A 72,089-nucleotide genomic window follows, 5' to 3' on the forward strand; every position below is an offset into this window, starting at 1 on the left:
TAAAGAGCCTCAAATGGTGTCATTTTTATACTAGACTGATAGCTATTGTTGTAAGCAAACTCACCAACAGTAAATACCTTTCCCAACTGTCACCAAACTCGAGTATACAACATCTTAACATATCTTCTAAAATTTGAATCACTCGCTCGACCGTCCATCTGTTTGAGGATGAAATGTCAGACTAAAATTCAATCTGGTGCCTAAGGCTTCTTGCAATTTATTCCAAAATCTTGAAGTAAACCTCGGATCCGATCGAAATGATAGATATTGGAACTCCATGTAGTCTCACAATCTCGACACATACAATTCGCTAACTTATTAAGTGAAAAATCTATTCATTGGAATAAAGTGTCTTGACTTTGTCAATCTATCAACAATCACCCATATCGAATCTTTCTTTCTGAGTCACAGCAATCGACACAAAATCCATTGAAATATGCTCCCACTTCCATTTAGGAATCATAATGGGTTGTAATAGACCGTTGGCACTTGATGCTCGCTTTAACTTGTTGGCAAATCAAACATTTTGCAATAAATTCGAAATTTCTCTTTTCATACCAGCCACCAATATGTCTTTTTCAGATCACCATACATTTTGTACTACCGGATGAATAGAATACATACTATTATGTGCTTGAAAGAATATCATTCTTTAAATCGAATTATTGGGAACACAAATCCTATTATGATAGCGCAATATACCTTCATCATCAATATGAACTCGAATCTAAATTATCCCGAACCATTTGTCGTTTCAAAGACCAATTTTGGATCTTCATTCTGCAGCTTCGAATTTGTTGAAGAAACATTGGTTTTACCTTCAATTCTACTAATACAACACCTTCTTCATTAAGAGCCAAATGAGCATTCATTGCGAAGTGCAAACAAGGATGACTTTCGACTCAAGGCATCAAGAACTACATTAGCCTTCCCGGATGATAGTCAATAACCAAATCATAGTCTTTCAAAGAACTCTAACCACCGTCTCGTCTTAAGTTCGGTTCCTTCGAGTCATTAAGTATTTCAAACTTTTGTGATCCGTATACATATAACACTTCTCACCATATAAATAGTGTCTCCAAATTTTTAAGGCAAAAACAATTGCAGCTAACTCTAGATCATGTGTAGGGTAATTCTTTTCATGTGGTTTTAATTGCCGTGAAGCATAAGCCACTACCTTTCCGATTGCATTAACACACAACCCAAACCACTTAAAGATGCATCATCAGACACAACATACGGTATACGATTCGGTTGAGTTAAGACTGGAGCTTCGTTAACATTTTCTTTAATCGATCAAAGCTCACGACATTCATCGAGACCACATAAACTCAACCTTCTTACGTAATAAACGAGTCATTGGTGAAGCAATCATGGAAAAATTCTTTACAAAGCGGCGATAGTATCCTCGCTAATCCCGTAAAACTTCGCACTTCGCTTACATTCTTGGTGTTTTCCAATTCACCACCGTCAAACTTTACTTGGATCCACACGAATTCCTTGGTGATATAATATGACCCGTAAATCCAACCTCATGAAGCCAAAACTCACATTTACTAAATTTCGCATATAACTGTTTTTCTCTCAAAGTCGTAGTACAATTCTCAAGTGTTGTGCATGTTCGGATTCGTCTTTGAATACACCAATATGTCATCAATAAATACCACCACAAATCTATCCAAATAAGACTGAAAAATTCGATTCATTAAATCCATAAATGCAGCAGGGGCATTCGTTAAACCAAAAGGCATTACCAAAAATTCGTAGTGACCATACCGAGTTCGAAAAGGTCTTTGGCACATCACACTCTTTAACCTTCAAATGATAATACCTAGATCTAAGGTCTATTTTTGAGAACACTGCAGACCTTTCAGTTGATCAAACAAATCATCGAGACGAGGTAATGGATATTTATTTTTAATTGTTACCTTATTCAACGCTCGTAATCAATACACAATCGCAACGAACCATCTTTCTTTTTCACAAATAAGACAAAGCGCCCCAAGGTGATGTACTCGGTCGATGAACCCTTTATCCAATAACTCTTGCAACTGTGTCTTCAACTCTTTTAACTCAGCTGGTGCCATTCTATACGGTATTATTGATATTGAGCTGTGCATTTAATTACATCAATTGTGAATTCAACCTCACGATCTCGGGGTAAACCAAGTAATTCCTCAGGAAAAACATCAGTAAACTCATTAACAATCGACAATTGTTCCATCTTCAATTCGTAACCCGAGTATCAAGAATATAAGCTAGAAATGCTTTATTACCTTTCCGAATCAATTTTCGAGCTGTAAAGGCTGAAATAATCCTGACATCATTCTTTTTATCCCCAAACTTAGCTGAAACTATTTCCTCTATCTGACATTTTAAATCAATCCGTTTTCTCTACAATTCACTATGGCATCGTGTTCAATCAACCAATCCATTCCAAGAATAACATCAAATTCTCGGAAAGGTAACAACATTAAATCGCAGAGAATTCACAGCCTTGTATTTTCGGTGGACAATTCCGACATATTAAATTAACCAACACACTTTGCCCTAGTGGATTAGTGACTTGCAATTCAAGGTCGATGGACTCAACAGTCATTTTCTTTTCGACACTAATGCAAAGGCAAATATATGAATGTGTAGATCCGGGATCAATTAAAGCATACAGAATCATCAAAAGATAGAAATTACCAGCTATCACATCCGGAGCGAAGCTTCTTCCCTTGCCCGGATAGCATATGTACGCAGGTACTCTTGTCTCGATCGGGTGCAGATTCTCGTTCCCGAATGAACAGTCCCAAGAGCACTACTTTGACTGAACGTTTACCTTTCCGAGGAGTATTTGCTTGCTTCTCCCTTGTTCTCTATCTTCTTTTAATAATTGAGGACATCCGAATAAAATGATCAGTTCCACCACATTTATAGCAAGCTCGGCTCTTCCCCAACACTCACCAATATGAAATCTACCACAATTTTTACATCTAAGTCTCGGAATATTTTGCACACTACTAACACTAGTGCTGGTTTCTTAGTTACTCCGACATCTTGTTGAGTCGTTTACTATTATTCGATCGTCCCGGATTATAACAGTCGACGAATCATTTCGAACTTTTGGCGAAAAAGTCGAAGTTGGTCTAGAGAAACTTCTTTTGTATACCTCTTTACCTCTTCTTTCTCTTTGCATCTTTCTCGTTATACACTTCTTCCATCTTTTGAGCTCGATCGATGAATCACAAATTTCGAATCTCTGTACCTCCAATCATCATTCGATTTCATCATTAAGCCCTTCTTCAAATCTAATGCACATTTCTTCCTCTCGCTTACAACATCCCGAGCATATCTACTTGAGATACACAAATTCTCTTTCATATTCGCCATTGTTTTATTCCCTTGTCGAAGATCAAGAAATTCTCTTCTTCTTATCTAAATATCTCTTTCCCACATACTTCTTCTTAAATTCGTTTTGGAAGAATTCCTGTAAGTTTATCTGCAGTACCATCGCCTCAATGGTTTCCCACCAATTATACGCTTCTTCTTTCAATAGCTAAACCGCACATCCCAAATAGTCCTCTGGAGAACACATCATCTGTTTAAAAACTCTCTCCAAACTCTTTAACCAATACTCTGCTTTAACCGGATCATCGTCCGATCTCCCTCGAAATTCTTCAGCTCCAAACTTTCTGAGTTTTTCAATTGGTGTTCTTTTGCTAGATTCATCTATTAAAGGAGGAGCAACCGGGTTGTAAATCGGTGGTACAAGAGGGGAGGAGGAGGTTGTTGTGCCGACTTCTTCCTTGTATTGTTTCATGATACCACCGATTCATTAATCCAGTAAATCATATTTTTAAGTTCTTCCTCTCTCATCAAAGAAATCGGGACATTACCACTTGTTCCCTGCTCAGAAGTCTGTATTCTACTATTAACTTCCTCTTCCTGACTAGCACCATCGGGTCTATCAGACATCTTTACAATCTATAACAAAAATTAGTAATTAGATCGGATCATTCACATCACACTATCACATGATTTATATGGCATGTATTTTAAACACTTTACACATCAAATTCGTTCGAGAATCGACTAAACCAGGCTCTGATACCAATAAATGTAACGCCCCCTTTACCCGAGACCGTCGCTGGAGTCGAGCACGAGGCATTACTAAACTTATTTGAGCACTTAAACAAATTCAAACAATTTATATCACACTTTCCAGACAAGCTGTCCAACTGTGTCATAGTTGCTAAATAATTCATATCTCGAGTTATAAAACTCGAAATCCAAATCCGTAAATTTTCTCTGAATTTATACTCATATATCTACTTACCAAATTTTTCTAGAATTTTGGTCAAGCCAATTAGTACAGTTTATTATTTAAAATCTCCCTGTTTCAGGGTTTGACTACTCTGACCTTTTGTATTACGAATCAGATATCTCTCTGTACAGAGCTTCAATGACTATGCCGTTTATCTCTAATAAAACTAGACTCAATAAGAAATCTGTACATATAAAGTATGACTTCTAATTATCTTTGTAAAATTTATGGTAAATTTCAAAGTCAGAACAGGGATCCAGAAATTGCTCTGGCCCTGTTTCACAAAAATTTAAACATCTCATAAAATATAGCTCATATACCTGTTTTGCTTCTTCCATATGAAAATAGACTCATCGAGATTCGATTCCATAATTTATTCATTATTTAATTCCATTTCTACTATTTTTAGTGATTTTTCAAAGTCAAACTACTGCTACTTACCGAAAACTATTTTAGTACAAATATTGTTAACTAGTTTATAACATCTTTACTTCAATTCATTCAAACTCTATACATGCCATATAAATCTTCAAACATAAAACAAAAGCTACCGGAATTGATTGGATAGTGTGCTTTGTTGTGTTGATCCGATCTACCCACTTCACTTCAAGTCAATCTACATAAAAATATTAAACACACACAAGTAAGCTTATTGAAGCTTAGTAAGTTCATAGGTTAAAAGTAATGCTTACCAAACATAATATTTCCAAACAATACCAAAACATTTACTAAAGTTTCTGCGATTCACAACCATTGTTATAATAATTCACATAGTTGAGCTCAACAAGAATAACAACTACTCAATCTCTTCCATTTGGATCACTTCTCTTTATTTCTTATAATCAAATTAGGAAACGGCTTACGAAATTGAGTACGTCGTTGCTCAATGCCACGATTCACAACTCAGTATGGTTTTCCTCATTGAAATACCATACCTACATTTTTCAACTCGGTATGGGAAATGCCATACCTACATTTCTTAACTCAAGATGGATTTGATAATACCATACCTACATTTCACAGCTCAGTATGGATAATACCATACCTACATTTCACAACTCAGTATGGATGATACCATACCTACATTTCACACTTTGCCATGGAACAACCATGGTCTTATCCGTCAATTCATCACACGTCACGATACTAACGCATTACTCAATCCTCGTTTTTCCTAATTTGCATTTCCACATTTATTCTTTCATTAACAAAATCTACACAATCCCACAACAAATTCAGTATATAATAACACATTATATACTTCAATCATTCACAAATAAATATCTAATTTCAACCATATGAACTTACCCGCTAATTTGTAGAAGATATTGAAATTTTGGGACTATTCGCAACTTTTTCTTTTCCTCGTTCTTCTTTGGATTCTTGATCTATAATATAAAATATTTCTACTCATTAGCATTTATTTGATTTCTATTTCACTTCACAATTTATGCTGTTCAAATTTCGAAATTGCACTTTTACCCCAAAATTTGAGCTTTCACAATTTAGTCCCTACTCAATTCACCCATCAATTGAACTAATTTTTCTCAATTAACACTTTATTTTATCATTATAAACTATTTCAAAACCTTTTATATTCTGAATTTCAACAGCAACCTTCAATTCACAACTTTTTCACAATTAGGTCCTAAATATCATTTCCTATCAAAATCACTTAATAAAACCACCTTAATATGAAATTAGAACTTAAATTTCATAATAATTCATCATAAAATTCCCTTATCCATCCAGGGTAACTTCCAATTTCACCCATAAAATCAAAAACTAATGAATTCTACAAGTGGACCTAATTGTAAAAGTCATAAAACATAAAAATTATCAAGAAAAGCAAGAATTAGACTCGAATGATGTAAAATATGAAAACCAGCTTTCTCCAGACCTTCTATGGCGTTTTGGCTGAGAAATTATGAAGAAAATGTCTAGATTTTTCAATTACATCATTATTTAACTATTAACTTTTATCTATTTCCAATTTTGCCCTTGTTCACATTGTTTTCTTGCTTATTTCATACCCAAACTGTCCAGCCATTAACCTTTGGGTCTAATTGCTCTTTAAATCCATCTTTTAAATACTTAAGCTATTTACTCACAATTTAACAAATTTTGTGCTATTTTCAATTTAATCCTTTTCAATTAATTAGCCATCCAAACGTTAAAATTTTCTAACGAAACTTTAATACTAACTCAATGACACTCCATAAATATTTATAAAAATATTTATAGCTCGATTTTCAACTTTGAGGTCTCGATACCTCATTTTTGACCCGCTTGACCTAATAAATTCTTTTAATTCACTAATTTCACCATTTCACAAATTCTTCTAAATTCTTACTTGACTCATAAATATTAAATTACTATCTTGTTCAATCTTATTTGTTGAATTTAGTGATCTCAAATCACCATTTCCGACACCACTGAAAATTAGGTCGTTACACGTTCTCTAGGAACCACTGATGTCAACGTTTTCCAACAGTGATATGCATTATCTCTAAAGAAAGATACTGCGCATTTGATACATTTTGGAGTACAGGACAATTCATCAAATACTCTGATAGTGTTCTCGAGCAAGAACTCAGCTTTCTCAGAATCATCATCAACTGTAGCCCGAAACTCTTCAGCCCCGTATGTACGAATCTTATCAATAAGTGGCTTACTCAATTGAATCGGATCTATTACTTGTGGCACAATCGGGACTTGTTGAGGAACGGGTGGGGGTGGAGGTTGTTGAGCAGCCGGATTCGTTCGTATGAATTTCGTGAACCACTCAGTCATCATTTGGAAGAAAGGTATTTTAGCCTCTCCTCCCTAACTACTAAAAATAGTCCTAGAATCGGCCGGCGCTACCCCTTGAGCTGGAGCGGGCGCATTATTTTCCACATGGTCAGCTATAGTTTGATCGAGATCTATTTACAATACGAAAAACACATTTCAAATATCAGGAATCATCACACTATCGCAGTTAGATATATGGCATGTATAGCTAGACTCTCACTCGCTACGTTAGTCATAGAATCGATTAAATCGTAGCTCTGATACCAATAAAATGTAAGACCCCTAACCCGTATCCGTCGCCAGAATAGGGTTACGAGGTATTACCGATCAAATCACATCCATTTAAGTATTTATAATCAAAGACCTTACAAATCATTCCCAGTGTCCCTTATATAGGTCTACGAGATCTTAAAACGTGCTTAGGAATGATTCAGGACTAAATCGATGACATTTGAAAACTTAAGAAAACTTGGAAAACTTTTAAGCATTTAAGGGTCACACACCCGTGTGAACAGGCCGTGTGCCTCACACGGCATTAGACACACCCGTGTGTCTAGGCCGTGGCAAAACAGGGCATATATACTAACTTCACCACACGGCTATAAGACACGCCCGTGTGCCAGGCCATGTGAAAATTACAGAGGTTACTGACTTGGCCACACGGCTAGCCACACGCCAATGTGTCTAGCCCGTGCTCGAAACTGACTTGGCCACATAGTTTAAAACATGCCCATATGTGTGTGATCGTGTGGTCTGCTCAAGCTCATTTCGAAATAACCCTCGAGCAACACGACTGAGACACACGCCCGTATCCCTACCCGTGTGGGCAAAAATAGGCTATTTACAAAGCCAATTTGCCACCCATTTTGGGTCCTCCCCACAAGCACCAAAACAAACCATTTTATACCAAATTCTCAACCAATTCACAACCAAAACATACACCACTCATGCCAAATCATAAGCTATAATCATACCAAGACATATGTTCCATAATCTTAATATACTTCATTCATTCTTATAGCATCATTATACCATTTCCATAGCAAATTCACATTTCTAACTTACCAAATCAACCATTTCTCACAAGACCCATTTTATATACATCAAAATATATCCTATAGACAATATTACATCACATAGATTACAACCATACTTCATTCTTATACACAACGAAATCCAAGCCATATCACATGGCTAAATATTCATATCACAATACATACGAAAGTAACTCTAGCTTATACATGCCATATACCATATATACAATTCTCAAAATGGTACCAAAATAGATGTCCGATAGTGTGATTGAGTCGCTGCCAATTCCCGGATCCGAGCTAGCTTTATAACACTGTAAAACAGAAAACATTTCACACAGTAAGCTTTAAAGCTTAGTAAGTTCGTAATATAACATATTTAACTCATCAATCAAATATAATTCAATCAATTAACTAACATTTAATGTAGCTCATTACATTACTAATTCTTATTTAAGGCTATATCTTACTTTCATACCACATCTTTTAACTTATAATAAGCATTCATAATCCTATTCAATCCAACTCATTTCATCATTCATTTATATAATTTTTCATCTACTTCATACTTAATATCATTAACCACATAGGTTCTGTACATATCTGTACCATCACGTTCTTATCTATCACATTTATCACTTCAATGCTCAATGCACTAATTCATTCGATCATTCTTAAACATTTAATGAACTCGCACACTTAGTGCCAATTAATTAGCCGAAGCTATAATAATATTATCGCACACTTAGTGCCATTATATTAAACCAAATTTATATCAGTATCGTACACATAGTGCCATTTATTTAGCAAATGCTGTTATAATATCGCACACTCAATGCCATTTCTGGTAGCAGCAATTATTTCATTTTTCTCATACTTAGTGCCTCATAAATTCAATCATCACATTTCTATTCATTTAATCACATATAACTATTGTTTAAACAATATGTATTATACACGAACTTACCTCGGACGTAAAAAAGACGATATTAGTCGATCAATCGAGCACTTTGTTTTTGCCTTGATCTAGGTCTGAATTTCTCATTTCTTGATCTATATAAATTCAAATTTGACTTATTCAATCTCACATTCATTCAAATTAATCCTTATACACATATTTAGGGCATTTTACAAATTAGCCCTTATATTTTCACATTTTAACATTTTAGTCCCTATTTCATAAAATCACAAAATACACAAAATTTCTATATACACATGCTTAGCCGAATTTTCCCTTAGCTTATATAAGCCCTCATATTTTATTTATTTCACATTTTAGCCCCTCAATTTCACATTTTTACAAATTTGTCCAAAATACTCAAATTCATCAAAAATCCCAACACAAAATATATTAACCCAACACATATCTTTCATTTTCCATCAAATAACATCACAAAGCTCACAATTTCATCAATGGTATAACTCAAATTCATCATCAAATTCTGAAATTGAGGCATAGGCTTAATAAAACACAAAACAACAATCACAAAAACGTAAAAATTCTCAAAAACCGAGCAAAAATCACATTCCAATTGAGGCTTGCAAGTGCTGAACCCTAGCTTGGTGTTTTTCTTTTCTTTTCTTTTGATTTTTGGTTGATGAATGAAGAAAATGGTGAATTTAATTTGTTTGTTTTAATTATTTAACCTTAATACATCAATTACTATTTTACCCTTGGCTTAATAACTTATAATTCATCCATTTTAAGGTCATTTATGACCAATCCCACTATCCATGGCCCAATTACATAATAAGGACCTCACATTTCACAAAGCATAGCATTTAAACACTTTTAACTATTAGTAGGTCACTTTTGCACTTTACGCGATTAAGTCTTTTTATCAAATCGAGCACACAAACAATAAAATTTTCACACGAAACTTTCACACATATAAATTAACATACTATAAACACGGAAAATAATATTAGATTATTTTTCGACTCTAATTTGTGGTCCCGAAACTATTATTCTGACTAGGGTCTAAACCGGGCTGTTATAAGGGAAGTAAGGAAATCAAATTCGAAACTAATGGTAGTCTTTTGTCTTTTACTCATTCTGGGTTCAACATCATTATTAAGAACATCTCTATTGTGTGTACTAGAGGAAGAAATATGCTCATCTAACTGTATAGCACTATGCTAGATTTCTTTAAAGAAATAGATTCTAAAAGAAAAAAAGCACCTCTAGATTCATAAATGGAATGATCATACAAAGACATGAATCTATATGAAAAACTATTTAGAGCATACCCAACAAATACAATATCAAAAATTTTAGATTCGATAATGCTATTTTTTAAAAGCAGGCAAACCTACTTTTGCTAAACACCCTCACACTTTCAAGTATTATAGATTAGGGGCATAACCTTTCCACAATTCATATGGGGTATAGTTTAATTTTTTTATGAGGCACTCTATTAAGAATATGTTTTGCAGAATGTATGACCTCCCCCATATACTGTCAGGTAAACCAAAACTTAGTTGTAAAACATTCGTCATTTCTTTCAGAGTTCTATTTTTCATTTTAGATATGCGATTCTGTTGCGGGAAATAAGGAGTAGAAAACTCATGTATAATGTTTTCTTTCTCATAGACCTCTTTAAGGAAATTAGCGTCATATTCACCACCTCTATCAAATCTAAGACGTTTTATTCTCCTATCAAATTCATTTTCTACTTCTATTTTATAAATAAGAAAAGTTTTATCAGCTTCATCTTTTGATCTTAGGAGATAAACCTTTGTATATCTAAAGTAGTCATCTACAAAGGTGAGATAGCAGCGTTTTCCAGTCTTACTCTCTGTGTTTCTAAAGTTTGCTAGAACAATATAAACTAACTCTAAAAGTTTAGTCTTCTTATCAGTAAGAGTTTTTAAGGAAGGTCTAGCATGCTTGGCTTCAACACAAATTTCTCATTTATTAAAGCTACTATTATTTAGATTAGGGAGTAGATTCATTTTTGAGTTTTTTTTAAAGAATGAATATTCATATAACCTAATCTAGCATGCCACATATCAATGGATTCAGCAATATAAGTAGAAGTGGTGGCTTTATTATTATCATTAAACATGGTCTCAATCACAAATAAACCTCCGCTCAGATAACCTTTCCCAACATAATCTCCATTACAGGAAAGTACAAGTTTATCTGATTCAAAGACTAATTTAATGCCTTCCTTATTCGGTAATCCACCACTAATTAAATTTCTGCATAGGGCAGGTACATAAAAGAACATTAGCCAATGCTAATGTTTTTCCAGAAGTAAGTATAAGTAAGATATTTCCTTTGTCGAGTAGTTCTGAACTATTAGTATTACCCATGTTATAACACCCCATACCTGACGTGATTGCAGGGTACAGACTATAGGATGCTACATTCTAATTTAAAACTTAACTAATATTTTCAATATTATATTCTGAAATAAATGGAGAATACAAATAGTATATTTGATATTGTTACTAATTAAATTCAAAATGTTCAAAAATCTATGTCAATGTTAAAACTTTAATTTAATATACAACAATTTTACCAAGTAAACTTTGTCTTATTAAAATAATTACTTAGTATTGAAATTTTTGTGTTCTGACCACCTAACTTCATTTACAACAAAGACCTTGAGACTCTACCTCTGGGTCGCACCACCATATGTATATTACAACTAAGAAACAAATTGTTATTCTACAACGAACTCTGGCCCGGTCCTTTCTCGAACTCTCAAAATCCCCTATTTACCTACAATACATACCAACACATGTGTAAGTTATAGAAAACTTAATGAGTTTTCATACTTTTTCAATCACAACACGATCACGCTTGAGTTCCACTTTTAATTAGTCTATAATAGGGCAATTCACATATATTTTTGACGTACTATCTACCTCACACAAATTAGCTTACTTGTATTTGGAACATCACCCTCAATAGTACCTTCACTTGTTTGGTTTCAATAACTTGAAATCAGAGATTTCATGTATGGCTATACACAACCTAGCACACCTACAACTCCCACTGATAAGATCTTATAGATACAATCTTATTAGCAATTGATTTCTTGGTGGATTAACATTTGCAAATTCTTTCTTCACCAGTTGACTTCTCGACTACATATGTATTTATTTTCATGAGAGGGAAACTTTGCGAACATTTACTTGTGGACTTGTGGATCATAAAACATAGAATCTTTCATAACAATCCTTGCACTAATAACTACATAGACTAATCTTGGCGGATAGGCCTTGTTGCTGACTGTTATTAGCGGTATGTCCTAACAAACTTTGATTCATATTATGGACCTCATAGGTTTTTTTTTCAGACCCACATAAGTAGATTTATGGTTTCTGAAACAAAAAATGGATTCATAAAGAATACAAATTGGATAACTAATCTCAATCAAGTCTACTCACCTCAATCAAGTAGACAGATTGAACAACCAATCTCGTCTTACCTCAATTGCGCAACAACAGATAACCTATTCTTAGTAGTCTTCTCTTTGACTCAAATAAAAGATAGGTGGATTCTTAAGAGTTAATCCCCAAGTTATGGAATCATACATACGAGATAGTCATAACTTACTATCATATCTCATACACGACGTACATAAGTAGATAGCTTACGCACAGCAATAGATCACAAGAGAATAAATTCATTCTTAGTGGACTCATTCAAACGAATCCCTTCATTTTGGAATCCCATTTGTGATATAGCCCAAACGGATTTCCATTGTAAGAACATTCAGACAGACTTCCTCATTTAAGATTGTCTTGGACAACTTCTACATTTAAGATCGTCTTGACGGACTGCCTACATTTAGACAGTCTTGAAGGGCTCCCCACATTTAAATAGTCCTGATGGACTTCCCATATATAATATATTACCATGGACATGGTCTTCCATACGTCTCATAAAGGGCTTTCATACGTCCTACACAAGGGGCTCTCAAACGTCCCTTAAAGGGCTCTCATATACTGGTGCACACCGTTCTCCGTATCATTTAAATCTCCTTTCTTGGATTACTCCAACCAAACCTCATTCAAAGCCACAAGATAGAATGCCTATGCAATCCCATGCATGGCCATTCTGACCTTCTTAAAGCCACATACATATCATGCATACATATACAAACATTTAGCCAACATGTACTGTCCATCATAAGACATATAGTACGCCAATCATACCATTTATGCATCATAATCATATTTACTCACAGTCATACAATTGCATCTCATTAAACAACATACATCACACTAAACAACTCATCTATTCAATCATGATCAGACTCATCCAAACTGTATTTGCACTTAATACTATATGCACAAACAAGACATCAACACTTCACTACAAGTTGATTCACCACTGGTAAAACACTAATTCAATATTTCAGTATATTAAGATAAAAGATACATCAATTTAAGACTTGAGTCCGAGAACTCACCTACAAGTTGCTGTCGAATCCATCCACTATGTTTTTCCCTGCTACATAAGCCTCCAGCTTATAAACACAACCACCATTTCAGAATTCCCGTGAGGATAATTTATCAACATAAGAAGCATAATTTGCTTGCATATAGAGGTAATTTAAGTAATTAATAGAAAAAATTTGATGGGCAACTAAAATCCTTAACCTTCTTTCCTTTTCTCAAATTTGTTAATACAGAAAGGTTAAGAAGCTTACCAGCTTACGAGATTCCCATCTTCTAAGTCTCAAACCTCCATTTCTTCCTCCCTGCACAAACACTCTTTAATCTTTCTCTCTTCCATGGCAAACCAGAGAAGAAAGCCTCTCCCATATATATAATCTCTTCGACCCTCCTTTCACCAAAACCAATTCACAACCACTTGGGAATACCTTAATTGTCATGTCTCCCACTGACAACTATCTAGTTCTTAAGGAACTAGACTAAATTTGAAATTCAAATTTTTTTCTCAACCAACCACCAAAGACGCTTATTTACAAAAAACACCTGTCAGAATAGTAAACTTTTCAATTTAATTCGAAAATCTCCTATATAACTTAAGACTTAACAAATTCATGTGTGACACATGTAGACTTGTTCACCTTCAACTATACTTTCAAGCTCGGTAGACATTTCTCTATTGGCACAGAAATGTTGTGAAGCACCTATGTCTACAATCCACTTAGCATTGTTCTTAACCAAGTTCACTTCGAAAACCACAAAAATCATGACTGACATGTTTAAACAGTAGTTGAATTTCTCTTCTAAATTGTGGAAATATACTACCGTAAAACGAAATAGTTAGCACTAACAGGATAAATAAATTAAGTATAAAGAAAAAAATAATCACTGTGCCGTGGAAGAAGCACTACCTTGGAAGCAAATCTGCCCTAATCGGCGTAATTGTGTAGTGGATGTCACTCCCAAGGTTAACACAATACTTTAATATTCGTAAACCCGAATAAAGAAGGTGGAATGCAATTGGTATTGTTCTTCTCAAAAGTATTCAAAAAAGTAGGCTAGAAAATCAAGCTGAAAACTTGGTCAAAATTTGACCAAAAAAGTATTCTGAACTAAATAAACGAGCTAAAAAAGGTAGAGAAGAGATTATTGTTTGCTAGTTGTTGTGAGAAAATTAGAAGAATGGCTTGCTATTTAGACTGCTTTTTGAAAGGGCAAAATGGTAAAATAGCAATGTCAGTTTCCAAAAATAGTAGAAGATTTTTCTAAACCGAAAATATTATGCAACAACTAGAATATATTTTACAGCTGAAAAAATATTCTAAAAACGAAAACATATTTATGATAAAAGGAACAAAAATTTTATTCAAAAACACACGTGCAGTACGTGTCATAAACATGGACTGGGCCAGGGCCTTGAGCCCCTAATTACTCACTGAAAATCAGAGGCAAAGCTATATTTAAACCCTCTTAGAAGCTTTTCCTCAACCAATATGGGATTACCCACTTTGCATTACCAACAACCACCACTAGAGTTCATCTTTATCTTACTGTAGAGATCAAAGGCTACACAAAACCCCAATTCAAATTCTAACAATTTACTAAGTTGCAAGAACAAAAAAAGACTTTGCTAGACTAACATCGATAACAACATGAAATCTATCAATAACAACAAGAGCTTTATAAGCAAACTGCTTAGGTCATTTAAGAACTTTGAGTGAATCAAAATTCCCTTCCCAAAATCAATAACCAATATAAGGAAACCAACTTCTTTGCATTAGGCTAACAAGAAACCTTAATGTGAATGAAGAGTATTGCCCTTAAATGGTACCATTCTAGCAACAAATACTCCCTCTGAAGATCAAATGAGGCCTTTAGAAAAGAATTACAACCCATTTGAAAAATTAGGTTTGATGATGTTGATGGACCTCCTATTCCAATAGTCCTCTTGCCCTTGAGGTAGATGTTGAATACATACACCTAACGTACAAACTATCAAGAAATATTTATGATAAGAACAGAGATCTGATTGACCATGTTATACAATTTAAAAAATATATGGATACTTTAGGTGTCATTAATGGAATAAAATTTAGAGTTTTTTTCTATGACTTTAAGAAGAAATATGAGAAATTGGTATATAAATTGCTAAAATGTTTTATTCATAATTTTGAAGAGCTATCTATCTAATTTCTATGTTATACAACAACATACAAGATACTTGATAACCTTCATTCCATCAAGAAAAAACCATATGAATTGTTATGAGATAATATTAGTCACTTTATGCAACAATAATAGAGTACAAAGATATAACAAATGATTAGGATATCCAAGAATTTATTGCTTGTGTTGATCATAAACATTTGATATATGCATTAACTGATGTTAAACCTGAGTAGTTGCATAATTTTATGAGAAAGCTCAAAGATGTGTGAAAAAATTGAAGATGTATAGCACAAAAGTTTCCAGGGCTTTTTTATATTCAATACAACATATATTTAACCATCCCAAAATGGGGGTGACCTTTTAGTAGAGATTAATAAAGATGAAATCCCAACATGAGACTAAGCTTGGGGGTAACATTTTCATATTCCTCTCAATCGCCTAAAATGACAAGGTACACACTAAAGAGTATTGGCCAAGAAGAAGAGAGGAAGATCTTTCTAACAAGTTTGATAGTTATACTACTTCAAATGTTTCATGTACAATTTAACTAAATTAGAAAGGCAAAGGATTCTTGAATCACTCTTCTAATGAAGTTGAGTTAGCACAAAAGATAGTTATTTGAAAAATGTTAATTCTATGGTGATATTGGCAAAATATTTTATTTACTTCAAAGGTGCTAGTGAAATAGACATCAAACCTGGGAAAATTAGATAGCTTAATGTATGAAATCCTTGTTAGAAAGAATCACAAGAAGATGGAACTTCATGAAAGGAAAAACAAGATAAGGCACTTGGAACATGACCTTTTAAGGATGTAATAAATATGATTGTTTATATAAATGAATAGTATGTGACCTCTAGCTCTAGGTGGAAGAATCACTTGAAAAGTATAATGTCAATAAATCCTTCAATAAAAAGATTTGACCTAATCGAAAAATGGTAGGTTAATTTTAATGAAGGAGTTAAAGAGGAAATTATCGATGTTAGTTGCAATGATCCTTTAGTGGTCATTTTCATGATAGCAAGATAGAACTTGAAAACAATTCTAGCTGTATAATAGAAACATAATAAAAGTCTTACATTTGGAGGTTTTCAAGAAAATGGTCCTTAAGGAAACTGTGTTAAAGAAGGCAAGCCTTATTTTTGGCTTCAACCTATTAAGGTTAAAAGCCCAATTAATCTTCTAATTACAAAAGAAGATGGAAAACACACTACTCAAGAGATGGTGGACTTCTTAATTGTTGATTAGACTTTAGTACATAAAGTTATTTTTGGTCGACCAATAATGAGCATGACCAAAATGACCTTAGAAACATTTGCATGAAAGTAAAATTCCCCAAACCAATTAGAATTGGTTACATGGAATATAATTAGCAAACAACAAGGCAATGTCACATTACATCTCTAATTGACGAAAAAAAGCAAGGATTCTAGTTGAGTAGGACCTTTAAGAAAAAAATAATATGGATTAGTGACTATATTTTAAAAATGATTGATGCTCGAATTAGTTTAAATGACAAGAGCATGATGAATTTGGAGAGATTAGATACCAAAGCTAAGATAAACATATATAAACAAGAACCAACAAAACATATGGAAGATTACAGATATACTATGATGGTCTGATGAAGGCAACACAAATATTCGTTGTTTTGCCAAGAAATAAAAGATGTGCCTTAATAAGTTTGTTGAAGGGTAATGCTAATATTTTTTGGGTCAACTATAGACATACTAGGCATTGATCCTTTTATAAAGTGTAACACCCTAAACTCGGCTTGGACGTTATGGTCGAATCTGACAACGTCACATGAGAGTGTTTTTGTAAAAATGCCTGAAAATTGTTTCAGTTATTATCCCTTACTTAGTCCGATAAATGTGTTCACACTGAATTGCTTTAAAACATATCTCTTTTATGTTGAAGCGTTCAAAAATCTTCTATTTTAGGAAAACTGTTTGCTTTAGAGAAATCCAGATTTTAGTCAGGCTTATCAGTAATAAAATCATCCACAGTTCAAAAGCCAAAGTTAAAGCCGAAAAGTCCAAAGTTTAAAATTACAACCAGAAACCCCAAATAAATAAATAATCCAAAACCAAAAAAAAACCAATGAAAATAGTCTAAAGTTATTACGTGTGGCCACCGTCGAGTACTCCGCTACACCAATCCACTAATGCTGGGGATTTCATGAACAGATTAAACAGAAAAGGGTGAGTTTCGAAATAAAGTGTGTAATCCCTACAGAAAACATGCACACAACATAATATCAGAAAATTAGTCACGTATATACAGTTTGAGTCTGAGCCCATTACAGAATCAGTTGGGCCTTAGCCTACTCAGATACAGAATTAGATACAGAATAGAATAACAGAGTCCTGCCCACCAGCCTCTACACACCAGCTCCATCCAACCCTACACACTATGTAGGGATAAAATCGACCTACCCATCCCTACACACATGCTATATCAGAATGTGGTACATAATCAGGTAATTACGACTGTGCTGCCAGATATCAAGCTTAGAAGTTTTTTAGAACACTTCCCCCATATACAATAACCCAACTCCGATGCAATACGGCATACAATACATGACATGCAAATATGCAATTAACAAATCATGCATACAAATCGGTCTACATGCTAAGAGCACATATATCACATGGTCAGATCACATTATCAGGGGTCAAGTAACTCTTACTGACCCTATAGTAGGTCCTAGTTGACTTGGGCGACCTGAGCAACCTTTTAGCGTATTTCAGGCAGTTGGGCTCACAAGCCCATGGGCGTGTGGGCCCACATGGCCCAAATTAGGCTTGGTCGTGTGGCGTCGATAGATTCATTTTTTGGCTTTCACCGATTCTCGTTTTCTATTTTTTTGGGTACACACCTGTATCGTTTTTTACACTTAAACACCCACGAGCACTCCAGTACCTAAAATCGACAAATCAGAGCCACAATTTCAGTAATGATAACTAATACTTAAATGATATAGTAACTACATGATCATCCATAACTATTAAAACCCTTACCTTGATCAAAATAGGGAATCCACGTACTCAACTCGTCGATTGGGAGCGATTTCCAATCTCTTGATTAACTCCTAAACGCCAAACAGGACCATTCTTAGATAGAATTAATGAACCACTTAAGAAAGCAAAAACTGAAACTCACCAACTTACCGTTGACGCTCCAAATGCACAACTACTGAATCTCGAAAACTAGCAAGTGATAGGAAGAATAAAAAAAATAAACGAAACAACAAGAGAAAAAAAAAGAAAAATTGGCAAAAAGGAAAATTCAAGAAAATGTCAGGAATTTTGGGAAGATGAGAGAGGGTGCCGAAATTTGCAAAAAGAAAAAAATCAAAAGGAAAATGTCATAACCCCCTTATCCCAACTTCCCTTACTTTTCTCCATCCAACACCCCACTACTCAGAGTTTCCATTTGACCAAAACTCTCTCTGTCAAACGAGCAAAATAAGCTCCCGTGCTCGCACAGCGATTCGAATTCCTGACCTCCAACACACTAACAAGCCTCTCACCTACCAGACCAGCAGGACCATTCTGATATAAAATTACCAATAATTGAATATAAGCCCGCAGCTCCAGAATAAGGCTTAAATAAGAGAAATACCAAAATTTTTCCCAAGACCAGGCATCAAGTTGGGACCTCTTAGACACTCTCAGAACACTTAACCACTAAAGCAGATAGATATTTGTATGTCAAGAATTCTCAAAAATAAAAAAATATAAATTTTGGTGCGTTAACACTCTACCCTTCTAAAAGAAAATTTAAGCCTCAAAATTTACTTGATTAGAACAGATGATGATACTACTGACGCGTTGCATCTTCAGGCTCCCACGTAGCCTCCTCAGTGCTATGATTCCGCCACAGTACTTTTACTAAAGGAATGGATTTCCTACTCTGAACTTTAACGTCGCGATCTAGAATCTAAACTGGCTCCTCTTCGAAGGTTAGATCTGGTCGAACCTCAATCTCTTCTACAGGAACAATATGCGTAAAATCAGAGCGGTAGCGCCTCAACATCGAGACATGAAAAACATTATGGATGCGTTCTAACTCCGGAGGTAGCTCTAACTGATAAGCAATTGGTTCCACTCGTTTCAGAATTCGGTACAACCCAATAAACCAAGGCCTCAGCTTTCCCTTGCGACCGAACCTCTAAATCTATTTTCATGGTGAGACCTTAAGAAAAATGAAGTCTCCCATAGAATACTCTATCTCACATCTCTTCAGATCCGCATAAGACTTCTGTATGTCAGAAGCTGCTTTTAGTCGATCCTAAATCAGTCGAACCTTATCTTCAGTTTCTGAGACCAATTACAGACCCAAAACATGTCGCTCGCCCAACTCAGTCCAACATAAAGGAGTACGACACTTACGACCATACAGTGCCTCGTAACATGCCATCTAGATACTAAACTAGTAGTTGTTATTATAAGCGAACTCTGCTGCCTCGGAAGTCAATAATATAGCCCTTTAACATATCCTCCAGCATCTGAATCACCCTCTCTGACAGACCATCTATCTGGAGATGGAAAGCAGTACTGAAGTCTAATCTTAAACCCAAAGCCTCATGAAATTTCTTCCAGAATCGAGACGTGAAACGTGGATCCCTATCAGAGATGATCGATATGGGTACCCCATGAAGTCTCACTATTCCTGAAATATAGAGCTTGGCCAACTTTTGCAAAGAAAAGTCTATCCTGACCGGGATGAAGTGCTCGGACTTGGTCAATCGATCCACGATGACCCAGAAAGAATCCTTCTTGGTAGGTGTTAGAGGCAACCTACTACCGAAGTCTATCGTTACTCGCTTACATTTCCATATCAGTAGCTTAACTGGCTCTAGCAAGCCCAAAAGTAACTGATGCTCAGCCTTAACCAGCTGGCAAGTCAAATAGCGAGTAACGGAATTAGTGATATCATGTTTCAACCCTGGCCAGCAATATAACTCTCGGAGATCTTGGTACATTTTATTCCCACTAGGATGTATAGCATAAGGGCTACTTTGCACCTCTCTTAGAATCGATAGTCTCAAACCCTCATCATTCGATACACAAATCTGAACGCGGAAACATAATACCCCATCACTGTTCAACCCAAAATCTGTAGTGTTACCACACTCAATCTGCCTAAACCGAAGACCCAAAGACTCATCCTTCAACTGTTTACCCTTAATCTGATCTATCTGAATCGGTTTAACCTGCAGCTCGGCCAATAAACTACCATCATTAAATAAACCGAGGCGAGCAAACATGGCCCTCAGATTAGTCACAACCTTACGGCTCAGTGCATCAGCCACTACGTTAGACTTACTAGAGTGGTATTCAATTGTACAGTCGTAATCCTTAAGCATTTCAGCCCATCTACGCTACCTAAGGTTTAACTCCTTCTGAGTGAGGAGATACTTGAGGCTCTTTTGATCAATGTAGATGACCCACCTTTCACCAGACAAGTAATGCCTTCAAATTTTCAAGGCGAATACCATTACGGCCAGCTTCAAGTTATCTGTAGGATAATTCGCCTCATGCATTTTGAGCTGTCGAGACGCACAAGCAACTACCTTCCCATCGTGCATCAGAACACAACCCAGACCCACATACGATGCATCACTGTATATCACGTAGTCTTTACTGGGCTCAAGCTGTATCAGAATAGGAGCCTAAGTCAAAACTGTCTTAAGCTTATCAAAGCTCTTCTACTATACATCAGTCCAAGCGAAAGGAACTCCCTTACGTAGTAGCTTAGTCATCGAAGCTGCGATCAAAGAGAACCCTTCTAAGAAACACAAAATTTTATCTAGCCAGCCCCAGAAAACTGTAGATCTCAGACGCATTCTTCGGTTGTTTCCAACCTAACACAACCTCAATCTTATGAGGATCAACTCGTATCCCCTTAGCAAAAACTACATGTCCCAGAAATATCACCTCCCGAAGCCAAAACTCATACTTGCTGAACTTCCCATACAATTGTTTCTCACAAAGAATTTGTAGAACCACTCTGACATGCTCATCGTGCTCATCCTCGGTATTAGAATATACCAAGATATTGTCGATGAACATTACCATAAATGCCACTGGTGATTTAGTCAAACTAAAGAGCATAACTAGGAACTCGTAATGTCCATATTGAGTCCTAAATAAAGTCTTATGCACATCGGCCTCCCTGACTCCCAACTGATGGTAGCTCAAATGCAAATCAATCTTAGAGAACACAAAATGCCTCTAAACTGGTTGAATAAGTCATCTATCCTCGGAATTTTAATCGTTAGCTTGTTCAGCTGTCGATAGTTGATGTACATCCTCATTGTCCCGTCTTTCTTCTTTACAAATAGAACATGTGCTCCCTACGGAGACACACTGGGACGAATGAACTCACGATCCAACAACTCCTAAATCTAAGCTTTAATTTTTGTCAGCTCTTTCAGTGCTATTCGATAAGAGGCGATAGACACCGGAGCTGTACCAGGAATCAACTCAATCCAAACTCTACCTCACGGCTCGGAGGCAACCTCGATAACTCCTTAGGAAAAGACATCTAGAAAATCTCTTACAATTCTGATATCCTTAACAGAAGAGTCCCTAGAATCCGAAACACTCACATGAGCCAGATAAACCTCACATCCTTTTCAGACCAACTTTTCTGCCACCAACGCAAAAATCACATTAGTCAGGTAGTCACGACATTCCCCAATCACAATTACCTTGTTGCCCTCATCTGTTCTCAACACAACCCTTTTTGTCACACAATCCAGACTTACTCAGTGTTTTGCCAAGCAATCTATCCCTAATATCAAATTGAACTCCCAAAATGAAAGCTCCATCAAATCTGGCAGAGAAACTATCCATTGGACCTCTAACAGAACGTCTCTATACAATTTGCTGACTTGGATAGATTGCCTCAAAAGACTCCCAACAATCACCTCACTAACAGTACTCACAACCGGAATTCCCAAAGTTTCAGACACAGTACTAGCTACGTATGAATGTGTAGAGCCTATGTCTATCAATGCAAGATAAGATACATTATGAATTAAAAATGTACCTGTAAAAACGTCCGAAGTATCTCAGTCCTCACAGTGACGTGCAGCATAAACCAATGCAGGCTGTCTTGCTTCAGTCGGTCCAACACCTTTGCATGGTGCTCTCTGACCTCGGCCCATACCATTACCACCCTAGCTTGACCATAGCCCCCATGTGGCTGTTGCAGTACCCTCGGCGGCTATGCAGTAATAGAACCTATAGCTTGCATCTACTCGGTCCTTAATAGACAATCCCGAACATAGTGCTCAATCGACCCACACTTCAAGTATGCCCCAGTAGTCCTCCAACACTCGCTCGGATGGCGTCTACCACAGTGTCTACAGAGCGCCACCCTAGAAGGTGTAACAGCCTTTTAGTTTGCTTTCTCTTGGTTTTAGCGCTCAGCACGCTTAACCTCCTCATCGATCTTCACCTTCTCAACTGGAACAGAAAAATCACGCTCCCTCTGTAGAGCTATTAGGGTTCGTAAACTGTCCCTAAGACTATCCTCAAATCGGACACAACGCTCATACCTAGTCGCCACCATGCCTCGCGCATAACGGTTTAACCTCAGGAACTCGGCGTCATACTCAGCCATTGAAAGGTCTCCCTGGGTGAGATTAAAGAACTCATGCCTCTTGGCATCAATATAGCCGGCCCCCACATACTTACCCTGGAAAGTAGTCTTAAAATAATCTCAAGTCAAACAGTCGGGCTGAGTGCCCTCCTTAACCGTTAACCACCACTAGTATGCTTTGTCGCGAAACAGAGAAACAGCCCCCTTAAGCTTCTACTCGCAGTAAAATCTAGGTTGTCCATAATTCTTTCTATGGCCTCCATCTAATACTTGGCCACATTAGGGGCGACTCTAGCGACACCCGTGAATAACTCAACCCTATTGGATCAAAGTCGTTCCGTAACATACCCAAGCCCTCTAACTCTAGTATTGGGCTCATCGACCCTCTCCAGAATCTGCAACATGGCTTAGGATAGTGCGTCATCCCCAGCCGCATGATCATGAGACCTAGTCTCTGTAGCAGGTGAAACCAGCTTCTCACTCGAATCCAGATTAGGTAGATTTCCAGATGATGAGGACCTAGCTCGAGCCCCTCTATGGCCTCTACCACGGCCTCTTGTACCTCGTCTACGAGTGCCTCATGTGCTTATCGTATATTATGGGTTTATTTGTATTAATAGTTTTTTACATTAGTTACAGTTTCGATATTTATTATTAAATGTTTTATGCAGTGTAGTATCAGAAGTTCAGAATTTGTTATTGCAAATCATAGTTTTACTACGGTTTCTAGTTTACACTACCTAGGGTATTTTCAGTATAGCATACTACCTAATGTTGCTTCAAAACATACTAGTAGTATTTTTAGATAAATCTTAACAAAGTTTCAGGACACTTACAGGATTGACGCCGGAGACTCACTCGGTGTACCACATTCTCAGTCAATATTTCAACCTATTGAAAACCATTTCTTTAAAACCAAATTTAAAACCCAATCCACAGTAGAGTTTTGAAACTTGGCTCTGATAGCACTAAATGTAACACCACAAACTTGGTCTAGACGTTATGGCTGAATCTGATGATATCACATGAAAGTGTTTTTACAAAAATACCTCAATACATGAAAATTGTTTTAGTTATTATCCCTTACTTAGTCCGATAAATGTGTTCACACTGATTTGCATTAAAACATAATTCTTTTACGTGAAAGTGTTCGAAAATATTCTATTTTAGGAAAACTGTTTGCTTTAGAGAAAACCAAATTTTAGTCATGCTTATCAGTAATAAAATCATCCACAGTTCAAAAGCCGAAATTAAAACCGAAAAGTTCAAAGTCCAAAATTACAACCAGAAACCCCAAATAAATAAATAATCCAAAACCAAAAAAAACCAATGAAAATAGTCTACAGTTATTACGTGTGGCCACCGCTGAGTCCTCCACTACACCAATCCGCTAATGTTGGGCATTACCTGAACAGATTAAACAGAAAAGGGTAAATTTCGCAACTCAGTGTGTAATCCATACAGAAAACATACACACAGTATAATATCAGAAAATCAGTCATGTATATACAGTTTGGGCCTGAGCTTATTACAGAATCAGTGGGGCCTTAGCTCACTCAGATACAGAATCAGATACAGAACAGAATAACAGAGTTCTACCTACCAGCCTCTACACATCAGTTCCGCTAACCCTACACACCATGTGGGGATAAAATCGACCCACCCATCTCTACACACCATGCTGTACCAGAATGCGACACATAATCAGATAATTACAGTTGTGCTACTAGATATCAGGCTTAGAAGCCTTTCAGAACACTTCCTCCATATACAATAACCCAAGCCCGATGCAATGCGACATACAATACATGACATGCAAATATATAATTAATAGATCATGCATACAAATCGGTCTACATGCTAAGAGTACATGTATCACATGGCCAGATCACGTTATTAGGGGTCAACTAACTCTTACCGACCCTACAATTGGTCCCAGTCAACTTGGGTGATCCGAAAAACCTTTCAAAGTATTTCAGATAGTTGAGCTCACACGCTCATGTGGCCTACCCGTGTAGGCCCATACGCCCGTGTGACTCACACGGTCCAAATTAGATTTGGCCGTGTGGATCACACGGCATGGCCCAAAATTTTACACGCTCATGTGGTTTACTCGTGCGGGCCCACATGCTCGTGTAGCCCACACGACCCAATTTGGTTGAGCCAGTGTCTCGCACACGGCCTCTCCGACCATCACACAGACGTGTCATGCACCCGTGTACTGCTACACGGCCTACCACACAGGCAACCACACGCCCGTGTGGAGTCAACAGATTCGTTTTTTAGCTTTTGTCAATTCTCGTTTACTGTGATTTCAGGTACACACCTGTATCATTTTTTACGCTTAAACACTCACGAGCACTCCAGTACCTAAAATCAACAAATCAGAGCCGCAATTTCAGTAATGATAACCGAGACTTAAACGATATAGCAACTAGATGATCATCCATAACTATCTAAACCCTTACCTTGATCAAAATGAGGAATCCACGTACTCAACTCATTGATTAGGAGTGATTTTCAGTCCCTTGATTAACTTCTAAACACCAAACAAGACCCCTTTTAGACAGAATTCATGATCCACATAAGAAAGCAAAAACAAAAACTCACCAACTTACAGTTGACGCTCCAAACGTACAACTTTTGAATCGCGAAAACTAGCAAGTGATAGGGAGCATAAAAAAAAAAAACAAAACAGCAAGAGAAGAAAAAGGAAAAATCGACAGAACGGAAAATTCAAGAAAACTTCAGGAATTTTGGGAAGATGAGAGAGGATGATGAAATTTGCAAACAGAAAAAAATCAAAAAGAAAAACTCATAACCCCCTTATCCCAACTCCCCTTACATTTCTCCATCCAACACCCCACTACTCAGAGTTTCCGTTTGACCGAAACTCTCTCGGTCAAATAAGCAAAAATAAACTCCCGTGCTCGCATAGGGTTTCGAACTCCTGACCTCTAACACACGAACACACCTCTCACCCACCAGACCAATAGGCTCATTCTGATATGAAATTACCAATAATTGAATATAAGCCCGCTACTCAAGAATGAGGCTTAAATCATAGAAATACCAAATTTTTTACCAAGACCAGGCTTGAACTTGGGACCTCTCAGACGCTCCGAGAACACTTAACCACTAAAGCAGATAGATATTTTTGTCTCACGAATTCTCAAAAACAAAAAAAATATAAATTTTGGGGCGTTACATAAATCCTGTTAAGCATAAGAAAAAAAAGGTTTACCCCAAATACAGTACAAGAATAAGATAAGAATTCAGTGAATTGCTAGATGTAGACTTTATTTGAGAAGTGGCATATCACAATTATATTTCTAAAATTTTTTTATGGTGAAGAAATCTAATGAGAAATGGAGAATATGTGTGCACTTCACCAATTTGAACAAAATGTGTCCTAAATATGGTTTTCCTCTTTCCTTAATCAGCAAGTTTATAGATGCATTTGTTGGACATAAATATTAATTTTCATGGATGTTCTTTTAGGTAACAAAGAAATCATGATATCTTTAGAAGATCAATAGAAGAAATTTTTTTAACACTAAAGATGGTTTATTTTGCTACAACTGATGCCATTTAACTTTAAGAATACTGACTCCACATACTAAGATTTGGTTAACAAAGTATTCAAGGATTAGATTGGGCAAAGCGTTCAAGCATGTAAGTATATATAGATGATATGATAGTGCATATTTCTTTTATGGAATAACATTTGTGAGATCAATAAGTGATTTTTGTTGGAGTATGCCCAAAAACCAATCATGAAATGATTGTAATCAAATACTTGTTCACCTAGTTTATTAATAAAAGGCATTGTCATTGTTATTTTAGTTTCTATTTCTGTATATTAAATAAAGTGTTTAATAATAAAGTTGTAAGAATAATATGATTATTCTTAAATGTCTTTATTCAAATATTATTGTGGGCTTTGACCCCAATAATGCATTAATATTGATATGTAGTTGATTGATGACAAAATGTTGCCATTGACATGAGAATGTCAAAGTCAATGCATAAGTGCATGATAGAGAACAATGTATTGGACTGACCTGCCATGAGAATGTTTTTTTGGATTATTATTGTATAGTCACAACATTCCTAATTGTGATAATTATATGTATGATCCTTAGACTTGATATCATCATTATTCGAACATTGTGAGTCGTATGCTTTGACACAGTCAAACGTCTTCCATAAAAGATTGTACTATAAAGACTAATGTTAGGTGTGCCTCAATCTGTGTAGTGGGATGTGAGTGATCAAGATAGGATTGTTCCCACCTACATAACGGGAGAAATATCTTGGGCCTCTTGGTTGAGTGAGACTACAAATGCACGACTAAGCTCAAATTAGTTGTTATAAGATATCTATTTGTTTATGATCTTAGTTTTCTCGAGAATCAAGAAACAAGATATTGGACTATACAAGTGCTATTATTCCATGACTTATGTTCAATCTAGATATAAAGGAAAAAACTGATATAATACATAACATTGTTAAAACAAAAGACCATGTCGAACCACTATTTCCTACAACTTGGGTAGCAATGATGCATTGCTAGATCTCACTCACTGCTTGTAACATTAGAAATGTTTTAATATTACTACCTACATTACAAAATCCTATAAGGTCACACCATTTGGTGGGGACAATCGAATGTAATAGAAGTTGGAATTATATATAACATGTTATAAAAGTTAAATTGATTATAGAAATGTTCTAATAATTTATTTAATTTGACAATGTTAAAATTAGACATAATATTTGCACATACTTGATGTGTATATATAAAGAGGATTAAATTAAAATAACATGAAAATATGTTTCACGTATTTTAATTTATAAATTTATCTTTTCAAATTTATTAAATATTGGATTTAATAAAACTAGGTAAGATAAAATGGTAGGATTTAAATTAAATCGATATTTTCTTAAGTAAATGAGAAAATCTTGTTTTAAGATATACATCTTATTTTTCTTATTGGTGATTGATTTCCATTCAAAAATAGTTTTGAGTAAAAGGAAGGAAAATCCCAATTTTAGGCATACCTGAAAAAGGCTATTTTGACAAGTAGGAAAAAGAGTTTCGTTTTTCTCTCTAAAGGGCTTTAAGAGATTAAATAGATCATTGCCAACCGAGTGGATAGCGTAGAGATTGAAACTTTTGCATTGCGGTTGTGGTTTACGACATGGAAAAAGGAATTACCATCATACCAGTGATATTTTCATATCATCAAAGGTATATTTTTCATCTTTTCTCAACCCAATTTTGTTCTTTTCATATAGATACTTTTGATTGCCAGGATTTAGTTTTCCACTGTGCCACGAGGCGTATCGGTGATGCAATAATTTTCAATTGCTTCGTGGTTACAACATGAGATTGAATCCCACCAAATGTGCTTTCTCATTGGATCTGGAAAGTTTTTAGGATTTATGGTATCAAACAGAGGCATTGAAGCAAAACTTGAGAAAGTTCAAGCCATTTTGGATCCATATGATGAACACGAATGTAATTCTCTCTAAACTTTTGAATGAGTTTTATAAAAAATTTCTCTTATGCTAAACTAGGTATTTTCATGTGAAGTAGGGAGAAGGAATAATATACTTACCTTTTTCTTCCAAACTCTTTTGATTAAGCATAAATCACATTGAATATTTGTAGGATTCTAATCCAAACATGATATACTCACTTTAAAATGTGATATCAATTTTAATGAGAAATCTATTTTAATCTTTTTAACCGTTATTATTAAATACATTACTTAATAAATTTGAAGGGAAGATTTTACCTAATTACAATATGTGAAACACATTTCACATTATTTTAATCGAATCCTTTATATATGTGTGTCAAGCACGCACACATATTGTGTACATTTTTTTTAACCTTATCAAATTAAGTTAATTATAAGAACATTTCTACAATTAATTTAACTTGTGTGACAGGTTTAAAATAATCTCAAATTTATTTGGATCCCGATCATTCCAACTATAGGGTATGACCCTGTAGAACCATGTGATGTTGGCAATAATGCTAAAACATTTCTAATAGTACAAATAGGGCATTTAATAATACATCATTACTACCCAAGTTCCATGATTCCATCTTAGAAAAATAAAATTGTAAAAATAAAAAAAATCACACTAAAGCATACTTTGGGTCTTCAATTTTGCCACCATGGACTTCTGCAGATTCAGGTCACGTTTCTGTCGTCTTCATTTTTTTCCGCCTTTGACCACCGCTGCTGGACCACTATTGGCTAAGTTGGGTTGGGTTTCCGTTGTCTTAGTTTTTCAGGTTTCTTTGGGAAAAATTAGGTTACAAAATTCATGTATGTTTCTGGCTCACATATTTTTCTCTAAATAAATAATAAAATAATACCCTACGTGGAGATGATAATCCATGATCTAAAATATACATGCTCGATAAATTAATAAACTACAATTAAACTTATAAGAATCAAAACTTTGACAAAATTACTTTATCATCCATAATAAAAAAATAATAACATACATTCATTCGCATACATTCCCCTAAACGTGCATACAATTACAAGAATATCACATCTTATCAAATATAATCATATATGAAGAAAAGAGAGAATTTTGGACTCGGTTTACACTATAAACATAACACAACTGTAGCTCGAACACCAATTGTTGGAAAAAAATCATTTTGAAAATGATTTTCTTGTACATCAGAAAATAAAAAATTTGAAAACCAACACGATTTAAGATATTTATAGTAATAAACCCTTGAACAAAATCGTACCTATATTTTCCAATCAGCAGACCCTTGATGTTTTCTGATCTCAATCAAACGATCTTTTTCATTATTCTTTTACCACAAACTATTTCGAGTATGGGCTCAAACTAATTAAATAAAAAACAGAACTAGAAAAAATTTTCTTTTCTTTTAGGGTGAAAACAAAAATTCTCTCTTCTCAAATAGAAACTGCCAAAATTGTTATGCGAAAAAATATATTTAATAGTTGAGAATAAATTCTCTCTAGTTTTCTACAAAGTAACAATATATTAAAGTTGTGTTAATAACCCTACCGATGCCATCTATTTACAGAAAGAGAAGGTACAACCCTTATTGAATTGTAGAGGTTTATTTCAAATAGAAAACTAACGTTCTATTTAGAATAAGATTAGAGTGGACGGTATTCCCAAGTATTGCTCCTAGGGTTGTCGTCCCCTCATATCCATGAAGGGTTTTTGGTCCTCTCTCACATCAAGTCTAATTACGAGTATTTTCTAGGCTCTTGACCCAGTACTTTGTAATATGATCCAACCCAATTCTATTTTTCCATTTCCCAAAATAAACTTCATTATATTTATAGTAAATAATTTTCTCATCTTAATTTTACTCCTAGTAAAATTACGACGATTTTACCCTGGTAAAATTTCTGAAAAAATATATTTAATATTTCACAACTCAACTTGTTCACTATGACCGAATGGCTCATTTTAATTTTTGGGCTTTAAAATAGCTCAAAAAAAATAAATTCATTCTCCTGATCATTGTTAACTAATTCATCTACATTTGCAAATGAATCATTTATCATTTCCATTTCCATTTCCTTTTTTAGGCAATCAGATTCATTTCGAAATGATTTCATTTCTCCATTTCAAAGAAAACCAAAATAATTTCTGAATGTTTTCCATTTTTCTATTTCTGTTCATTCTGCTCATTTTGATTCAAACAAGCAATTCATTTTTTGTTTCAACAAGCTAGCGGAGGGACTGATTGAACAGATGTAATTAGGGCTTAAATTATTTATAATTAAGTTTTGGCTTTTCGCCTATTAATTATAAACTCATTTTGTCATGAAGTCATTCTATTATAATATCATGATTGAGCTCTCCCTAAAGACATACCATTACCAAAGCAACTACTCAGTGCTCGTTCAATGACCTTGTCATAAGTGTGTTACCTTCATAGGATATCTTTGATCTCTTTGGGTAATATTCATTCTCCCAATATGATCTTATTTATATCATGGTAACCGTTACATCTTTCTTCATGAAAAGTCAATTATTATCAAATAATAATCAAGTCATTCATCACAAAGACGAATGACCCGTGGCCACGTTTAGTTTTCATCAACCATATAATGCAAATGAGAAGATATCATTTGCGTATGTATCAGGCTATGAATTCCACTATTGTGATTGACGCTACATACTGCAGAAGTCTGATATACTGCCAGTCTAGTTAGTCACATATATGTCTTTATCTTCTAGGAGCCATCCGCTCCGATGCCCAAGAAAAATCATCACCTCAATTGGACTTGATAGATGACATATTAGTCTTTCAATCGGTTTGCTCATTTTCGATTAGACTAAGGACATATTTAGGTTCATCTACTAATATAAGTTGTCTTTCTACATTACAATCTGACCATGTAACATCGCTTAATATTAGTTAAACATTAGACAACTAGTAAGCAACATTTGCTTCCATTTTCCTTTACGTGCAAAAACTATGTGAGGATAATATACAAAGTATTAATGTAATTCATGAATACTTAGAAGAAAATAGTACACTTAGGGTTCTAGATCCAGTAGATATCACTTACTAACAATACACAAAGACTCAATAAAGCTAAATATGATGCGTGATCTATTTCAAAAGTTTGCCTTTATTCCTCTTCAACCAATAGAACCTCTCCAACTAGTCTTATTCCACAGCCTTTTGCAACATACCAATTGAATATGTTGGGTCCTTTCCCATGACCGTGGCATGGAAAAAGTGCATAGTAGTAAAAAAAAGTTCATACTAGTGGCCATTGAATATTTTACCAAATGGATGAAACTGGAGGCCTTTTCCATTGTCATTGTTGTTACCATAAAGAAACAAATGAATATTTGAAGCTATAGCATACCTCTCCTTCTTAATACAGATAATTGGACTAAGTTTCATACTCCAAAGGATGTTGCAATATTTATATTTTTTTTTGCTCATTACTGGGTTAAGACACAAGACAATGGTCAAACAAAAGAAACTAGTAAGAAGATTTTAAAGGCCTTAAAAATGAAAGTTGATGATGCAATAAGGGCTTGGCTGAAAGAATTTCTAGGAACACTGTAAGCTCCTAAAGCTATCTCGCATACAAGCATAAACAAAACTCTATTAAATTTAATGTTTGGATCACAACTTGTCATTCCAACAGCCACAAGCTTAAACATATATAGAGTTTCTCACCTAGATACCCAACAAAATGAAAAAGGTTTAAGGTCTAACCTTGATTTTCTTGAAGAAACGAGAGACCGTGCTGAAAAAAACTTCCAGTTACCACCCAATAAGTGGCTAACTATGATAATTCCATGGCACATAACTGACAGTGCAAGGTTGGTTATCTTGTGATGAGAAATATAGGCACTAGCCTCCTAAAATCATAATGAGGCAATATGGCATCAAGTAGGAAGGACTTTACAAAGTAATCAAGAATATTGGAATGCAAGATGGATGGGAAGCTTGTTCCCAAAACTTGGAGTGCGAGACTCTTAAAGAAATTTTGTATTTAAATTTCTTCTAAATTAGTTAAATGTAATTCTGTTATTGCTATTCAAATATTTAGGCATTAAATATAAATTAAAATCATAAGCCATATATAACCTATAACACCCTCAACCCGATTCGATTCACCGAATTTGGATTTTGGATGCTACCACACTAAAATAAACTTAAACTTACAAAGCATTATTACATCTTAGAATAATTTACAATTTATAGAAAGAATACATGAACATTAAAGAAATATAAATGGCAATAAGGATAAGTAGAGAGATTTAATTACGAAAGTCATCACCTAATATCATAACTCAATATAATTATCCTAAATAAATACTCCTATGAAACATTATTGATCCTTAAACACAGCCAAGTGTGCTTTACATGCATAATGAACTGATATGCCACATTCTTGGCGTGGTCTCGACATTTCCATCCTGGTGCAGTCTCTTGGCATACTAACCTATAACTAATATACACAGAGATAAGTTCATAAGAACTTAGTGAGAAAACACCATTTACCTTAGTTGATACATCTACCATATAACTGATGATTCATGACATCTGTCTTACTGTACATTGACATCTGACTTATTTCTAGCAAATACTTCACAGATACTAGTCTTATATACACGTTGGTTACCATACCTTACTTTGGATTCAATTATTTTTCCCATCAATGACTTTGATTTTTCACTTACAACCTTACATCTTAACCTTCATATATCATACTCATTTCCTTTTCAGAGATTAATACAACCAAAATATCCTTTCATGCACACATATAACTCAAAACCAACATACAATCTCAAATCGTGAATAAGCACATATATTTATAACAGATACCTGCTTCGAACATACAGATCCAAGCCTTTATTCAAAATAAAATTTCAATGCTAACTCATTATTCTCTACATATCTTCAATTCATTATTTTCAATTGAATCTTAGACTTACATAGTGCTTTGTCGTATCATTAGCAAATTCCTTATATCTATATCATACTGGCTATATTGATTATCCTTAGAAGCCATATTAAATATGCCACTTAGCTTATTAAAGAACCCGCCATACAGGACGTCCATTAAATTATGCCACAAAGGGCTATGACATGGTGATCCACAAGGGCATTCTTTCATAGTAAGCCACATAGGTGATTCTTTCTTATCGTGTTTACGATATGGATTTGTCTAAACTCACATTTTGTGAGGTTTTCCCATCATCATCCTAGGACATGCAAAAAAACCCATTGGCTAATCACTATTCATTAGTTCATTTTTAGTAGGTGCCATGGCCATGGACTTTCCTTTAGAGTTTCATATCAAAGTTCGTGTTTTTTTATCCCAACAGACACCATTAGATCTCACCGTAGTGACCAAACATAGACTCTCTTGATAGACTATTCATGCGACACAATCTAAATTTAACATTTTCTTCACTAACATATACCTAATCAAAACACACATCTCATAACATACTTTTCAGACAAATACATACTCAACCATATTTCAATGTTTCAATAATCATACACCAATCATCACATACTATACTTTTCATGAGTTCATCACATATAACTCACCTGGTAATTTACCTATAGTAGTTTGAACTTTAGACTTAATCATCTATACATGAAATAGTAGCAATCATTGCTTACAAAACATAGGAGCACCATTAAAACTCATTCGAATACAATTTACCATCATCTCAAGTACAAATAACCTCCATGCAAAACCTTATTCCTTTATCTTACTGTTCATGCACTGATATAGACTTATTCTTTCAGAACTTAACATGCAGAATCATAATACTTACCAAACATGGAGTAACTACTGATGAGATTCAAAACTATAGATTCTAGCTTAAAGAAGAAAAAACTGCTTTTGGTTCCATAAAGAATCAAATAATAGAACTTTAGAAGAAAGAAAAAGAAAACTCCATTTTCTCTAACCTCAAACACATATATATAACCCGAATCCACTTACAGGAGCTCAACAGGTGCCACTTGAATTTAGAGTTTTTCTTTCATAATGCTTTAAACAATCTGAGAATGAAATAAATAAAAATCCAATATTTTAAATGCCCGATTACTCAATCCGGTTGACTCCTGACTAGATTACATTGTACTGTAACTTGAATGGTGCTTCAGACATACAAGAGCACTTTACCTTTGGCGCGAACTTATGCCTTAACTACATTTACTTTGCTGTTATTGTATTCTAATTAACATAGCAATCTGACCTAGAACCATCACTAACTTAAGCATTAGCTGGAATTTGCCTATCCTATATGCCCAACAGAAACACTCGGCGAATGCTACTTCACGACATAGAATATTTTGAGTCTACGTGCCAAAACCTTGAACCCACCAAAACTAAGGTGTGTTGCACAGTGTTACCACAATATGACCAATACTTGCAAGTGGACAAGATCACTCCTAAGTAATAATTACAACGAAATAGGCTTGAAGAATGAGGTATTCCAATGATTGAAACCAAAGCAAGAAGTGTATTAATTATAATAAAATCATTAAAATGCTTAATTTGAAATTAGTAAATACCTAATCCAAAAAATAAACTAATTAAATAGCTAAACGAGTAATTTTATTATTGGGAAAATTAACTAATTCAATAACAATAAAATTTGAGACTTGGTGATTTTTTCAGTAATGGACATTAGTAATCTATGTCGAATAAATATTCCTCTTGGTATAACAACTCGAGTATAAAATACAAATAGGTATCCTAATGAAAAAATATCTCAAAAAAGATGAAGCAAACCCATATTTTTTATTTATATGTAAAATCAAATTAAATGGAAAATAAAAAAGAATTTTTGTGAATTGATTCCAAGTTGAAGCAATAATTGAATAGAATAGCCATTAATCAAATCATTCACTCCATAGTTTGATAAATCTTTTGAAAATTTGATTAATGAGACAAGAATAAAGATATAGTCTCGTTCTACATGTCAATATCAATACTGACAACAATGAAATATATAGTAAGAGGAATATTTGTCGACTTCAAAAATCCTAAAGTTCCAAGTCCTTCTATCCCTTTATTTATTTATTTTATCCTACCTATTTGAATTATCATAATCCACATGATTACTTATATGGAAATTTACTAAGTCTTCATTCAAAGATCCAAGAAGTTCTCATTCGAGACTTGTAATTTAATGCTTTTTCATTTTTTATTTTATTTTTAATTGACATATATCTAAGTCATCTAGTGTTATGTGGACAATACGTCAGTATCGAGATGGTTTAGTTGGTAGAGCAGAGGAAAAGAAATCCTTGTGACACCAGTTTAAATCTACTCTACAAGTTAATTGATATGGATCTACATAATACATACATATCTACTTAGGTATATTAAAGTAAACCCTTTCTTTCTTTTATTTATTTTACTTATTATTATTATTTCTCTTTTTTTTTTAATTAGAAAAGAGTCTATTCTATTGTGTTTACTCTAACTCAATGCCAACAACCATTGAAATACAGAGGATTCAAGCATTGTTCAGAATGATTGGGCGTAAAACGTTATTCGAACTTAGAATCTCAAAGTTCTTAGGATCCCAACTTTGCCCTTAAACTGATGCATCATTGGCAAATATTGTTAAAGGTGAATTCAAAAACACTAACTATATATCAAATTGAATACTACAATACTAAAATATTACTAAACTTTATTAATTTATTTAGATAACTTTTATATTTTTTAATACTTGAATAAGCCTTTAATATTTTCATTTATATTCTAATAATTTTTTAGCCTTTAACTTCTATCTAAATTGTAACACCGAAATCTGACCTAGAAGTTACGACCGGATATTGAGGAAGTACACCAACTTGTTCAAAGCGTTTGTTTTAACCAAACTCGCTGCATGTTTCGAAAACATAAAATTTGTAACAATCTATTTTTCAGTGGTGTCGGAAATAGTAGTTTCGAGATAAAAAAATCCGATGAGTAAGTTCGTATAATTAATATTTAAATTATGCTAGTCAATAATAATTTTTATATTGAATTTTTATGTGACAAATTTTAATTAATTGAATTAAGGGTTAGTATAAGTGGTTGTCTCGGAAGTCAAATGGTTTAAGGAAATGAGGTATCGGGACCTCATTTCTATAAACTGAGATTGTGAATATTTTTATTAAATATTTACAGAGTCATATGATATGTGAACGGAAGGTTGGTCTGGTAATTTTTATGATTTATTGCTTAATTAAGGTAAAAAGATTAAATTGTAAAAGAGGTAAAAGTTAATCGCTATAGATTTAAATAGTAAAAGGATGAAAATGGTAATTAAACCATGGTCAAAAAGTCCAAGCGGTGGTGGATGTCAATCACTCCACTAACTTTTAGGGTATTAATTCATTTAGTCCTGATTAGTTTAAGGCTAAATTGAAAACAAGTTTGTTTAATTGGAATTTAATAGAATTGAATGATCAATTGTGTAATTAGACCTCCTTAAATGGCCTAATAATAAAAATGATGTGGAATTCTTTAGATTGTGGTAAATTACAATTAAATCATAATTAAATAAGGATTTACTAATTAATTTGTTTCTAGTATGACTGGAACTGGTGGTTTTGGGGTCACAAATTCTATTTTTCAGGCCATAGTTAGGAAATTTTAACGTTTGAATGGTTAATTAAGTGAAAAGGACTAAATTATAAATATGGAAAAAGATGAATTTATTAGTTAAAAGGTAAATTGAAAGGGTTTGGATGGTAAATAAATCATCATTACCCACGGTAATAGGTTTATAATTGGTGATATTTGAATGGAAATAAAAAGGGTATAATAATAATTAAATTATAAAAGGAATTAAAATAAAACAAAATAGAAATTTCTAGTCCATCTTCTTCATTTTCACACTTTCAAATCAAAACATCATGGTAAGGGAGAGATCTCATTCGACCAAGCTAGGGTTCATTAATTTTGTAGGTAAATCTTGCCCGTTTTTAGTAATTTTTATGTTTTTGAACTTGTATTAGCCTAATCTAGCTAACCTGAGGACTAATTTGTAAAACTGTCAAATGTTATAAATTTTTCCATTGATGAGTTGAGTTGTTTCTTGAAGTTTATGGGAGATTATTAAGCTTTGTTGTTAGATTAGACAAAGTAATTTTTGATAATTTTAATGTTTAAGGATTAAATTGTTAAAACGATAAACTCACTTGTACTTGATGTGGAATAATTGCAAAAAGAGGCTGTAGAAAGGCACTTGAATATTTGCCTAAATTAAGATTTGAATAAAAATGGTAAAAATTTTATGTTTTGAGTCTAAGGACTAAATTGCATTAAAGTAAAATATTGGGGGTAATTTTATAAAAATGTCAAAAATGACTTAATTACATAACATGAGTTAATTTTGCGATTGGAAGTGGTGAATTGAATGAAATTATTATTATAAATCAATAATGTGTGGAAAATCAAGGAAAAAAAATTATCAAACAGTCTTTATACTTTGTCGTTGCTACAGATTAGTCTGGTAAGTACGTTCGGATAATTTTAATATATTTTAAATGTATATTATATGAACTTGATTGTAGAATGATGGATAATATTGATGCATGTAATTGAGAATGGAAATAATGAATTGATATGGTATTGATTACTGATTGAAATACTCTTAGCCAATGAACTTAGGATAAAGTACGATTGGCATGCAAATAGGTTATATTGCGCGCTATACAGGATTGATATGAGATGATATGATGATTCTTGTGTATTTCCTGTTCACTGAATATACTGAAGCCCAGCATTTGTTACAGACTATCATTTTATATTTACAGTGTTTCTGGCCTGTTATCGAGGGCGGATGTAAAGCCTTCAGACTTGGCACTTGGTGCTGAGGCGTGTTACATGAGGGATGTTAGCCTACGGGCTAGACACTTGGTGCCGAGGTGTGTTATCGGTTGGATTAGTTCGTTTGAGCGTTTGTTGTGTTTCAAATAGATAACCATGTACTCTTATTCGTATATTGTTCATTGGGCATTATTTATTGATCATTGAATGTTATTGAAATATGGAAAACTGATTTGTTCTATTATTGAGCATTTCTCACCTGTTGTGTGCTGTGATTGACAAGAACTATGATAATAACTCTGTTGATAGGAACTCTATTCATTAATCTTGTTATTTGAATTATTATGTTTAATTCGGTAAGCTTTATTGTTAAATCGACGAACTTACTAAGCTATATGAAGCTTGTGTTATTGTTTTGTTTCCTTATACTACTGTTTTGTGGAAATTTGGCGATCGGATCAACTCGAAGAATCACACTATCTGAGGTTCCTTGGTAGATTATGAATTCAACTTGGCTTATATGGCATGTAATAGGAGAATTTGGTTATGTTTTGTAATGTTCATAAGTACTTAAATTGTATAACTTCTTGTGCTTATAGTGTTGTTGAGCTAAATGGTCAATGAATATGCACATGCATGATACAAAGATGTGGTTGAATGTAAATGAGCAATGGTAAGTCTTGACATGAAATTTGGTATAACACATCTTACCCATATTCGACGCCAGAACAGGGTACGAGGCGTTACCGGACCTAAACTCACACAATCATACAAAACTAAGACATGAATTTCCGTCCAAATTTAAAACTTTTCATTCGCATGCATATCGTCCCTTATATGGGCTTTCGAAGCCAAAAACATACATTGGGTGTGGTTAGGGACTCAACCGAGAACTCTCGGAACTTATACAACACTTAGAAAATTTTCCTATTTTGAAGGGTCACACGCCCGTGAGAGTAGGCCGTGTGGTCACACATGCCCGTATGGCTTGGGACATGCCCATATCTTCAGCCTATATAACTCTCTAGTTATGACGTCATCAACTAAATTGAGGTCACACGGCCAAGTCACACACCTGTGTGCTTAGGCTGTGTCCTCCACATGGTTGAGACACACGATCGTGTCTCTGCCCGTGTGTTTACTACTGAGCATTCTGTTTTACCAAATTAGGGTGCAGGGGACACACGGCCAAAACACAAGCCTATGGGGCTAGACCCTGTGTCACACACGGTCTAGACACACATTCGTGTGCCTACCCGTGTGGACAACTTTGAAGCTATTTTCCAAGCCAGTTGCCACCCTTATTTGCACATACACATACATGACTTCAAAGGCACTTAGCATGACATAAGTGAGCACTTAAACATACATAAACAAGACATGATCGTGATCATTTCATCTTTACTTATACACGCATATGACTTCATACTTTGTCAAACCTAACTTACTAATTCTCATTTAAGCCATGGTTATCATCATAATAAACAAATCCCAATTAGATCATTGAGCATTCATAGCTACAACACATCTCATCACATACACACAACCACCAACCACATCACAATTGCATGGGCACATGCATACTTAAATAAATAAGCTTACAACCTAATAATCAATATGAGCCACATCTCATGGCCTTATACAAAATGAATCAAATATCAATATAAGCCAATTTACATGGCTTCACATTACATCAAACCCTTAACCATTACAAGCCAATACATTTGGCTAAATCGTAATTACACATTCACAATTGACTAAGTCCCTATACATGCCATAAACTTAAGAGGTTTGTATTCATTTTTACCCACGATGATAGCTTAACAATGTGATGACATCTCCGGCAGCCTCCAACCCGAGCTAGCTAAATTAACCTATAAGAGATGGGAAAGGAAAGGGAGTAAGCTTCAAAACTTAGTAAGTTCTTATGAAAATAATGGGCAACTCATGCTAGTCATATACTATGCTTGACAATATAAGCAAAAGTTAATATAAAAATAGCTATAAATCACAAGGTTGTAATATAACCTATTCACATGTTTACTCTCTTTTGATTTATTAAAATGATTTAGCATTACTCGGCTTTCAGTCTAGCAGCCATAATTTCTCCATTGCAGCATGTTTCATAATTAGCAAATCATTTTAAACATCTTAGTAAAAGTACACATTACTTATGTATATTCGTGTTTTCATGCATATAGCTCAACATATTTCAAATTGTAATAACTCTTTCTTTCCATACTTTCTTAACCATTTTAATAGGAAATTAGGCCAATATTTTCTTTCACTCATAACCTGTAAATTACAATTCAAATGAACAACATTTACAATCTCAACAATCAATTGGGCCTCCAAGGCCTAACATATAGTCATCAACCGTGTTTCCATGCATTTATACATCATGACCATAAATCAACAACCGTAGGGCTATCTCAAAGTCACTTTTATAGTGGTCATAACTCACAATAATATGAAGTCAATACTTAAAATCTTTACGTACATACCTGTACCATATCGTAACATAACCACTTACTTTCTCATCTTTGGCATACCCGTTGAACACTAGGAATACTAAATGGATACACGGAAAGTCTTTGCACATAAGTGCCACATATTTAGTTAAAGCTGCCTCATATCTCATATCACATAAATGATCGCTCTCGAGCAAATCTCGAGCTCGCTCACACAAGCTGACAATCAAGACGCAACTATGCAATGTTGCTCACACAAGCTGTCAAGTATCCGCAACACATGCCGGACTACTCAGCCACTGGTAAACGTACGAAACTAGCACCCTGATCACATAATCACACTTACATCACAAATATCCTTAGTGACATGTCACTGGTATTCGATTCTATTCTTAAGGTTCAAATGGGATTTTTCTCTCTTATACGAACTTCGTCAAATACAACCTTAGAATCAATCATTTATTTCATACATTATCAAAGCATTTAGAATATTTAAAATACAAACATAACAAAGCATTATTTATATATGAACTTACCTCGACACCAAAATGGCAAAGAGGGACTTAACTGTCAATTACCCGTTTTCCCTCGTTCTAGGCCTAAATCTCATTTTCTTTGATCTATAACATCACATTTAGCCCACTTATTAGTCACATTACTCAATGTGACCCAAAAATCATACTATGGAAAAATTACATATTTTTCCCTAAAGTTTTTCATAATTACATTTTTGCCCTTAGGCTCGTAAAATGAAATTTATTCAATTTATTTAACATACAAGACTAGCCAAATCATTTTCATAACTATATCAGCCTACAATTTCCATTAAAATACACTTTTACTACATATTTTATAACTTTTACAATTTAGTCTTTTTGAACGTTTTCACTGAAAATCACTTAGTAAAAGTCGTTTCTCTTACCATAAACATGCATAATCTACCATTAAACATCAAAATAAAAAAATTTTCTAACATGGTTCAAAACCTATACCTTCATCATGTCTCAAATTAATAGTAGAAATAGCTAGATCGCGTTACAAGGATTTCAAAAAAACGTGAAAATCATTAAAAACGAGGCTAGAACTGACTTATAATCGAGCTTCAAAGCTTGAAAAACCCTATCCATGGCTTCCTCTTGCAAATTTATTCCAAGGAGGAAGATAGAAAAATTTTTGGGCTTTTATTTTTGTTTTTAATTCATTTTAATAACTAAATAACCAAAATGCCCTTAATGAAAAAACTTTGGAAACATGCCTAACCATGTCCATTTTTGTCCATCAACTTAACCAATGGTCTAATTACCATATAAGGACTTCCAATTTAAAATTTCATAACAATTGGACACCTCTAGCATGTAGAACTCAATTTTTGCACTTTTTATAATTTAGTCCTTTTGACTAAATTGAATGCCCAAATGTCAAAATTTTCGAACAAAATTTTCATGAAATCATTCTATGAAACTGTAGACCATAAAAATAAAATAAAAATAAATTTTATTACGTCAGATTTGTAGTCTCGAAACCACTGTTCTGACTAGACCCTAAATCGGGATGTTACATTTGGTATGGTACTCTAGGTGATTATTAATCACTAGGTTATAAACTTGTGAATTGAGATTTAGCTTAAATGGTTGAATGAAAATGTTAATTTGTAGAGTCATTGATGACATATTGGTCAGGCACTTAGTTTGTTTTGGTATGGTTTGAGTGTTTTTAAATATGTTTTGATGGCTTGTGATCATGTGTTATAAGTTGGTTTAGGTACCTAAGCATTTGGATGTAAATTAAGCATGTTTTGGGCCATTTTTGGGCACACACGGCTTGGGACACGGGCTATCACATGGGTAACCTACATGGGCGTGTGCCCTGAACATGTTAGGTGAAAGTCTCACACGGGCTGACACACAGCCAACAACACGGTCTTGTGTCTCAAAATAGTTTCGAATATGGTCTAGCACACGACTTGCGACATGGCCTTGTAAGGGTAATTCGAATGCTATATAGGCTAACACATGGCCTGCGACACGATCGTGTGAAATTATTTCAAAGGGTACACAATCTGTGACACGATTGGCCACACTGCCATGTCTAAAAGCACATGGTCTAGGCTTTGTCACACGACCGTGTGACCCCTGTTTTAAAAATTTTCAGTTTTTCTCTGAACTTTCTAATGTGCTTTGAATTAGTCCATGATTGTTCCTAAATTGTTTTTAAGGCCACGTAACCTTGATTTAAGGCCCATAAATGAATGTATTACTTTGATCTGAATTATTATGAAATTCTATTTATTAAATTTGCAACTTGATGCTATTTGTTATTGATTTTTCTGGATTGTACGGTAATACGCCTTAACTCTAATTCAGCAATAGGTACGGGTTATGGGTGTTGCAAAATTATGACAAAACTCTCATAGATGTTTAGAAAAACCAAAGTTTAAAAACACTTATTTAAAACCCAGAATTCGAATTAGAGTTGCGTGTTTTGAAAGTACTAACGTTGGCAGATCATTTCCAGTACTAAAACAAACATTCATTAAAACCATATATTTATTTGTAGAAAACACTTAAGCAATTACTTAATCTTTGCAGCAGAAATTTTTAGAGTTTTAATTTTGAAAATCAAATTTTTAGTTTGATAGATCATACGATTTTGCAATTTAACGCTAAAATAACAATATCCAACAAATAGAGCAAAAAACCAAAGAACAAATTACAGTCCTAAAAGTCCAGAAAAATTACTAACATAAATTACCATATTTAGTTAACTGAGAAAATAATATGAGCTCCTATATGCCGTTCGATCCTAAGTTTGAAGACCACCTGAAACATATTAAAACAAACGAGTGAGCTAGAAGCCCAAAGTGTAACACATCCTCAGTAGTAAATCAGAAACACATACAGATACGTTTTTAGATACATATTTAAACATGTCCTCATATACAGAACCAGAGGTATTCTTATATTCAAATACAGATGCATAAACAGATTCAGATACAAATACAAGCATAGATGTAGACACAAATCCTACCCCCATCTGCTACACACCAACTCCATCTAACCATTCACACCAATTAGGACTCTAAGAGTTAAGCTAACAAATTACACCAGGTCGTAGTGGTATGCCACTCATATAAGTGCAGCTAAGCTGCCAGACAGAAATGTTGCGGTAACCCGCCATAATCAATTATATATGGTCAAGCCACTATAATTGAAGTAAAGCTGCCAAAACAAATATTGCGAATACACCACCAGAAGATGCAGTAATACTGCCAGAATCACACTTTCACCATCACATATCATATCTCACCCTAATGCATATGCCAATACTAACAGACATCATATGCACATATGCCATCCATGTTTTTCACATTAGAACATGGGAACGAAAATATCAGATCACAGATCATATACGAATTTCACATTTAAGACATTCTTGTAATTGATACACATAAAATATCCCTATCACATACAATAGCAAAATATCAGATTTCATAACGAAGCATAACTTATAACATATTAGACCACATTATTATATTTATCATAACTTACTTAACATGCTTCCTACACATACCTATGTGTGTATAACAAAACTTATGCTTTTCTGGGCCTACATAACGCCCACGGACCCAATTTCTGAATCCTTTAATCAGCCCTAAAAATTGGCCCAAAAGGCCCACACGGCCCAACAAGTCAACTCGTATGGTCCACACAGTTTACCAATCTAGGTTATGTAATCACACACGGCCTGACACATGACTTGACACGAGTCCTACCATACGATCGTGCGGTGCACACGGTCTACCACATAGCTGTGTGGTACTGGGCAGTTTCAAAAACAACCCCTATTTCGTGATTTTCTCAAGTCTCGAGTGATGTTTTGGGTTAGTTTCACACACATGATTATTGGTACGACAAACCAAACGTTTAGAAGTCACGAAACCTACATACGGCACCAAAATGTATCAATTAACAAACACAAACTAACCCAATATTTCACTTTAAATCCACTCCTCCAAAAGAAAACAGTCCCTTAAAAGGTATACGAGCACTTACCTCGAAAACAATAGTTGAACAACAGCCATTACCCGTGCCTAACTCGCCGGAGAGATGTTGTATGCACCACCCTCTCCTCCTATCGAAAACCAAAAATCAGTGATAGAGGAATGGTAAAACAAAAAATGAACAACGACATCAGAGAAAACTTTAACATACCAAAATTTTCTAGAAAAGAAAGAAAAAGAAAACTGAGAGAATGAGAGGAAATTGAGACGTAAGATAGAGAGAGTGGAAGAGTGAGAGAGATTTTTGGGTTAAATCAAAACTACCCACATCCGACTAAATCCACTAACTAACCACTTATCAGATTCCATCAGTGTTCAAAACAAAAATAATTTTCACTTTGCACACACAGGGATTTGAATACAAAACCAAAAAGTAAGCTGAAGTCTTACCACTGAACCAACAAGCTCATCCTTATCATTATTGAGTGAAGATTATTTTTAAATCAGATGTTCAAAGATAGGGGTTTAGGCAAACATAGCAAAATTTTAACAAAAATTAATTAAACCCAAAACCTCATACACACTACTCACATCTCTTAACCACTGAACCAAAATAAATTACTTGATATAATTTTCACAACCTTAATTCAAAACAGGATGTGACCACTCTTGGTTACTCCAACCCAATTTTTTCTAACCCGATTTTCGACATAAATAAACTATATTCTTTAATTTATATTTAAATAAGTTTTAACATAAATCAATATTTCACTTGAAATGAACACCAAGTTGTGGCTTGTTAGGTTGGTATTCACTTTCCTAAAAATAATTTAGGTTCAAATTATCATTATATATATATATATATATATATATATATCACTTGAAATAACCTCTTACTATGAAAATAAATTCAATTTTAAAAAAATTAACCTAAATTAAATAATTAATTACTTCAAAACCCTAAGTCGATAAGATAATACCAATTGAAAATAAATACTAATAGATTTTTATACTGTAAGGTCAAAATTAATTTAATCTTTCTCAAAATAAAAAAATAATTTAATTCATATATTATTAAAAATTATCAAATAAAGGCAATTGATAACAGTACTAACTATTTTCACTAGTAAACTATAAGAAGAGGAGCGACTTAATCCCTAATGAAGTAACTTAATGCTTTTAGTATTTAAAATTGAAACGCCATTAATCATTTTCTTTGATTGAAACTATCATGGCCAAAAGAAAAAATAAATGCAATTAAACATGATCATGTGTAAAAGCACAATTAGTTTAATTTTAAAATTTTAAAATTTTTAAAAACTAATTAATTTAAATATTATATTATATTCATAAATGTAATAACATATTTTTAAAATTAAAAGATAGTAGTTAATTCCAAAATTTTGAAAAATAAAATCTAAAAATTTCGAAAAGAAAATTTTTAAAATTCAAAAAGTTGTTCAAAGATTTTCCTATTTTCTTATAAAATTTTCAAAAAAATTCAAATATTTATTATTAAATTTAATTTTTAATATTATATTATGTATTTTTAAAAAATCTTTCTTTATAAACAAAATACAACTCAACAAATCAATGATCGACATTATCTTTTTCACAATTATATTTATTTTTTATTTTTTTCTTTTACCATGTCTATATTTACAAGTGTAAATAATTAATATTACATTAAATTATCTTTATTTACTCACTTTTAAAAATAATATAAAAACTAAATTATCTCATTTAATTTAAAAGGATTAAGTATGGCCTAATAATGTGTTAACTAAAATATTAATGCCATTATCTTCTTTTCTTATTTGTTAATAATATAGGATTAAATTACTTCTTTTATTTAAAAAAATTAAATTTCTCATGAAAGATCTCTTGAGTTATTCATACCCATTATTATATTTGAGTTTCAACCCTATTTATTATTGTTTCTTTAAAAATACACATGAATTGGATATGAAGTTATGGGTAAATTACAAAATTAGATATTCATGTTTGAATAAATTTATGTTTTGTTCACTTAACTTAAAAAATATTATAAAATTAATAACATTATCAATTGATCACACTCTCGTTATAACGAAAAGCTAATATGTCACCTTTTACTCCCTGTTTCTATGAATGGGAATGTATGGCCAGACATGAAGATGGTGAGAAACATGGTGGTGGTGATGATCCAAGTTCAATCAGTGATATTTTGGGCATTGATCTGGTGGAGGAATCCGACTGAACGGACGTCAAACAGCGGCAGTCCAGCAGCATCAACTTGTAGGAGTTAATAGCTGAGTGATCATAATGTGATAAATAGATAACAATAGTGATTATATCGTAATTTTCTAAAGTTTAATGATCAAAGCATAAACTACCTAAATATAAGTTACCAGTTTTGTAATTTATCATCAAACTATTAAAGAAAAAGAAGAAAACTGAGAAAACTTTTGTTTGCAATCACAATCAAGTTTTGGAGGAAGAGGCTTACACGTGTCAGGAACTGGGCACCGTCCTTTGACCAAAGCTAGCACGGGGGAGATATTTGTATTTGTTTATTTTTTCTTAGTCCAAAGAATAATATCTAATATTTCATGGATTAATATGTTGTTTTTCTCAAAATTTGTTCTAAACTACATAGTTGATTCGTCCATTTTTTGGATCTAATCGGCACCTTCAACATGTATTGTTTTATAAAATAATTATAGTTGGATCCCAAATCGAAAATTTATAAAATTATAAAGACAAGACATTTCGTAAAATAGTTTATTTCCCTTCCATCGTATAGGATAATCAAAAAAAACTATTCCCAATATATAATGTTTTTATCTCAGGTAAGAATAATGTGGCTGCACTCGAATTGTTATAACAAATTAAAATGAATCCAGAAAGATACTAAAAAATAGAGAAAAATATTGGCTCGAAATTGGTAAACTCAATTATTTTCTTTTATTTTCCTGTCTACATGTAGGGTGCCAAGAGGTACCTATATATCTCTTGGAAAGAACACAATTCTTTTAAAAAGATTTACATATAGTTGTATCCCTGAAATATAGACACCTCTATTTAATTTGAAATTTCTTTATTTCTTTTTCATTATATTTACATATTATATGTGTATATATGATTGTTGTACATATATTATAAATAATATAAAACTTTAATAAACACTATGTATTCCGTCACACAAGTTGTATATTTGTACTAACATAGTTAATTTGTGTTGACGTGGCATTTATAATTAATTTTATGGTGACACGTGACAACCTCTCATCATGTCATGTGACAAACATAAATAAAATCTTTAAAATATATAAATTAATAAAAATATTTTTTTCACATTAAGAATGAACCTAGATAAATGGTTGTCCAAATACCTCTGAATTTAGAAATTCATTTATCTAGATTCATTCTAGATATATTTTTATTAAGTTTATTTATTTAATTTTTTTATAGAAAGGTTATTAGTATTTTGAAAATATAAAATATACAATTAATATATATATATATATATATAAACCTATAATATTTTTAAAACATATAAAATTTATTATATAAAAACTATATTATTTATAAGTTTATAAAAAACTAAAATATATAAATATTGTTAGCTTTGATTTTCAAATGTTTTTATATAATAAAATTAATTTTAATTTTCCTTAATTAATTTTGCAAAATTTACATTGATCACACCTAAAGTTTTTTTAAGTGTTACAAACTCAAAATAAAGTTTTTAAATGACTTGAGCATTTTATCAAAGTTGTTGAATACTCCCAAGTCTTTTAAAAATGTTTCTAACTCTAAAATTGCTTCTTCTTCTTCTTTTTCCAACAATGTCGTGAGACATAGGATGATATTTCTCATGACATAGAACTTCAAATGTAAAACATGCTTCAGGGGAGCAAAGTCTTGAGACAACAGGTCATGTCTCAGGAGATAAGTTTGTTTATCTTGAGACATAAAATATCGAAGTTGAAGTTTTGCTCCGGGAGAACCTTGTCTCGAGACAATCTTATCTAAGTCTCAGGACATATTCTTGATGTCTCAAGACATACCTATTGTATATCGAGACATAGTGCTCCAACAGCATCTTTTGCTCATGTTGTCTCGAGAAACCCCTTTTATGCCTCGAGAAATAGGTTGTAGACTTCATTAAATAAACGAAACTAATACTCCCAATGACTAGAAACTACCTCCAACGGCTCCAAACGTCCAAAAATTTATGAGAAGATATAAATTTGATTCAAATATAGATAAGAAACAATGTTACAAAGATCAAGAACAAAAATCTAATCATTTCTTATTATTATTCTTATTTTCACTTGTAAACACTTTAGGTTCAAATCTTATTCATTCTTTCAAGTGTTGTTTTGTAATTGTGAAAGTTTTATCATTGTATATCTACCTTCTAGAGGTGATTACTTATTATCTATTGTATTTCCAAAATTTGTGAAAGGTTACTTAAGGTTTTTCAGGGAAGTGACTCTATCTTGCTTAATTGAAAAGATAGTGTTGTAAATATTAAACCTTATCCTTAAAATGTTTCAAGTTAATAAGTTTGAGAAATCCTTACTGGTAGTAAGCTAAGGTAGTGGATGTAGGCAATTGGGGACGAACTAGGGGAAAATCTGAATGGGGGTAAGCAGGGGCCTTGCCCTCCTCCTTATTAGATGGAAAATTGCTATTTAAGTCCCTATAAGATGATCAAGTTAGAATTTAATTTATTGTAAAATTACATTTTGGCCCTCCAAAAAAAAATTATGTTTAATCCCTTCAAAAATGATGAAAATAATAAATTAATACCTTACAAAATTAGGTTTTAATCTCTAAAAAATTTATTATTCAATACCAGTCCCCTCTAAAAAAATTAATAGATTCACTCATAGACCGAATCATTCTAAATTTTTGTGTCATTATTTTTGAGCTCATAGTTTAAAAAATATTTTCACCACTAATTCACCCCTCTTAGTGTAAATTGAGTATAATAAAAAAAACTAAAAATTATCCTAAAATTAAAATAACTAAAAATTTGTAAATCTATAAAAATATTGAAATATATAAAATCACTTTCAGAGTTATCGAAACACAGATCGTATGCAAGTTCTTCACTTACCTTAATTGTAGCACATACTAATACATCTTGACAGATGTGTCACATTTTGATTCTTATTTAAGCCTAATGGACCCCATACGATGCCTACGAACCCAAATTTTGAGTCCCTCGAACAGTCTCTAATTGGGCCCTAAAATTGGGCAAAAAGGCCCACGCCCCAAAACCTAACCCATGTGGTCCACATGGTCTACCCACACGATTTGCAAATTTTCATACAACCGTTCAAAGTACTTAATTTACTAGAGGTTCATCTAAAGTCACCTCATTCCTCTTCTATTCAGAAAATAAAACCATTATTCACAAAAATGCACTAAAACGTAAACTGAGTACCAATACAAATACACCCTTTATCATCGAATTAAAACCATAATACTTACATTTGAATTACTTACACCAAAACTAATAATGCCACAACACTCTCGTATGGACGACGACAAAGAATTGACAACAAGAAAGAGAGAAAATAGAATAAGGAAGTTATAGGAACAAAAGTAAGAAGGAAAGATATGGAGAAAGTGAGAAAAGTTTGAACTGTAAGACTAAAGAATAAAATTAGGGGATGATTTTCAAAATAAAATATATATAACAAATAATAACAAAAATATTTTTAAAAATAACCACCCCTATATCTCCACTGCATCCACATGGGCAACACAGACAAGAAATTGCAAAAATACTTTCATTTTGCATATACGAGGCTTCAAACACAAGACTTAAGAGTAAGCTAATGCTTTAGCACTAAACCAGCAAGCTCATTCTTGCCAAAAGTTGTGCTGAATTTAAATTTAAGCCAAAAGACCAGAGATAAGAATTGAGCTAAAAATTAACAAAATTTTAAAAGATAATATTTGAACTTAGGACCTTTCACACACATATAGAACACACAACCACTAAACCACATTAAATTGCGTTTCATAATTTTCACCACCTTAATCCAAAACAGGGCGTGACCTCTTTTAGTTTCACTAACCCAATTTCTTCTAACCCGATTTTCGGGATATGACACTTAATTGTACATATTACTTTCTTTTTGAAGACTTGTTGAATTCCCAAAACATGGAATGAGGGGTTTGAACCTAGGATCATAAGGGAGGGAAACTAACTCTTAACCATTAGGCCTGAAGCCTATTTCTTACTTAATCTTATTTATTAATTGTATATATTTATTTCAGGGTGTGACTTTTCCCTAATTTGTCGAAAATAATAAAATGGGAGGAAGGGACTCAACTTACATATTATTTATTAGCTTACACATTTATTACACATAACACCATATCTTTAACACTTCTTCACTGAAGCCCTCTTTCCATTTTATACAATGTGATGGCATACTTTATTAACTTTACGGTTTAGTGCTTTTTACACTATTATTGTAAATTACCATAATTTCATAACTTACACTAAAATTTTTACCATCAACACTACTTTCCTCTGATAATACTATACATAGCATTATTAAAGTAGTAATAAACTACTTAATAGACATAATTTCTAATTAACATAACTTAAACATAATTAAATTCTTAAAGTACTTACTCTTGGAACTTAGGATGGGGTTTAAGTTAGAAGAGGGAAGAAGAAGATAGTGGAAATTCCTAGTGGAAGACTAATTTCCCAAAAATTGGGCAATTTGGCCTTTTTGGTAACTCCCTGTTTCACCCCTTTTCCAATTAGGTCCTAACTTAATTAAAACACACTATTTTCAAATTAAACCTTATAATCAAGTTTTGTTTTAGATTAATTAATATAGTAAAATTTGATTATATTATTTTAATACTTTGATTAATTATTTATGACCCTAATTTTGGTATCCGTTTCGAACCCTCGATTTATTTACAAATGCACAAAAATAATCTTATAAATCGAGGCGTGACCACTCTCGATTTTCACAAACTTGATTCTTCTAACCCGATTTTTGGAGCATGACACTTGATTACCCAAATTACCCTGGATGTTAAAAAAATCTCTTAGCCAATTGTTTTTTTAATGCACTCTCTCCCTCCTACACCGTGCTTGTCGAAACCATCCCTCAATTTAAAAATTTTAAATTTAAATGTTAAAAAAAGGGGAAATTGACTTTTGAAAAATGAATGCATGGAGTCGCCACCGATCCTTTTGTTTTGATGCGATTGGGTCACCTAAGAATTAATAAAACATTTTGGTTTACTAAAACAACGATTTTGGTCTACGAACTTTTGAGAAAATGAGTTCGGGAGTCGATTACGCATGAGGAAGGATTAGCACCCTCACTACGCCTCAAAATTGGTACTAAATCGATTAAATACTGTCCTTATGTCTAAAATCAAAACTGTTTTTGAAATGTGGTTCCCTTTTTTAATAACATTTGAGTAACCCGAGTTGGCTGCCAAAATCTTCTTGTCTCGACTTCCGAAAATTTATAATTTGAAAATTACAAAAGGATGCCCAACTATTTGGTCCAAAGAAAAACCGAAACCCAGCACAGTAGGGCACGATTCCTCAAATTTCCAAACATTAAACATCGCATTGCCTTAAAAAATACGAGTGAAATTCCGAAGATATATTCGATTATTTTGAACAAACGGGAAATTGCAACCCAGCACGATAGGGCACTATTCACCGAATTGCCAAACATCGAACATTTCTTTTGTTTTAAAGGGTTTTTAGAAAGCATGAATGAAATTCCTAAGGAGTCTTTAATTGTTTTGAACAAACGAAAATACGCAACCCAGCACGATAGGGCACGATTCTCAAATCGCTAAACATCTAAAATCGCCTTCGTTTCGGAAGGTTTTTAATAAACATGAATAAAAACCTGAAGGAACATTCGATTATTTTGAACAAACGAGAAATCACAACCCAGCACGATAGGGCATGATTCCCGAATTATCAAACACCGAGTATTACCTTCGTTTTAAAGGATTTTTGGAAGACATGAGTGAAATTCTAAAGGGACCTTCGATTACTTTGGGTAAATGAGAAATTGCAACCCAACACGTTAGGGCACGATTCCACGAATTACCAAGTGTCGAATATCGCTTTCGTTTTAAAGAATTCCTAATAATTGTGAAGCTAGCTTAAAACATATTAACTCGTTTTGAAATAAGACGAAATTAATCATAAAATTTGGATTTTATAAAACCACATTTCAAAAATCGAGTGGAAAACGATAATAAGGGGTAATATGTGTACGCATAAAAATACGACAATGGAGAAATGAAGATAATACAATTTATTTAATCAACTAACAAACATTTAAGCAATTAAGTATAACTAACTTAAAAATATAACTCAACTTCCATTATGCATGGAGAATAACTAACATGACAATATAAAACAATGAATAATGCAACGATAATGTGCATGGTTTAATAAAAAAAGGTTACTATTAGATGCACAAGACAAAATGTAAATCGAAGAAGCGATATGGTATAAAACTATTTCAAAACAATGATAAGTACATGACACATACTATATGAATTGATGAATTGATAAATAAAAACACTTGTAAAAACAAGCTTAATAAACACACACAATCATTAAAATATATATTTATACGATGAATGTTTTTAAAAATACGTAATATATAAGTTGATAAATTTATGTAGGAACTAAGAATATATATAATTATTGCAAGAAATGTTATAGAATCAAAGTTTGAATTGATTACATGTAAATGTAAATGTTTTAAACACAAAATCATTTAAAGGTTTACAAAATATATGATAATAAGAAATATGATACAAAAGAGTAATAAAAAAATTGTATGACAAGACACAATACCCAAAATAGATTTAAAAAATATGTGCATATGAATTTATGAAAAGAATGAGGTTAATAATAATCTATATATAAATTTTAAGTCGGTCTAAAAAAAATCATACATATCCTTATATCAAAACATTTAGAATAATAGACTATACAAACACCAAAGCCATATAATGTAAAGATATACTAAAATAATAATTTTATAATTACAAAAGACATGAAGTTTCCAAAATTATTTCATCTATTCAGTAAAGAAAATATTTGATAAATCACAAAGTAAAAGGTGTTTTAAAATAAAAAAATCTATTAAAATAATAATTGTATTAATATACATATATAAATTTAAAAGTGAATGCATGTAAATTCATATAGAAAATGATAATATATAGGTTTAATAATGTATGTAAATCAAATATATATACTATTATAGGTAAGTATAAAAATAATTTATATGGAACATATATACAAAACATATTATCATAGCAAAATATACATTAAAGTACATGGGTCTAATAATATATAGATCAAATATAGATAATGATAAAAATGTATATAATAATAATTTAAAAGATATGTTATGTAAGACTATATAATAAAAGACGAGAACAAATTTAAAAGAAACTATATGCGTAAAATAATATAAAATTAATAATATGTATAGAATAAAATAATTTTACTATAAAGTATGTATATATATTTGTGTAATTATGTATATAAAATAAAAAAATTACAATAGTGGTTTTTGAAACGAAATAAAATTATTAAAATAATTTAAAAAGGACAAATTATAAGGGGAATGAACTATTAAAATAAAAAAGGGGACCTAATTAAAATACACTTAAAATGAATGGGCTAATTTATAAATAAAGTAATCAAAGGGGACCAGAGTGCGAAGCGCACAAATGCCTAGGGACCCGAACTGGAATTAATCCAGGCCCTAAAACGGTGCGCACAAGCGTGGACTGAAATACAAATGCCCACAAATTATGGGTAAAATTTAAAAGAAAAAAAACACGAATATTAACTGATTTGAAAACGGGGCAAAACGAGGAGGACTAATGTTGCAAATATACCCTCACCGCTGAAACATGCGGGTCATCGGGGCAGCAAACTGAAGCGGGTCAGGCGCGACTTCAAACGACGTCGTATTCCAAGCCATCGTACTTGGCTTAAACGACGTCGTTTTTTGCTTCCCTTATAAGGCTAAGTACAGCCTTCGTTCAGCCGAACCATTGTAAAACCCTAGCCCCTTTTTTGGTTATTCAATCGACTCCTAAGAACCCCCTTTTGGGCGCCGTTCTGCTTCCGTGAAAGACGACCAACCCATTCGAGCCTTGGGGTCGCCCTTTTTAGCCTTAAGACCCCTCTTCACACTTCGATCCCGACGAAGAGGAAAGGATCTCACGGCATATCTTCGAGGTAAGGTCCCCTTTTCTCCCTTTTTGATATTTTTTAAATACAAAACAAATGACCCAAAAACAATAAGCGACAGATGAACTCAAGAACTGGAGAAGAAATCACCTTTTGCTATCTTGTATTCAATATGTGAATAGTCTTTTCTCTTATATTGCTGTTGCATCGTCTCTTCTGGCTCCCAAACTCAGAAGTTTCCCCTTCCTTAACTTGTTGAAAACGAGCGACCAAAGACTCATCGTTCAACTATTTTTCCTTAATCGATCCACCCGAGTTGGCCTCACTTGCAACTCACCAGCAGACTTCCATTATCATCTGAGACTCAAACGAGCAAACATTGCTCTCGGATCGAATCTGACTCTACGACTTAGAGCATTGGCTACCACATTAGCCTTGCTTGGGTGATACTTGATCGAACAGTCATAATCCTTAAGCAACTCAATCCATCTCCTTTGCCTAAGGTTCAGCTCCTTCTGAGTCAACAAATACTTAAGACTCTTATGGTCAGTGTATATAATACACCTTTCTTCGTACAAGTAATGTCTTCAAATCTTAAGTGCAAATATCACTGCTGCCACTCTAAATCATGAGTCAAATAGTTTCCCTCATGAGGCTTAAGCTATCGTGATGCATATGCAACCACCTTACCCTCTTGCATTAACACGCACCTAAACCCACGTGTGATGCGTCATCGCATACGATAAAATCCTTCCTGACTCGGTTGAATTAACACAGTGCTTGATGAACTTTCTTCAACTTCTCAAAAGCTTCTTCGCTTCTTAGTCCATACAAATGGTACTCCTTTCCTTATGAGTTTTGTTAGAGGTGATGCCATCACACAAAAACCTTCTACAAACCTTCAGAGTATCCCGCCGGTCTAGGAAACTCCGTATTTCGAAACCGACCTAGGTGGCTTCCATTCCAAAATCGCTTCAATTTTCCGAGGGTCCACCTTAATCTCCTCAGCAGAGACCACATGTCCTAAGAAGGTTACCTCCTCAACCAAAATTCACACTTGCTGAACTTCGCAAAGAGTTCCTTCTCCTCAACACTCGCATGAGACTATACGGAGATGCTCATCATGTTTCGCTTCAGTTTCAGAATATACCAGGATATCGTCAATAAAGACGACTATGAACTGATCTAAAAATGGTTGGAATACACGATTCATCAGATCCATAAATGCTGCAGGAGCGTTCATCAGTCCAAATGGCATAACCAGAAACTCGTAATGACCATACCGAGTCCTGAATGCTATTTTATGGATATCTGCCTCCTTGACCCTTAACTGATGATATCCAGATCGAAGGTCGATCTTGGAAAATATAGAAGCTCCTCTAAGCTAGTCGAACAGATCATCAATCCTTGGCAGTGGATATTTATTCTTAATCGTCAGTTTGTTCAACTGGCGATAATCAATGCACATCCGCATCGTACCATCCTTCTTTTTCACGAATAGCACCGGTGCTCCCCATGAAGACACACCTGGCCTAATGAAGCCCCTATCCAACAACTCTTAAGTTTGAGCATTTAACTCCACTAACTCCTTCGGTGTCATCCTATACGGTACGATAGACACAGGCGCCGTTCCAGGCAACAAATCTATTCCAAACTCAACTTCTCGGTTCGGAGGCAACCTAGAAGCTCCTCGGGAAAAACATCTTGGAACTCATTTACGGTCCTAACCTTATCCACTGTCAGTCCCTCCTCTTCTGACTAACTTACAAATGCCAAATAGGCCTCACAACCTTTTCGAATCCACTTTTCGGCTCTTAAAGCCGACACCACATTGGACAAATAATCCCTTCGCTCACCTATCACTATAACCTCCTCATCCTTTGTGGTCCTTAACTCCATTCGTTTAGCAGCACAATCCAGAGTCGCTTTATGCTTAACAAGCCAGTCCATTCCCAAAATGAGATCAAACTCTCCGAATGGTAACTCCATCAGATCTCCAGGGAAAATCTTACCTTGAGTTTCTAAGGGTACATTCCTATCTGCTTTGTCTACCTTAACCGAAAGTGACCCAAGGGACTTAGTACAGATACCCCACTCACAATCTCCTCAGAGCAGTCCAATTCGTCCATAATCCGTTCTGTGGCCTCCAACCAATATTCCGCCACATTCGGGGCTATACCAGACACGCCCTTAAAGATCTTCGTTCCGTTAGTCCCGAAGTCATTCAGAAATTGATCCCTGAATTTCGTTGCCCGAACTTGCTCCGGCAACCCTTTCCAGAACATGAAGCATTGCCTGTGACAAGGCATCATCCTCGGCGGCCCTATCATACGGCCTATTCTCATCCGTCGGTGGTGGTCGTGCTACTCCAGTGGGTATGTGTTCAGAAGACGAAGATCCAGCTTGAGTACTACCTCGGCCTCGACCACGGCCTCTTCTCTGAGTAGCTCTCGTACTCATATCGATTTATCTTGATTACGAATTTTTATTTATCAATTCAATATTCTAGTGTTTATTACAGATGTTTTATGAATCAGACAGTAATTCAAAGTTTGTTTTCGCAGAATCGAAGTCTAGCTACATTTTTAGTCTCTTATCAGATTTTCCTATGGTTTCAAAATAATCCTATCTAGAGTATCCTAGTAGGGTTTCAAAGATGCATGATAATTGAGAAAAATATTCGTAAGAGTTCGAGTAATATTTGAGACTTGGTAGGAGATTGAATGCCACCTTCTAAAGATCTAAATTTTGAAAATCAAGTTTTTTTTTGCATTCTTTATAAAATTTTCGTTTTCGAAAATTTTTGTTTTTGTAAACCCATTCCACAGCCGAGTTGTTGTAACCTAGGCTCTGATACCACTAAATGTAGCACCCCAAACCCGGCCCAGACGTTATGGCTAGATCCGACATGCCACATCGAAGCGTTCAAAATAATTTCTATTGTTGATCCAGAAAAACTTACTTAGTGTTTTAAAAGATAATTTCATTATAGGTTAAAGTGAATGGAAGTCATGCACCGGTAGGAAACCGGAAAAGAGGTGGTGAGTCCGTCGGACCGCTAAGTACCAAGCTCCTTCGGATCCAATCCTAGACATGCATACCGCCATTGCCACACCTTAACGTCATGGATATTTCTAGGAAACCGATTCGATTAAGTCATTTTAGGAAAAGTGATTAATTTTGGAAAATACTTTCATTCGGAAGCTTTGCTTGTTGTCGTGTTATTTTGAAATCAACTGTTGTTTTTGAAAACGCGCCTAAAGCTATCCAATTTCAACAGTTAAAATAAGTATTACCTATCTTAGTAATACATATTAAAAACCATCAAAAATAAATAAGCGGCCTTATTACATTTAAAAGCCCAAAACCTCAAACGTAATTAAAAGGATGTCCAGTTCACCAGAAGAAAATCAAACTGTCAAAACGGGTGGTCACTCCGAATTCCTTCACAGCTCCAAGCCCACTATGGTTAGGGATTTCTGCGTGGATGAAAATAAAAGGGTGAGTTTGGGGAAACTCGAGTGTAAGGAAAACCCATTCAAAGCCCAAGTCACTCAAGCCCATTGGGCCTAAGCCCATTCAGTAATAAAGTGGTATTGGGCGAGCCCTTTTAGATTACAATAAACCGGGCCTTAGCCCTTATTCAGATAATGAGATGGCCCATAGGCCCATTTCAAAATACATGCAACATCAATAACATATGCAAACCCATTTGGGAGACTACTCAACCCACCAACCACTACACTCCACCGTATCACCATACACTCCATGTGGGATAGCTCAACCCACCCATTTAACACTCCATAGTTGCAAAGATTGCCGCTCGATTATCAAAGAATTGAGGCAAAGCCTCCAAGACGTGGACAAGCCACTTTCAAGACTTTCTCCGTCAATATCCCGGTCCATGCATCGATAATAACAACATGGCATGCAATAAATAACAACATCAAACATGCATTTAAGTCAATTTAACCCTAGGGGTATTTGGTAATTTATCTCCTAGGGGTAAAGCGTAAATTTTCACTTTTAAAGGTATTTTAGTAATTTATCTATTTTAGGGTTTTTCATGCATATTCCTACCTTTCACGTACTACTGAATCACATACCGAGGGTTCTTACCGAATTGGGCAGATTGGTCTATCATTCCAATTTTGGCCCATTAGGCCCAAAAATATCGAGGCACGTAAATCATGCACTTTGCGGTCCAAACATTGTAACTTCCCAAAACATTAATCGATTTACCTCACGAGCATTCGCACACTCGCAAATCTACAAAATACCGGTTTTCAGCATTTCGCTTTTCGACTTTTGCCGATTTAGACTAAGAAAGAGGGTGTTAGTTACACACTGCTTATGACGATATCTTGACGAGATCCACACACGAACCGCCTACAATTGGATTACTAACACGTTAACCTAACTATTCAATTACAAACTACGATTAATCCCTTACAATATTCGCCAACCACACCTACAGATCATAGTAAGCTTATAAGAAATCAATAAGCAACCCATTAACAAATTTTTGTCAATGTTTACCACATAATCATAATTTCACTGCAAGCTGTCTTCCTGAGCAACAGTCACTAAATCATTTATAACTGGAGCTACGAAGCTCCAAATCAAGTTCCGTTAATTTTCCCTAAAAATAGACTCATATATCTTCTATCCATAAAATTTTCAAAATTTTTGGTTTATCCAATCAATACCATATTTTTCTCAAAGTTTCCCATGTTTCACTGTTTGACTAATCTGACCACTCTTCATTACGAATCAAATTTCTCATTGTACAGAATTAAAAATATGTTCTTGTTTATTTCATTAGAAACTAGACTCAATAAGCTTTAATTACATAATTTATTCAGCTTCTAATTCATCTCCCATAATTTATGGTGATTTTCCAAAGTCACGTTACTGCTGCTGTCCCAAGCAGATTTATTACCAAATCACTCTTTCACACCTAACTTGCATGCATGTTATTTAAACATGTATATCACCAATCAATCATCACATATCTATGATTTTACTTAAGTATAATCTCCATTTCATCATTTTAAAGCACAACATGTTAGCCGATTTTTCCCTTTAGCATCTAAGGCACATGCATGTTTATTTGTTTGGCTCAACTTCACCTATCTTCCATTTTTCATCAAAAGAACATGAAACAACAACCATTTCCTTCATTTTAATTCATGACTAAATGCTCACAACACAACCAAAAATCAAAATATACTTCAAGAGTTAAGGTAGAATCAAGAAGAACTCATGAACCTCAAAATAAAAGTAAGGTACCAAGAACTTACCTTCAATTTTCCTCCTCCTAATGACCGAATACTCAAGAGCTTTCTCCTCTCCTTTCTCTTCTCTAACTTTCAGCTATGATGAACAAAGATGGACAAAACTTTGTTCTTTTCACCCCTTTTTCTTTTAATAAAACTTCATATTTCATCCATTTAATTCTTTAATACAAAAGACATGAAATTCTTATCATGAAACATTTACCTAACCCATTATCATGAAACATTTACCTAACCCATTATCATGGAATATTTACCTAATCCATTGTCATGAAACATTTACCTAACCCATTATCAATTTGTATCAATTTGTACCATAAATTATGGATATCAAGTACTCATATTGTCTACAACAACATGATGGCTAGCCACTTCATGTAAAATGGGAGGTTTGTCATGCAAATCCTCCTATTTTGCACTCCTATTTATTTGGCCACTTCAATTTAGCCTATAGCATTTTCAAACATTTTCACATAAGTCCTATTTCATAATTTCACTCCTGTTTCTTATGGAACAAAAATTAACTAAAATTACCGGTTCTATCTTAAGCTTGGGCCTTCTAGAGGCCCACAAACATAATTAAACCTATGCCAACATTCATGAATTCCCAAAAATTGGGCGTTACATGAGGACTGGAGCGTATGGTATACTGGAGGCACGGAGGCCAAGGGTTGTCTTGGCGCAAGGAAGGGGGATGACTTAGGATTTTTGAAACCTGTTAAGGATATGGGCTTATTGGGCCTGTTCTTGTAGTTGGGCTATCGTGTTTGGGCCTCTGGGGTATTGGGTTAGGTTTTAGCTCTTAGATTTTAATTGGGTCTTGGGTTATGTAGCTGGGTTTTGGACTGTAAAAAGAATATTTAATGGACTGTGGTTTTTTATTATTATAATTATTTATTTATTTGTACATATTATATTTATATTTGGGGTTTTTAGTGGGCCCGGGCCAAAATTGATCACTACAGTGCTTATTTCTTCTCTTTTAATGCACTTTTTTAACTATTAGATAACTTTTCTTTGCAATACTCTTTCTATTTTTTTTCTACTCAACTTATTCTCAACATATGGGTTTTTTTTTTCATTGTAGAGGTTCACCCAACATTAACTATTTTATGCAAAGTATAGAAAAAACAGAGAAAGTTATTTTTAAGAAAAATAATACATGGATTTTGAATCAAGATGGGAAAAGGATTGAAATAGATATTTAAAAATGAAAAAGAAGCTCGTCGGAATTTAGGGTTTTTCACTGAAAGCTAAGTATGGACGAGTTTTCTAATGAGTTCTTAAATTTTTCGTTGCCAGAGGTTTTGGGTGAAGAATAAAAGAGATGAATATGTTTATAAGTTCTTTTAAAAACATTAAGGAAATAATATTTAACTTTTTTTAGATTCTTTTTAAATTTTAAAAATGTCGTGTGTCATAAAATGATTGGTTAAAAGATTTTTTTAACGATAGGAATAATTTGCATAATGAAGTATAGGGACCACTTGTGAAAAAAAAGATACCAACTTGCAGAAATAAACATACTTTTAAATACCATGAAGTGATTTAAACCCTCCTAACAAAAATGCTTAAAAGCATATGAAAAAGTTTTAAAAAATAGTATAAAAGAAATTATTTAAAATTAAATATTTTATATCTGAAAATTTAACAAAAGGACGTTACAAAATCTTTATATAAAAACTATTAGATATTGATTAAAAATAATATATAGTTATTAAATAATAAATACAACAACATTTTTAAAATTATAGGGAACTTATCTAAAATCTCATATAATCAAATTTCTCCATAACTAAGAGATTATTATATATGTCCTTCCCACCATCTATGCCATATAACCCCAACCAATTAAGTTAATACATCATATCCATGGCTGGTAAAGGTGGCAACAAGTATAGGAAAGGAATTAGGTTGACAATGTGAAATTTTTTGAGAGGAAACCCTTTTTTTTTTTTTTGCATTTAGGTATTTTGACCCAAAACATGAGTAAGAGATTTATGTATACGTGTATCTATGATATAAAAAATATTATATGTATTAATTTAATTAGTTCGGTTTATGTCTTAAAAGATAAGAATGATTTATGTAATAATTTTTCCTATAACAACTCATTTATTTATCAAGATTTTAGACATTATAAACATATATAATAAAATTTGAGATTCGGATCATATTTATATATTTTTAAAAATAAAATTAAAAATTTTTATGGGTTAATGGAAGTGAATAAAATGATGCTTTTTCCCTAACAAAATGTTGAGTGAGTTTTAAGAGGAGTATACCCAAAAAAATTTTAAGGTTTTTTGAGAGAAAAAAATAAAATGAAAAAGGAGACATTTGTGAAATTTGAGCTTTTTGAAATTCAAAACTCTTCACTGTTATTATGAATCAATCTCCCCAAGTGAAGGTGGTGTGCATTTTTGTTTGGTGGTGAGGTGGCAATGACGTAGTCTTCTTATCACCGTTAACTTCCGAATTTTGTGGCAGACTTTTTGTTGATAAAAAAGGTTAGTCAAAGATAAGATGCATTCTTTCTTTGTTCTATTTTGTTTTTAATTTATTTTTCACAAATAATAATTAATTATTTCATTTTCTCAACTTACTTTACCTTTTTAAAAAACATGCTGTAGCTTTTTGAGACAATACATCCTAAAATTTATTATTTAATCACCATGTATAATTGTTAGTCAAAGAACTATTTATATATATATATATATATTCTCCTTTTGATATAACAAAATTATACGTAAATTTAGAAGATAATAAAACCTTTAAAAAGATGATTAAGTTGTATATTTTTAATTAAAAATTGGTAAAAGTATATCGAAAATTTATTGTATTATACTCTAGATTGTATTTTAGTTTTTTTATTGAAAAAATAAATAAATTAGTCATTGTCTGTTAAATAAGTGAGCAAAATAACCCCTCCATTTCAATTTTAATGGTGCAATTTTAACGAAGATGCAATTTCACTCACTCATCTAACATATAGGGACTAATTTGCCCAAGTTTTAGTAGAGGGTTAAAATGTAATCTAGGATATAGTATAGGGGTGTGCTATATTTTTACCTAAAAAATTATATTTCTTTAACTTCTTATTGTATTTCTTCAATTTTATAATATAATATGTTGATTACCAACGTTTATAATAATAAATGCTTTATTAACATTAAAATTAAAAGGGTTAATTGCACCAGACATCCCAAACTATGAAATAAATTTTAAACAAATTTTAAACTAGTCCTTAAACTTAAAAACATTTTAATTGAGTCATTGAAGTATCAATATGTGTCAAGTAAGTCTTTCCATCAACCTAACATCAACCTAGGCATTAAATGTTAGCTCAAGTATGACATGAAACATATTTGAACTATATAGATTAAATTTTAAATACATATATACATATTGCATGAACAACTTTTATATATATATATATATATATATATATATATATATATATTAAAAAGATAGTGTCATTCAAATTTATGAAGGCTTTGTTTAAACACACAAGATTAAAGTTGTCCATGTGGTAGGCACAAACATACTTAAAATCTGATCCATGTTTGTTTTACTTACTCTAAAACATGTTGGGTTTGGAGATGGACTCAAGAGCTTTCAGGTGCAAGACGAAGGTAAACATCAAAGCTTGTGCTCTGTAACGCTCTTTGATGCCTACGTCAGTAAGGGAGTTTGGTACTAGAGAAAGTAAGGTAAAATGGTTAGGAAGTAAGGGATGATATGGAGGAGATAAAGATTGAAGAGAAAGATCCATGTGAGGAAAGAAAATACATTTGTTTGGCTTGGTCCAAAAGGCGCCTCTTCTTTCATTGTTGGTTTGTAAAGTGATTGTGTCTTATATCATTGTACAAAGTTTACGGTTAATTTCAAAATATTCCAGTATAACATATTTTAGATATTCTTCATGATAGATCATGCGTTAAAGGCTAGCTTGATATAACATAGAACATATTTAAAATACATGAATCAAATTTTAAACTTATCGCATGGATAACTTGGATCTTAAGTGTTTAAAAACACCAAACAATGTCTTTAAAAGTTATGTGTACTATTTATTTTTCCCTTAACATGTTAGATCTTAATTTCCCATCTGGTCGTTATAACATATTTAAAATTTAATTCATGTATTTTACATATGCTATGCCAAATATGATGGCAAAGCTGAAGGAATGACCTAATTGATACAATACTAAAACTTTGAGAACTCAATAAGAACATTTTAAAATTTGCAACTAATTGAGAATCTAGATAATAGTTTGAGCATGGTTGGTGCAATTAACCCCAAAAGAAAAATCTCATGAAGTTTCTAGCATCAAACGATAAAATCTAGGACAAAATGCATAGATGGTACTTATACTAAGCACTTTTGTTGGATTTAGTCTATCTATTATAATTTAATTATTTATAATCCCTTTATTTTTCAAATATGTACTTTAACCTAGATAATAATTTTTAAAATTAATTCTATCAAATAATTTAATGTAACATATGGTGATAAAACGCATATCTGATTATACACCTTGATATTATTTTATATAGTTAGATAAATATTGTATATATTTTTTTAAAATATATAAAATATTATTTTACAAACAATAAAGTGTATATATGGTGTCATCACATGTTTTAAAAAAATTAAATTTTTAAAAAATGAAATTATAATAGAGAGGTAGAGACCTAAAATCTAAAATTAACAAAGATAAGAGGCAAAAGTGTTGAAAAGAGAATGAAATTATGTAATAGGAGTAAATTAAAATTGCAAGCAAGGCCCAATGACATGATTGGTGTTTTTGTCTTATCAAGGAATATTATGTTAAATCCATTGGAATTATTTAAGCGTGGAAATGAACATCCTCTTCATCTACAAGAGTCAAGTCTTGACCATACATAATTTTGTAATTATAGTGCTAAAACTCCATTAATAACACTTTGTTTGTCTTCTCCCATTGAAAAGAATGATATCATATCTAAATGGAATGGAATAAAACTTAATTTAATTCGACTATGCATTTAGTTTTAAAGAATGATATATTTATTAAATTTTAAACTAGACTTGTAAGATGTTTTTTTCCCAAGACCAAAATTGTGGGTTTCTCTATAAAAAAGGAAAAAATTGAAAATTTTAACAATGTACAAATCTTAATTATTGAATTATTAATTTTTTTTTCATCTTTTTGCTAGCCAGACTAAACTTAAAGAATATGAAAAGGTATTATGATATGACTTGATGTCAAACTTTAGAGATAAGGTCTTTTTCTTTTTTTTACATATTTTGTTGTTATATATTAGTAATCATTAGCTCGAATTTTAGGTAAGATCCAGATCGCTTATTCTTAACTCAGGTAGGTCTTACCAGATGATTAGAGGGGAGCTCGCGGATCCAACTTGCAAGGAGAGTTTGCACGAACCAAGGGAAAGCCGCGGTCTCAATTCGCATATACTCAAGGAACTCGTATAGAAGGGAAGCTGTGTGGTCTGACAGACAGCCCAGAGTGAAACATGTGTCCAACATGTCTGAAATCCGTTCAGAATGACAATCCTAAGAATGATGGAGTCATGTCATAAACAGTAACAATATATATAAATACCTAAATATTTTCATTAATAAGATATGAGATAAAATTACTCAATAATTATTAAAAATAGATGAAAAAGTCCAAAAGGAAGTTGATTTGGATGAGATGATGTGAAATTGATTTTCATTTAATGTGAAATAACTAATCATGATTTGGGGTTGGTCACCCAATGATGAATCATCAACATATTAGTACATCAAGCACCTTGTGGTTCAAAGAGATTGCCCTCACCAAACTAATTAAGAACAGGCTATTCAAAGCTGTAATTCTTCAAGTAGGGAATTAATATACTGATTTAATAGTAAAAATAAAGTTTTATATGTCTAGATAGGTAAAACTATTACAAATGTATTAGAATATTGCCTCTTTTATTAAAAAATTAGATAAATTAATCATTGTATCTTAGATCAAAAAGGTAATTGGTCTTTTCTATTAAAAATTTCATCTATTTCTCCTGTTAAAAATTGATTTAATTAACAAAATAATCAAATAATGACACATGGATTTCGTGTGCACTTCATGCCAACGCATAGAACCAGTCATTATTAACAGAAATTGATGAAATTTTTAACGAAATGACCGATTTGCTCTTTGATTTAACGTACAAATATTAAGTTACTTTTTTTTTAATATGTGAAACAAAATGCAATCGGTCTCTTAGAATAGGGACTCATAATATTTTTACTGTCTAAATATATTTTGACTAATTAAAATTATTATTGTTGAGGTGAGAATTTTGAAAATTTTAATGATGTGAAGTGTAAGGCATTGGGTAGGAGCATTCTTAATATATTTATATAGAGGTTCATTTTTCCATGTTTTTCATGTCCTTTTGGAGCTCCTCGTGGAAGAGCTTCTAATCTTCAAGCACATGTTGAAGTCTTATATAAATGCTGTAAGTGAAGAAAATAAGTTTGTTGTATTAGGCAAAAGGAAAAAGAACGCATAAAATCCGAGGAATATAAATATTTGTTATGTTGTGCATATAGATAGATGCACATGAAGATCTTTTCCCAAGCAACTGTTGTGAAGGCTGCTTACATGGTGTCAACTCTATGTTCTGGAAATGCATATGAAAATGGTGAAGTTTCTATGTTGAGGGCAGAAGAAATGGATTCGCCACTACAACTCATTGTTCAATGTGTGTTTCACAAAGATTCTACAGCTGTTTTGTTTTGACATGCAATTCAAAATATGTACCTGGCTAACAATAATTTTTTTTTTCCTTTTTACAAATTCATTCACCATAAAGTGGATGAATCATTGATCAAATCAATGAACTTAAATGATATTGTGTATGATATATATGATGAACTTAGTTACGTAATAAATGTAGTATGAAGGTTTCTGGACTAAGAATTGTGTTGCATTTTGATCTTTACTTTAAAAAATAGATAAATTAATTTTTGTACATTAGATCAAACTATCCATTTCAATTATTAAAAATTGGTCATCGTATGTTAACAATGTGGTACACATGGCACGTCACATGTCACTATCTGATTATTTTGTCAGCCAAATCAGTTTTTTAACAGTACAAATGGATAAAAATTTTAACTAAAAGGGACAATTTGTTCTATGATATACCGTACAAGGACTAACTTACTCATTTTTTGAATAAATAAACCAAAATGCAATATAACTTCTAATACAGAAAAAAAATTTAGACAATACCTCAATATGTAATGAATAGTGCATAAAATTATATATTATTTGTGCACTAAATATTAACTTGTACAGAAAGAATTTATATTTAATATATTAACAACATATAATTTTGTGTATTATAAAATATTTAAATAATATATCATCATTTGATTTTAATGGTGTATACTAAGTCAAAGATAAACTCCTAAAGGAAATTATGAAACATAAGAAAAGTCTATGTGATTGAGCTATAATTAAGTATACTCATATTTAAAATGAAGAAGAAAATACAAGAAATAGATGTAAAAGTGTATATCATTGATGGTCAATCTTTTAAAACTCAACCTTGAATTCAACCCAAAACAGAAATTCCAAAAGTGAAGAGATTACAAACTTCAAGAAAAACAACATGATTCCCTATTATTTGTGTTGAAAAATTATTGTACCACAAAAGAAAAACCTTATGAACCCCAACATAATTAAAGAACAGGATGATTTCATTGCCATGCTCATAGTTTCACTTTTTAACAAATCTAGATGGTCATTTTGACACAAAATGGTGCAAAAAGTAGTGTTATTAAAAATCATAAATCGGTTTAATTATTATTTTTATCTCGGTTTTTGAAATTTTTACCTATTCTAAATAGTTCATTAAAAATTAATTCAATTTTTTTATTTAGTCTGATATACTGATCGATCCACAAAATTTAATCGATATGTGTAAAAAGCATTTTAGTGGAAGGACCATTTCCCTAGCAGAATGAGAGAGGGAAAAAAAGCAAGAGATGAAGCCCTTCGTTTCCATTTAGTTATGTTTGTCTAATGGGTTCTACATGGTGTCTTTTAGGAGAAACTTGAATAACCTCAATCATAAAACATCTCATGCACATGAGAAACTACGTACGTCTCTGCATATTAGAGATAGAAGATGTCGTTCCGTTGTTCTTCATGGCTATATTGTTGAGCATATTTGTCCATAATCCATGCATAAATTCATCAATTCTTGTATTTGTATTTTGAAGATTATCTGCTTTTCCATAAATTATTAACCATATTAATTTTAAAATATTTCAAGGGTTTTGCAAGAAATTGTACTAAATTATGGGGCTCGGCCTTGTCTTCGTTTTTGTCCTCTAGTTAGTTGAGATAACTTTTTACCCATTGATTTTGCATCGCCAATTTATGAGTAGGTATCATCATTAATTTGGAGTGGTACGGCTGCTGATCAGAGCTGTCCATGACACGACACAGATTGCTGTACTAGGCGTGTTTAAGATTGACACTGCCTGTTGATTCATTTCATTGTTTAAGTATTACTAAAATATTTAAAAATATTTTTTATTAATATTATTTAAATCAAATTTGGACCATACTTTATTGAATATAAATATGATAAAAAATTTTAAACATTAATTTCATTATAAATTTTATAATATATCTTCGTTTATTAACAAAGTCTAGTCCTTAATTAGAAAGATAATATGTTTTAAGATATTTAAACTCACATTCTCCTACATTAAAAATAATATCAATGTCAATTAAATTAAGACTCAATCAATAAATATTTGACAAAAACTTTAATCTCTACTCTTTATAAAATTAAATTCGAAAAATTTAAATGAGTTTTCGAGTGTAACACGCTTTCCCTTGGAAAAAATCCAAGCATGGACCATGTTTCACATGATAATTGAAACATAGACTTGAATTTTTGTGGGCTTTTTTTTTTTCAAATTAAACATGCTGCTGTTAATTAGTTTCATACTACAAAAAAAAATGAGATTTGAATATATTTCTTACAAAAAAAAAAAGTATAAATGTATCAAGAATTAAAAAAAAAACATTTCTGTATTAAAATGTAACTATAAATCATGTTTATTTTGTTTTTGGTACTAAATTATAATAATAAGGTAAAGCCGAATAATTAACACGACTAGCGAATCTAATTCAGATCATAATCGAGACAGTGAATACTCTTAATTATCAGGCCATCGCATGAGATTCTCTTCATGTTTATTTTTAATCAAGTTTATATATCAAAACATAATTTGAAAAATATATATTAAAAAAAATTTCAAATCGAGCAAGGCTTGTGTCCATGCACACCTAAAAGACTTACTTTTACTTTTTTAAAATAATTTTCTATTTAAATTTAATATAAAATTATTTTTATTATTCATAAACTATAAAGGTATCAAGCCGGGCTGATTCGATACTAAAAAATATAAATTTAAATTTAACTCGAAACAGATCGGTGGCTATGAACAATTCTAGCTTTTTACAAAAATGTTTTGAAATGCATACAAAGAGAATTTCTCCAACAAAGAAGTTGATGACTTTGTATGATGTTGGTTTCATATGTATCTTTGAACCTGTCTTGATTGCCATTCTCAACCACTAAAGTGTTGTTTAGGCAAGGAGATGGAGAATCAATTCAACCCAAAGCTTATTTATTTTAATAATTATCACTCATCTTCTCCACGAAAAGAAGATATTATTCTTTGGTAAAGAAAATGAAAAGACAGTGACGTTCTGTAGATTCACCGAATGAATAAGCATGTTGACTAGTTCATGCTTTATCTATGGTTTGATAGGGGAGCTAATTATAAAGGTCAAATTAAGCTGTTTGCTTGATTCAGTTTTGGTAGGAATTATATTTTGCATTGGTTTCCTCGTTTATGCAAAGTTAAAATTGTAATTGACACCTACCAACCATTTTATCATTACGTCTTCGATACTTAAGTTCAAACACGTTCACTATTTTTCATATTAAGAAATAACTTTATAATAAAGTGTGAAGGGTTTTATTTATCATAGTCTTAAAAGTTAGATGACTCAATTATATACGTTCACAAGCAAGATTAATTTAGACTAGATTAAATATCCATGTAACATAAATTGTATGCTCCGACATGAAACACTGTTATTTATCACATGTATTAGAATAATCAAACAGTTAAGTATTTAACGATTCTAATTGATAAAGAAAATATTTTAAGTTATCCAATACAGATTCTATATTCAACAAGCTTGTATATTTGTAATTAAAGCAGAAAATATGTAAGTACCAAAGAATAAAGAATAAATTAGATCTCACAAGCTTGTGGATTCAAAACTTTGAATTCTCTTTGGCTAGAAGAGTTTAACAACATATGTTGAGAGAAAAACACAAAAAAAAATTATTTAATATGCAACTAGACTTAAGTTTGATCATGTTTATTTGTATGTTAAAAATAGAATAAGGAGTGAAAAGACCTCAAAAGAACCCTTAAAAAGTCTCATTTTAGCATAAAATCATAAGTTTCAGGTTTCCTGGCGCTGGCCCAATGTGTTAGTAGAAATAGATTGCATGTAACATATCTAACACCCTTGAGATGAGGACAATGTCATTTTGGAACTTGCACGTGTTAGAATTTTTGAAGTAAATAAAATAGGGATTATTAATGTTAGTGGAGAAAGTAGCTGGATACCTTAAGGAATATAAAAAAAAAAAAAGGCTTTTGAATTGAGAGAAATTAATTTGAGGTATTGACTAAATTGTAAAATTTTGAAAAGAGTTGGGTAAACGTGTGAAAATTTAAAGTTAAGAAATGATTAGATTAGACGGATGGGAAAAGGAGTGAAAGAAGAAGAAAAGAGCTCATTCTAAGTATTTGATTGTAAGTACTTCAAAATTTTCACTTACCTAATTAAAACCTGAGTGAGAATTTGTTAAATTAATTTTTGTAATATTTATGAGATTTATTTATATAAGAAAATGTTAATGTGTATTATGGAACTTATTTGAAAATGAAGATGAATTCTTAAAATATCTTGAATAGCTTGTGTGTAGTGAATTTGGAGAAAAAAGACTTAATTGCAAAGTGAATAAAAGTTAGATAAGTGAAGCAGATAATAAGATAAAGCACTTAAGTGAAGTGTTAAATAATGATAAAATAAATGTCAAATGAAATTTGATGATTGTTGACTTTTATTAAATAAGGCTTAAATAGTAATAATAATAAAAAGAGTAAAGTTTGAATTGCATTTATTTGTTAAGAGAATGTAATGAAATTAAATATTTAAATGCTCATGTATACAAAATGAGAACTAGTGGGATATAAATGACTTGCCATTAGAAAATTTTCATCCATGCAAGTGATTGTGACACTTTGGTGCAAGTGATAGT

At 33.0% G+C, this 72,089-nt stretch overlaps 1 long non-coding RNA gene across 1 annotated transcript; it reads left to right on the forward strand.

Annotated features, from left to right (window-relative positions):
• The first annotated feature begins 28,476 nt into the window (after positions 1–28,476).
• Positions 28,477–28,972, forward strand: LOC128291668 (uncharacterized). Its single transcript, XR_008281486.1, has 2 exons — positions 28,477–28,588; positions 28,653–28,972. It is a non-coding gene; the product is annotated as an uncharacterized LOC128291668 (long non-coding RNA).
• The last annotated feature ends 43,117 nt before the right edge of the window (positions 28,973–72,089 follow it).

This window comes from Gossypium arboreum, chromosome 4, assembly GCF_025698485.1.
Source record: "Gossypium arboreum isolate Shixiya-1 chromosome 4, ASM2569848v2, whole genome shotgun sequence".
NCBI classification, from domain to species: domain Eukaryota; kingdom Viridiplantae; phylum Streptophyta; class Magnoliopsida; order Malvales; family Malvaceae; genus Gossypium; species Gossypium arboreum.